The sequence below is a fragment of the Bufo gargarizans genome, chromosome 3 (assembly GCF_014858855.1).
Source record: "Bufo gargarizans isolate SCDJY-AF-19 chromosome 3, ASM1485885v1, whole genome shotgun sequence".
NCBI lineage: Eukaryota > Metazoa > Chordata > Amphibia > Anura > Bufonidae > Bufo > Bufo gargarizans.
Window position 1 is genome coordinate 131987549 of NC_058082.1, and position 72089 is coordinate 132059637.

Below are 72089 nucleotides of genomic sequence, written 5' to 3' on the forward strand. Positions count from 1 at the left end.
CTGGGCAAGATATTTAGTGTCCGTCAAAGCACATTTTTTGTTCTGGGTTGAAGTACAATTCCCAATTTAGCAATTTCATAATTTAGTGGTTTCTGCTATATCAGAGCTATTTGAAATCTATCCCTAAAAGGGTATATAATATTGAAGGTGCACATAGGGTCATTCAGAATAACTTCACACACACGCTTCTGTGCATTTCCAAGTCTAATTCTGTCACTAAATCCATACCGGTGACCCAGCGCCTAAATACTAGGCCTCAAATTTATATCCCGCTAAATCTCTCGTTACCGCTGTACTGTTGTTGCTGGGCAAGATATTTAGTGTCCGTCAAAGCACATTTTTTGTTCTGGGTTGAAGTACAATTCCCAATTTAGCAATTTCATAATTTAGTGGTTCCTGCTATATCAGAGCTATTTGAAATCTATCCCAAAAAGGGTATATAATATTGAAGGTGCACATTGGGTCATTCAGAATAACTTCACACACACCCGCTACTGTGTATTTCCAAGTCTAATTCTGTCACTAAACCCATACCTGTCACCCAGCGCCTAAATACTAGGCCTCAAATTTAAATCCCTCTAAATCTCTCGTTACCGCTGTACTGTTGTTGCTGGGCAAGATATTTAGTGTCCGTCAAAGCACATTTTTTGTTCTGGGTTGAAGTACAATTCCCAATTTAGCAATTTCATAATTTAGTGGTTTCTGCTATATCAGAGCTATTTGAAATCTATCCCTAAAAGGGTATATAATATTGAAGGTGCACATTGGGTCATTCAGAATAACTTCACACACACGCTTCTGTGCATTTCCAAGTCTAATTCTGTCACTAAACCCATACCTGTCACCCAGCGCCTAAATACTAGGCCTCAAATTTAAATCCCTCTAAATCTCTCGTTACCGCTGTACTGTTGTTGCTGGGCAAGATATTTAGTGTCCGTCAAAGCACATTTTTTGTTCTGGGTTGAAGTACAATTCCCAATTTAGCAATTTCATAATTTAGTGGTTTCTGCTATATCAGAGCTATTTGAAATCTATCCCTAAAAGGGTATATAATATTGAAGGTGCACATTGGGTCATTCAGAATAACTTCACACACACGCTTCTGTGCATTTCCAAGTCTAATTCTGTCACTAAATCCATACCGGTGACCCAGCGCCTAAATACTAGGCCTCAAATTTAAATCCCTCTAAATCTCTCGTTACCCACCGCTGTACTGTTGTTGCTGGGCAAGATATTTAGTGTCCGTCAAAGCACATTTTTTGTTCTGGGTTGAAGTACAATTCCCAATTTAGCAATTTCATAATTTAGTGGTTTCTGCTATATCAGAGCTATTTGAAATCTATCCCTAAAAGGGTATATAATATTGAAGGTGCACATTGGGTCATTCAGAATAACTTCACACACACGCTTCTGTGCATTTCCAAGTCTAATTCTGTCACTAAACCCATACCTGTCACCCAGCGCCTAAATACTAGGCCTCAAATTTAAATCCCTCTAAATCTCTCGTTACCGCTGTACTGTTGTTGCTGGGCAAGATATTTAGTGTCCGTCAAAGCACATTTTTTGTTCTGGGTTGAAGTACAATTCCCAATTTAGCAATTTCATAATTTAGTGGTTTCTGCTATATCAGAGCTATTTGAAATCTATCCCTAAAAGGGTATATAATATTGAAGGTGCACATTGGGTCATTCAGAATAACTTCACACACACGCTTCTGTGCATTTCCAAGTCTAATTCTGTCACTAAATCCATACCGGTGACCCAGCGCCTAAATACTAGGCCTCAAATTTAAATCCCTCTAAATCTCTCGTTACCCACCGCTGTACTGTTGTTGCTGGGCAAGATATTTAGTGTCCGTCAAAGCACATTTTTTGTTCTGGGTTGAAGTACAATTCCCAATTTAGCAATTTCATAATTTAGTGGTTTCTGCTATATCAGAGCTATTTGAAATCTATCCCTAAAAGGGTATATAATATTGAAGGTGCACATAGGGTCATTCAGAATAACTTCACACACACGCTTCTGTGCATTTCCAAGTCTAATTCTGTCACTAAATCCATACCGGTGACCCAGCGCCTAAATACTAGGCCTCAAATTTAAATCCCTCTAAATCTCTCGTTACCGCTGTCCTGTTGTAGCTGGGAAAGTTATTTAGTGCCTGTCAAAGCACATTTTTTGTTCTGGGTTGAAGTACAATTCCCAATTTAGCAATTTCATAATTTAGTGGTTTCTGCTATATCAGAGCTATTTGAAATCTATCCCTAAAAGGGTATATAATATTGAAGGTGCACATAGGGTCATTCAGAATAACTTCACACACACGCTTCTGTGCATTTCCAAGTCTAATTCTGTCACTAAATCCATACCGGTGACCCAGCGCCTAAATACTAGGCCTCAAATTTAAATCCCTCTAAATCTCTCGTTACCGCTGTCCTGTTGTAGCTGGGAAAGTTATTTAGTGCCCGTCAAAGCACATTTTTTGTTCTGGGTTGAAGTACAATTCCCAATTTAGCAATTTCATAATTTAGTGGTTCCTGCTATATCAGAGCTATTTGAAATCTATCCCAAAAAGGGTATATAATATTCAAGGTGCACATTGGGTCATTCAGAATAACTTCACACACACGCTTCTGTGCATTTCCAAGTCTAATTCTGTCACTAAATCCATACCGGTCACCCAGCGCCTAAATACTAGGCCTCAAATTTATATCCCGCTGAATTTGAATACAATACATTGGGCCAAATAATATATTTGTTGTTGTGGTGAACCATAACAATGAGAAAAACATCTAGTAAGGGACGCGGACGTGGACATGGTCGTGGTGGTGTTAGTGGACCCTCTGGTGCTGGGAGAGGACGTGGCCGTTCTGCCACATCCACACGTCCTAGTGTACCAACTACCTCAGGTCCCAGTAGCCGCCAGAATTTACAGCGATATATGGTGGGGCCCAATGCCGTTCTAAGGATGGTAAGGCCTGAGCAGGTACAGGCATTAGTCAATTGGGTGGCCGACAGTGGATCCAGCACGTTCACATTATCTCCCACCCAGTCTTCTGCAGAAAGCGCACAGATGGCGCCTGAAAACCAACCCCATCAGTCTGTCACATCACCCCCATGCATACCAGGGAAACTGTCTCAGCCTCAAGTTATGCAGCAGTCTCTTATGCTGTTTGAAGACTCCGCTGGCAGGGTTTCCCAAGGGCATCCACCTAGCCCTTCCCCAGCGGTGAAAGACATAGAATGCACTGACGCACAACCACTTATGTTTCCTGATGATGAGGACATGGGAATACCACCTCAGCATGTCTCTGATGATGACGAAACACAGGTGCCAACTGCTGCGTCTTTCTGCAGTGTGCAGACTGAACAGGAGGTCAGGGATCAAGACTGGGTGGAAGACGATGCAGGGGACGATGAGGTCCTAGACCCCACATGGAATGAAGGTCGTGCTACTGACTTTCACAGTTCGGAGGAAGAGGCAGTGGTGAGACCGAGCCAACAGCGTAGCAAAAGAGGGAGCAGTGGGCAAAAGCAGAACACCCGCCGCCAAGAGACTCCGCCTGCTACTGACCGCCGCCATCTGGGACCGAGCACCCCAAAGGCAGCTTCAAGGAGTTCCCTGGCATGGCACTTCTTCAAACAATGTGCTGACGACAAGACCCGAGTGGTTTGCACGCTGTGCCATCAGAGCCTGAAGCGAGGCATTAACGTTCTGAACCTGAGCACAACCTGCATGACCAGGCACCTGCATGCAAAGCATGAACTGCAGTGGAGTAAACACCTTAAAACCAAGGAAGTCACTCAGGCTCCCCCTGCTACCTCTTCTGCTGCTGCCGCCTCGGCCTATTCTGCTGCTGCCGCCTCGGCCTCTTCCTCCGCCTCTGGAGGAACGTTGGCACCTGCCGCCCAGCAAACAGGGGATGTACCACCAACACCACCACCACCACCTCCGTCACCAAGCGTCTCAACCATGTCACACGCCAGCGTTCAGCTCTCCATCTCACAAACATTTGATAGAAAGCGTAAATTCCCACCTAGCCACCCTCGATCCCTGGCCCTGAATGCCAGCATTTCTAAACTACTGGCCTATGAAATGCTGTCATTTAGGCTGGTGGACACAGACAGCTTCAAACAGCTCATGTCGCTTGCTGTCCCACAGTATGTTGTTCCCAGCCGGCACTACTTCTCCAAGAGAGCCGTGCCTTCCCTGCACAACCAAGTATCCGATAAAATCAAGTGTGCACTGCGCAACGCCATCTGTAGCAAGGTCCACCTAACCACAGATACGTGGACCAGTAAGCACGGCCAGGGACGCTATATCTCCCTAACTGCACACTGGGTAAATGTAGTGGCAGCTGGGCCCCAGGCGGAGAGCTGTTTGGCGCACGTCCTGCCGCCGCCAAGGATCGCAGGGCAACATTCTTTGCCTCCTGTTGCCACCTCCTCCTTCTCGGCTTCCTCCTCCTCTTCTTCCACCTGCTCATCCAGTCAGCCACACACCTTCACCACCAACTTCAGCACAGCCCGGGGTAAACGTCAGCAGGCCATTCTGAAACTCATATGTTTGGGGGACAGGCCCCACACCGCACAGGAGTTGTGGCGGGGTATTGAACAACAGACCGACGAGTGGTTGCTGCCGGTGAGCCTCAAGCCCGGCCTGGTGGTGTGTGATAATGGGCGAAATCTCGTTGCAGCTCTGGGACTAGCCAATTTGACGCACATCCCTTGCTTGGCGCATGTGCTGAATTTGGTGGTGCAGAAGTTCATTCACAACTACCCCGACATGTCAGAGCTGCTGCATAAAGTGCGGGCCGTCTGTTCGCGCTTCCGGCGTTCACATCCTGCCGCTGCTCGCCTGTCTGCGCTACAGCGTAACTTCGGCCTTCCCGCTCACCGCCTCATATGCGACGTGCCCACCAGGTGGAACTCCACCTTGCACATGCTGGACAGACTGTGCGAGCAGCAGCAGGCCATAGTGGAGTTTCAGCTGCAGCACGCACGGGTCAGTCGCACTACAGAACAGCACCACTTCACCACCAATGACTGGGCCTCCATGCGAGACCTGTGTGCCCTGTTGCGCTGTTTCGAGTACTCCACCAACATGGCCAGTGGCGATGACACCGTTATCAGCGTTACAATACCACTTCTATGTCTCCTTGAGAAAACACTTAGGGCGATGATGGAACAGGAGGTGGCCCAGGAGGAGGAGGAGGAGGATGAGGAAGAGGGGTCATTTTTAGCACTTTCAGGCCAGTCTCTTCGAAGTGACTCAGAGGGAGGTTTTTTGCAACAGCAGAGGCCAGGTACAAATGTGGCCAGCCAGGGCCCACTACTGGAGGACGAGGAGGACGAGGATGAGGAGGAGGTGGAGGAGGATGAGGATGAAGCATGGTCACAGCGGGGTGGCACCCAACGCAGCTCGGGTCCATCACTGGTGCGTGGCTGGGGGGAAAGGCAGGACGATGACGATACGCCTCCCACAGAGGACAGCTTGTCCTTACCCCTGGGCAGCCTGGCACACATGAGCGACTACATGCTGCAGTGCCTGCGCAACGACAGCAGAGTTGCCCACATTTTAACCTGTGCGGACTACTGGGTTGCCACCCTGCTGGATCCACGCTACAAAGACAATGTGCCCACCTTACTTCCTGCACTGGAGCGTGATAGGAAGATGCGCGAGTACAAGCGCACGTTGGTAGACGCGCTACTGAGAGCATTCCCAAATGTCACAGGGGAACAAGTGGAAGCCCAAGGCCAAGGCAGAGGAGGAGCAAGAGGTCGCCAAGGCAGCTGTGTCACGGCCAGCTCCTCTGAGGGCAGGGTTAGCATGGCAGAGATGTGGAAAACTTTTGTCAACACGCCACAGCTAACTGCACCACCACCTGATACGCAACGTGTTAGCAGGAGGCAACATTTCACTAACATGGTGGAACAGTACGTGTGCACACCCCTCCACGTACTGACTGATGGTTCGGCCCCATTCAACTTCTGGGTCTCTAAATTGTCCACGTGGCCAGAGCTAGCCTTTTATGCCTTGGAGGTGCTGGCCTGCCCGGCAGCCAGCGTTTTGTCTGAACGTGTATTCAGCACGGCAGGGGGCGTCATTACAGACAAACGCAGCCGCCTGTCTACAGCCAATGTGGACAAGCTGACGTTCATAAAAATGAACCAGGCATGGATCCCACAGGACCTGTCCGTCCCTTGTCCAGATTAGACATTAACTACCTCCCCATAACCATATATTATTGGACTCCAGGGCACTTCCTCATTCAATCCTATTTTTATTTTCATTTTACCATTATATTGCGATGCTACCCAAAGTTGAATGAACCTCTCCTCTGCCTGTGTGCTAGGCCTAAATATATGCCAATGGACTGTTGCAGTGGTGGCTGACATGAAGCCTGATTCTCTGCTATGACATGCAGACTAATTCTCTGCTGACATGAAGCCAGATTGTCTGTTACGGGACCTCTCTCCTCTGCCTGGGTGCTGGGCCTAAATTTATGACAATGGACTGTTGCAGTGGTGGCTGACGTGAAGCCTCATTCTCTGCTATGACATGCAGACTGATTCTCTGCTGTCATGAAGCCAGATTGTCTGTTACGGGACCTTTCTCCTCTACCTGGGTTCTGGGCCTAAATTTATGAAAATTGACTCTTACAGTGGTGGGTGACGTGAAGCCTGATTCTCTGCTATGATATGAAGACTGATTCTCTGCTGACATGAAGCCAGATTGTCTGTTACGGGACCTTTCTCCTCTGCCTGGGTTCTGGGCCTAAATTTATGAAAATTGACTCTTACAGTGGTGGGTGACGTGAAGCCTGATTCTCTGCTATGATATGAAGACTGATTCTCTGCTGACATGAAGCCAGATTGTCTGTTACGGGACCTTTCTCCTCTGCCTGGGTTCTGGGCCTAAATTTATGAAAATTGACTCTTACAGTGGTGGGTGACGTGAAGCCTGATTCTCTGCTATGATATGAAGACTGATTCTCTGCTGACATGAAGCCAGATTGTCTGTTACGGGACCTTTCTCCTCTGCCTGGGTTCTGGGCCTAAATTTATGAAAATTGACTCTTACAGTGGTGGGTGACGTGAAGCCTGATTCTCTGCTATGATATGAAGACTGATTCTCTGCTGACATGAAGCCAGATTGTCTGTTACGGGACCTTTCTCCTCTGCCTGGGTTCTGGGCCTAAATTTATGAAAATTGACTCTTACAGTGGTGGGTGACGTGAAGCCTGATTCTCTGCTATGATATGAAGACTGATTCTCTGCTGACATGAAGCCAGATTGTCTGTTACGGGACCTTTCTCCTCTGCCTGGGTTCTGGGCCTAAATTTATGAAAATTGACTCTTACAGTGGTGGGTGACGTGAAGCCTGATTCTCTGCTATGATATGAAGACTGATTCTCTGCTGACATGAAGCCAGATTGTCTGTTACGGGACCTTTCTCCTCTGCCTGGGTTCTGGGCCTAAATTTATGAAAATTGACTCTTACAGTGGTGGGTGACGTGAAGCCTGATTCTCTGCTATGATATGAAGACTGATTCTCTGCTGACATGAAGCCAGATTGTCTGTTACGGGACCTTTCTCCTCTGCCTGGGTTCTGGGCCTAAATTTATGAAAATTGACTCTTACAGTGGTGGGTGACGTGAAGCCTGATTCTCTGCTATGATATGAAGACTGATTCTCTGCTGACATGAAGCCAGATTGTCTGTTACGGGACCTTTCTCCTCTGCCTGGGTTCTGGGCCTAAATTTATGAAAATTGACTCTTACAGTGGTGGGTGACGTGAAGCCTGATTCTCTGCTATGATATGAAGACTGATTCTCTGCTGACATGAAGCCAGATTGTCTGTTACGGGACCTTTCTCCTCTGCCTGGGTTCTGGGCCTAAATTTATGAAAATTGACTCTTACAGTGGTGGGTGACGTGAAGCCTGATTCTCTGCTATGATATGAAGACTGATTCTCTGCTGACATGAAGCCAGATTCTCTGTTACGGGACCTCTCTCCTCTGCCTGGGTGCTGGGCCTAAATTTATGACAATGGACTGTTGCAGTGGTGGCTGACGTGAAGCCTGATTCTCTGCTATGACATGCAGACTGATTCTCTGCTGACATGAAGCCAGATTCTCTGTTACGGGACCTCTCTCCTCTGCCTGTGTGCTGGGCCTAAATATATGCCAATGGACTGTTGCAGTGGTGGCTGACGTGAAGCCTCATTCTCTGCTATGACATGCAGACTAATTCTCTGCTGACATGAAGACAGATTCTCTGTTACGGGACCTCTCTCCTCTGCCTGGGTGCCGGGGCCTAAATATCTGAGAATGGACTGTTCCAGTGGTGGGTGACGGGAAGCCAGATTCTCTGCTATGGAACCTCTCTCCAATTGATTTTGGTTAATTTTTATTTATTTAATTTTTATTTTAATTCATTTCCCTATCCACATTTGTTTGCAGGGGATTTACCTACATGTTGCTGCCTTTTGCAGCCCTCTAGCTCTTTCCTGGGCTGTTTTACAGCCTTTTTAGTGCCGAAAAGTTCGGGTCCCCATTGACTTCAATGGGGTTCGGGTTCGGGACGAAGTTCGGATCGGGTTCGGATCCCGAACCCGAACATTTCCGGGATGTTCGGCCGAACTTCTCGAACCCGAACATCCAGGTGTTCGCTCAACTCTAGTCAGGAGTAATTCTTGACCATTCCTCTTTACAGAACTGTTTCAGTTCAGGAATATTCTTGGGATGTCTGGTGTGAATTGCTTTCTTGAGGTCATGCCACAGCATCTCAATTGGGTTGAGGTCAGGACTCTGACTGGGCCACTCCAGAAGGCGTATTCTCTTCTGTTTAACCCATTCTGTTGTTGATTTACTTCTATGCTTTGGGTCGTTGTCCTGTTGCAACTCCCATCTTTTGTTGAGCTTCAGCTGGTGTACAGATGGCCTTAAGTGCTCCTGAAAAATGTCTTGATAAACTTGGGAATTCATTTTTCCTTCGATGATACCAATCCGTCCAGGCCCTGACACAGCAAAGCAACCCCAAACTATGTTGCCCCCACCACCATACTTCACAGTTGGGATGAGGTTTTGATGTTGGTGTGCTGTGCCTCTTTTTCTTGCACATAGTGTTGTGTGTATCTTCCAAACAACTCAACTTTGGTTTCATCTGTCCACAGAATATTTTGCCAGTACTGCTGTGGAACATCCAGGTGCTCTTGTGCAAACTGTAAACGTGCAGCAAGGTTTTTTTGGACAGCAGTGGCTTCCTCTGTAGTATCCTCCCATGAAATCCATTCTTGTTTAGTGTTTTACATATCGTAGATTCGCTAACAAGGATGTTAGCAAATGCCAGAGACTTTTGTAAGTCTTTAGCTGACACTCTAGGATTCTTCTTCTCCTCATTGAGCAGTCTGTGCTGTGCTCTTGCAGTCATCTTTACAGGCCGGCCACTGCTAGGGAGAGTAGCAGCAGTGCAGAACTTTCTCTATTTATAGACAATTTGTCTTACCATGGACTGATGAACAGCAAGGCTTTTGGAGATACTTGTATAACCCTTTCCAGCTTTATGCAAGTCAACAGTTCTTAATCGTAGGTCTTCTGATAGCTCTTTTGTGTGAGGCATCATTCATATCAGGCAATGCTTTTTGTGAAAAGCAAACCCAGAACTGGTGTGTGTTTTTTATAGGGCAGTGCAACTGTAACCAACACCTCCAATCCCATCTCATTGATTGGACTCAGTGAGGCTGACACCTCACTCCAATTTGCTCTTGGAGATGTCATTAGGCTAGGGGTTCACATACTTTTTCCACCTGCACTGTCAATGTTTACATGGTATGTTCAATAAAAACATGGTAACATTTAATTCTTTGTGTCTTATTAGTTTAAACAGACTGTGATTGTCTATTGTTGTGACTTAGATGAAAATCAGATCACATTTTATGACCAATTTGTGCAGAAATCCATCATTCCAAAGGGTTCACATACCTTTTCTTGCAACTGTATATTGCTGCTGCTGCCACACACAACAATAGTCCTTAAAAGGATTTTTGGGTCTCTGCCAAGTTTTTCAATTTACAAAAAATAAATAAAAAATCACTCCCTATGCTATCTTTCCCTTCTTCAGCAAAGCTCTCCCTGACTAACACTGAGCCAAACACTAGTCATCAGGTGCTATAGAGCACCAGATGACGTGTTCTGGCCAGCCAATCACAGTAACCAACATGGCTACTGCATTATAGTGAAGGGCAGTACTTACCTGAACGTTTATTGGCTGCATAGCTGCCAACAATTGTGCAGGAAGGAAACAGGCATTGCACTCATGCACATGCAGTATTAGGCATTAACAATAGATCGGAGAGGGGAAAGTCTGTTGAGGGGGAGGCCAATGAGTAGTGAGTTGCATTAATTGAGGCGGGAATGGATCATGGCAACAATGAGAGTTTTTGTTGTTTCCATAGTAAGAAAAAGGTGGATTCTAGAGATGTTTTAGAGATGCAGGCAACATGAGCGGGAGAGAGATTGAATATAGGGGGTGAAAGAAAGATCAGTGTCAAACATCACCCCAAGACAGCAGGCGTGCTGCCTAGGAGCGATGATGGTGTCGTACGCTGAGAGGGAGATATCAGGTTTGGGTAGATTAGTAGATGTAAAAAAAACACAAGTTCAGTTTTTGAAAAATTTTGTTTCAGATAGAGAGAGGACATAATATTAGAGATGGCGGACAGAAGGTCACTGGTGTACAGGAGTAATTTCAGGGGATTAAGTATATAGTTGTGTGTCATCAGCATAAAGATGGTACTGGAAACCAAATCTGCTGATGGTTTGTCCAATTAGTGCTGTGTACAGAGAGAAGAGGAGAGGGCCCAGGAACCCTTAGGAACTCCAACAGCGAGAGGGACAGTTAAAGAAGTGGAACCAGCGAATGATACACTGAAAGAGCGACGAGTGAGATAGGAAGAAAACCAGGATAGGATAGAATCATAGTGTCCGATGGATTGGAGCATGTTGAGTGGGAGATAATGGTCTACAGTGTCAAAAGCTGCAGAAAGGTCAAGGAGAATGAGCAGAGAGTAGTCACCATTGCGTTTGGCTGTCAGGAGGTCATTTGTCATTTTTGGTGAGGGCAGTTGCTGTCAATTTCTGTAGAGTATGTAAAACAGATTGTAGTGGATTAAGGAGAGAGTGATGAGAGAGATGAGGGGAAGATACCAGAAGAGAGAGAGAGGTTGAAGATTTTTGTTAGGTGAGGTGTGACAGATAGACTGGAGTATCTGTGATGCAATAGTGTCAGAGGTGCATGTGGTAGGACAAGAAGAAGAGAGCACCCTGGAGACTTCTTCCGTGACTGGGTCAAACGTGGACAGTGAGCCACAGGAGATGCGGTAGAAAAGGGGATAAATTGCGAATATTGGCACTTCGATAATTCGCAAATATTTAGAATTACGAATATTCATTATTTTATTTTTTTAACACAGTACACATCAGGTGATCATCCCTTCCTTCTTCTAGCTTGTGGGCCAATGAGAAGGCTTTGTCACAGCTTAGCAACATCTCTAGCAACCAAAGTTGCCTACCCCTTCACTTTATAAATTAAAACACTCCCCAGCAGCCATTTTGTGGAGTTTCATGTGAGAGAGAAAGGAGCTTGAATACTGTGCTGTGCTTTTTCAAATTACATTCCAAATCACATATAAATAATCCTGATAGTTAGAGTTAGATAGTAATAGGGAATTGTATAGCTGAATAGCTGATAGGGTCCAGTGTAGTGTAGGTTATAGAGATAGCTGAAATATATAATATCTAGTGTTAGATATTGTAGGTTAGTTAGGCCATATTGTAGCAGATAGGGTCCATTGCAGGGTGTATTGTAGGTTATAAAGTTAGTTAGCTTAAATATATAATCCATATAGTTAGTGCTAGATAGTGTAGGTTAGTTAGGGAATATTTTAGCTGATAGTTTCCAGGGCAGGGTGTACTTTAAGTTAGATAGGGATATAGGATAGTGTAGGGTTTAGCTGTCTGTTTCGTCTGCCTGTGTTAGTCCTAGTCTTTTAGGCATATAATCCCAAATTTTTTACATATATGGATTGAAAATAATATCATCAACAACACAGGTCAAAGGTCAAATATTAGATTTAGGGCTCATGCACACGAACGTGTGCCGCCCCTTCTGTGCATCAGGGACCACAATAGCGGTCCCCAATGCTCGGGCAACATCCGTGAGTCTGCTGCAGACGGATCCCAGACCTATTCACTTGAAAGGGTCCGTGATCTGTCTGTTCCGCAAAAAAATAGTGCATGAACTACTTTTTTTGTGGTTCGGTGGCACAGCCAGAAACCCCACAGAATCACTCTGAGGTGATTCTGTGGGGTTCCACAACGCATTTCCTGGATTGAGGACCCTTTGAAGTGAATGGGTATGTGATCCGTGATGCAGGGTGCACACAGCCGGTGGCCTTGTATTGTGGACCTACTGTATGCGGCCACGGGCGACACATTTTCATAAAGTTACCATTATATGATTGCATTGTATTGCTTTTGTATGTGTGTGGGGTCTGAGCAATCGTATATTGGCCAGCTGAGGAGATGTACCTGTCTAGTGAAGTGACGGTACGGTATGGGGCAAGGGGCGAACACATACAGCAGAGGGCCCCTGTGCAAACAATGTGCCTGGCCCCATGTGCCTGGCCCCAAACCCCACATACAGAAATACACTTAGGCCATAGGTAAAGATTAATACAATGATGTGTGGCAGCAGAAGGGATCCTAATTTCTCATCTCTCCCCAATCCTACAGGGAGAGGAAGGGGTTATCAGGGGCTTTGAAGATGGTGGAGACCCTTTAGATACTGTGGTGCATATTAAAGGGGTTCTTCAAGAGTATAAAATTTCCCCCATGTGCCGGGCCCATCACAGGGAATATACTTTCCCCGCTCCCTGTGCCGCTCCCCGCACCGCCGCCCATGCTTCTCCCCATGCGTGGCTTAAAACATCCAGTGTCGGGGGAGCAGCCAATGACAGACGGGGACAAGCCTCCCTAGCGTCACCTGTGATACTAGGGAGGCTCCTCCAGTCCCCGTCTGCCATTGGCTGCTCCCCCCCCCCCCCGACACCAGATGTTTTTATCCACGCGTGGGAAGAAGCTGCAGCGGCGGTGAGGGGACCAGGAGCGGCGCAGGGAGTGGGGTAAGTATATTCCCTGTGAGGGGCCCGGCATATGGGGAAAATGTCATACTCTTGGAGAACCCCTTTAATGCCCCCACATTGTAATTTTTGTCCCTTTATGTCAACACACCGTAGTAATATCCACATTGTGCCCCCTTCACAGTAGCTATGGACAGAATATGTGCCCCCTCACAGTGGTTATGCCAGATTATGTGCCCCCTCCCCCAAAACCTTTGAAATGAATGGATTAGGATTCAGTCTGGATGATATGCATTTAGACTGGTGCTGAATGTGCCAAAGTTATTGAGAGGCCTGAGCCTCTTCATAACTTCTGCAGAACCACTGCCAGTTTAGGGGTTACTAAGACCGGTGTCTAAAACACCGGTCTTAATAAATGACCTCCTGCATGTCTGGGCAACACTTTTAACCCATTTACACAACACGGACCATGTGCATTTTGTGATCTGCAAATTATGGATGACGCCCATTTGCCATCTGCATTTTTTTGCAGACCCATTAACTGGCCTGCACGTTGCGGACCAGTATAGCACATGTCACATTTTCTATCCTTTGCGGATCAGACATAGGGATGCGGAGAGCAAATGACTTGTATGTGCTCTCCGTATGTCCAGTCTGCAGAAGATGGAAAATGTGACACATCCTATACTTCTCTACAAAATGTGGACTGCCAGCCCGTTTAAGTTAATGGGTCTGCAAAAATATACAGATCGCACATGGACGGCATCCATATCTTGCTGATCCGCGGACCGCAAAATACCTTAGAATGTAGCCTCACAGTATGTAGGTAAGAGACACTCACAGGAGGGCCAGAGGGGGACAGGGGGGATGGGTGGGGTACAAAAAATAACATACAAAGTCAAGTTCAGTGCCTGGCAGGGACAGTGGGCACACAGTCAGCCTCCCGTCCTCACTCACCTCCTCCTAAATTGCTGCAGGCCTCACACATTCAGCACCAGAAGCACTAGGAGAGGACCTGATGTGGGTGGGGCTAATTCCAGGGGATCGAGCTACCGAAACACTAGACAGGGCAGGGATAATGACATTGCGGGAGGCTGAGCTAGGACACAGTGAAGTGGCTCAGCACAGGCCTGGCTGAGCTGGTGTCAAACTCTTCATGACGCTGCCCACCACACTGCAGGACTGAGCCATAAGAGCAAGGGGTGATCACAGATGCAGCTCAGGCCCTGCTGCCTCAGAGCTGTGGATGGCGCAGTAGGTCCTGAGACTGAAGTCAAATAGTGAGGTGGTGTCTTCTACATACTGTATGGAGTAATGATGAATGGTAAAGCGGGGAGCGTTAACGCTGCTTTACCATTCCAATCAGACAGGATGCACAAACAGCTGAGCTGGAGGGCCTCCTCACACGCTGGGCCCCTGTGCAGCTGAACCGGCTGCACAGGTGGTATGTCCGCCCCTGGTATGGGGTCTACAGCTGGTTCGCCTTCCCGTGGTGCACCCTGGGTAACGCTAAATGAACCAGCAAATTATGGCGGTCAAACACAGAAAGCTTCTAGTGACCAACAGGAGAAAAACTTTAATCTATAGACTATGTATGTGTAGGGTATATAGTGTGGGGTATATAGTGTGTGTTATTATATATAGTGTGTGGCAGAAAAATAAGTGTGCACTGTGCATGTGAGAGAGAATTCTCTGCTGTCCATAAATACATGCTACAGAAATAGTGCTATGATGTCCCAACAATACTAAGTTCAACAATCAGTATTATGTTGTCAGACCTGATTAAAGGCGAAGTTGTATGTATTGTGCTAAAATATTCAAAATAATAGTGGCGATTTGCGCGATCTCAAATACTTTGAAAAATCTATCTGCATATAAAGCTATTGTTATGACATTCATGGAATTTAAATCTAAAACAATAAAACAGTGCTGTAATGTACAATTACTTAGCGTGTTCAGGAGTTCTTCCTCACCATCAAGTTGCTGCCAACCATTTTCATCACTTATGTACCTATTAGCTAATAGTACGTGTCAGCGCGCATAATAGCGCAATCTAATAGAATTTCACAAATATCACAAAATCATGAATATTTGGCGAATATTCACCTAAATATTAGTGATATATTGCAAATTCAAATATTGCCCCTGGCGCTCATCACTAGTGGCTACGTCTTCAGCAGAGGTCTGTGATGCATGCCTGAACTTTAGGACTGAGGAGGGAATGGAAAGTGTCAAAGAGTTTTTTTTGGGTTGTTGGACAGTGAGGAGAATAGGGTGGTGAAGTAAGTCTGTTTAGCGAGGTGGAGGGCAGAGTAATAGGTCCGTAGCATGAATTTGTAATGGAGGAAATTCTCTGGTGTGAGAGTTTTCCTCTATAGGAGTTTAGCACTCCTGGAGCAATGATGGAGGAAGCGAGTTTGCGGTGTAAGCCAGGGTTGCTTTAGGGTACTTTCACACTTGCGTTTTTCTTTTCCGGCATAGAGTTCCGTCACAGGGGTTCTATACCGGAAAAAAACTGCATTCTGAATGGAGAGTAATCCGTTCCGTTTGCATCAGGATGTCTTCAGTTCAGTCGTTTTGACTGATCAGGCAAAAGAGAAAACCGCAGCATGCTACGGTTTTCTCTCCGGCCAGAAAAAACAGAATACATGCCTGAACGCCGGATACGGCATTTTTTCCTATAGGAATGTATTAGCGCCGGATCCGGCATTCAGAATACCGTAATGCCGGATCCGTCGTTCCGGCATGCGCATGCGCAGATCGGCAAAAATATGAAAAAATGTACAAGACGGATCCGTCTGTCCGCATGACAAGCGGAGAGACGGATCCGTCCTCGCAATGCATTTGTGAGTATGGGGTGCTATTTTATCCAGGGTGCTTCTGAGGGTATCATTGTAGTGATTTTTGGCCAGATCAGAGCAGAAGAGGGAAGAGATTCGGGACAATGATGCTTGTAGAGTGTTTGTAAGTGTATGAGGATCAATGGCCTATAGGTTTCTGTGCATGTAATCGTTAGGGGTGTGTTGGGATGGGTGAAGATTTGTGAGAGTGAAGGAGAGGATGTTGTGGTCAGAAAGCAGGAGAGGTGAGTTATTAAAGTTGGAGATTGAGCAGAGCCGGAAGAAAACCAAGTCACGTGTCTTACCGACTTTGTATGTCTGAGAGTTAAAAAGTTGAGAAAGGCCAAGACAGGAAGTTAGAGAGAGAAGCTGGGAGGCAGACTGGGAAATGGGGCCGTTTATGGGGATGTTGAAGTCTTCCAGGATAAGGGTTGGTATTTCTGAGGACAGGAAGTGTGGCAGCCAGGCAGGAAAGTGATCCAGGAACTGGGTGGGTGAGCCAGGGGGATGGTATACAACCACTACTCTGAGGAAGAGGGGATGAAAGAGCCTGAGGGTGTGGACCTCAAAAGAAGGGAATGAGAGTGATGGAACTGGGGGAATGACCTGGAAAGTGCATTGTGGGGACAGGAGTATGCCAACTCCACCACCATGTCTGTTCTCAGGTCTGGGGGTATGGGAGAAGTGTAGGTCGCCATAGGAGACACAGTGTCAGATTCCTGAATCCAGGTTTCAGTGAGGGCTAGCAGGTTAAGAGAGTTTGTTAAAACGTTTTGAATGTAGGGGAGCTTGTTACAGACCAACTGTGGATTCCAGAATGCACAATTAAAAGAGGGCAAAGAAAGTGGACAACAAATGTTGATGAGATTAGCAGGGTTTCTGTGAGAGATAGGGTTGGGGTTGACGTTGCAGAAGGGTGGGCCGGGGTTAGGAGAGATATCCCCTGAAATAGGAAGTAAAAGTAAAGAGAGGAAGATCAAATGGTTCTAGGATTTGTGAGAGAGCTTGTTTGTGCTGCATCCTGGGATATGGTGTGTTCAGATGATTGTGGAAGGTGACTAAAGCATGGGAGCTGTACATGGGAGAGTGAAGGAGAGAGGGGCAGATGTGGATGGAAGGTAATGGAGGAGGAACAGGGCGATAAATGTGGAGGTACAAAGAACATAAGAAAAGGGACAATAGAGACAAGGCACATGGTTAAGGAAGAGGGTGAGGATGCGTAGTACTGATGATATACCTGTCTCCTGGCCCGTCTAACTGCCATGTGTAACTGCATAACACATAGTGATAGATGACCCGTGCAAGCATCCCACACCCATGCACCCCTTAAGTTGTGTCTACATTTATTATCCATATTTGTTTCTTTGCTAGCTAGATTAATTTTTCCATCACATTATTTATTGCTCTTTTCCATGGTTACGACCCTGAAAACGAGCAGTGTATCATGTCATAGGAAAATTAATCCAACCAGCAAATAAAGTAATATGGATAATAACAATACATTAGTAAGTTCCTTGTATTAACTTCCTCTATATAATAAATACTATTGTCTGAAGCGAGACATCCCCTTTAAGACAGGCGTCTAAAACGCCGGTCTTAATAAATGTGCCCCATTGTTCCCAGCATGCATTTCTCCTGCTTCGTGCTCCTCCTTTGCTGGCTGCAGTAAATAGAGTTTGCACTTGCCAGATAAGTACTTACAGCTGCAATAAACTTTTTCAGATACTGTATACACTATATATTGATGCACTCATGTCAACAAGACTACAGATGATAGCATTTTATTTTTAGCAACCAGAATACCTCAAATGTAGCAGATCTTCAGCTTAACCACTTAAGGACCCTTGCCGTACATGTACGTCACAGCTGGATATGACTTAAGGACCAGCGACTTAAATGTACGGCAGGCTGATCGGGCAGGTGCAGGAGCTGCGCCCGCCCATTTAGTGGCACGGACCCGGCAGTCACTAATAGCCGGGTCCCTGCTGCATACACCGACATCAGTGAATACACCAATGCTGGCGTATTAACCTCTTGTATGCTTTAGTGACAGGTGACCGTGGCATGCAAAGGGTTTGCAGAGTGTACGGGTACTCGCTGCAGTGGTGGGGACCAAATGGCAGAGAAGGCCAGACGATGACTTCCATAGGCATCGAGGATTGCCTCCTATGGAAGCATGTGAGATCCAGCACTTAAGCTGTGTCTCACAGACAGGCTGTCAGCATAAAAGCTAGTGCATTATAGTACAGGTTGGATTCAGACCCCAGAAGTTGAAGTCCTAAAGTGGTACAAAAAGAAAAAGTAAAAAAAAAACGAAAAGTTAAAAAAGTAACAAAAAAAAACCTAAATAAAACACATAAAAATGTTAAAAAAATGTTAAAAAAATCGAAAAACAGATATTGGATATTGCCACATCCGTAACGACCGGCTCTATAAAAATATCACATGATCCACCCCCTTACCTGAGCGCTATGGAAAAAAAAAAAAACTGTGTTAAAACTATTTTTTGTCACCTTAAATCAGAGAAAGTGCAGCACCAAGAGGCGTATGCCACCCAAAGTAGTACCAATCAAACTGTAATTTTATCCCACAAAAAATTTGCCCCTGCCTAAGACAATTTCCCCCCCAAAAAAAAATTAAAAAATAAGGCTCTCAGAATATGGAGACACTAAAACATAATTGTGTTAAAAGTGAAAAAAAAAATAAAAAAAAAAATGGGGTAACAACCAGGTCTATTAAAATTTCACATCACCTAACCCCTCAGGTGAATATTGTAAAAAAATAATAATAATGGTGTAACCTTATATTACGAAAAGTGTAATATAAAGCAATCAAAAAGTCATACGCACCTCAAAATAGTAACAATCAAACCATCATCTAATTCAGCAAAAAATGAGAACCTACCTAAGACAATTGGCCCAAAAAAAAAAAAAAAAAGCTATGGCACTCAGAATATTGAGACACTAAAACATGATTTTTTTTTGTTTCAAAAATGCATTTATTGTGTAAAGCTTAAATAAATAAAAAAGTTGACATATTAGGTATTGCCGTGTCCGTAGCAACCTGCTCTATTAAAATATCACATGACCTAACCCTTCAGGTGAATACCGTAAAAAAATAAAAATAAAAACTGTGCCAAAACAGCAATTTTTTGTTACCTTACTCACAAAAAGTGTAATATAGAGCAACTAAAATTCATATGTACCCTAAAATAGTACCAACAAAACTGCCACCTTATCCCTTAGTTTCCAAAATGGGGTAATTTTTTTGAGTCTCTTCTCTAGGGGTGAATCAAGGGGTCTTCAAATGTGACAGGGCAACTTAAAATTATCCCAGTGAAACCTGCCCTTTCCTTCTGCACCCTCCCATTTGCCCATACAGCGGTTTACGGCCGCATATGGGGTGTTTCTATAAACTACAGAATCAGGGCAATACATAATGAGTTTTGTTTGGCTGTTAACCCTTGCTTTGTTACTGAAAAAAATGGATCAAAGTGGAAAATCTGCCAAAAAAGTGAAATTCTGAAATTTTATCTACATTTTCTTTACATTTTTGTGGAACACCTATAGAGTTAGCAAAGTTTTCAAAATCTGTTTTGAATACCTTGAGGGGTGTAGTGTCTAAAATGGGTCCTTTTTTCTAAAATGGGGCCATTTATAGGTGGTTTCTATTATGTAATCCCCACAAAGTGACTTCAGACCTGAACTGGTACTTAAAAATTGGGAATTGGAAATTTTCTTAAAAATTTTAAGATTAACTTCTAAGCCTTCTAATGTCCCCAAAAAAGCAAATATAATTTACAAAATGATCCAAACATGAATTAGATATATGGGAGATGTAAAGTAAAACTATTTTAAGAGGTATCACTATCTTTTTTAAAAGCAAAGAAATTGAAATGTTGAAAATTGTGAATTTTTCAAAATTTGGGGTAAATTTGGTAATTTTTTATAAATAAAAATGAAATATTTTGACTCAAATTTACCACTGTCACGAAGTACAATATGTGATGAAAAAACTATCTCAGAATGGCTTGGATGAGTAAAAACATTTAAAAATTACACCACTAGTGTTGATCAAGTTCCAAAGTGCTCTTGTGCTCGAGTAGAACACTTTGACATCCATTGTGCTTGGGTGCTCGCAATGGGAGAATCCCAGGAACCCCCTGCTCTGAAGAGGGGAGGGTGTCGGGACTCTAGTTTGGCTTAGGAGTCCCTGCTCTGACTTCATATATAGCTATATCCATATATGGAGTCAGTGCTTGGGGACACCCCAGTGTATTTAAATCTAATTTCTGATAAGTTTCTGCTGGGATTTGAACTCCCAACTTTGTACATTAGAGGCAAGGACCTTATACACAAGCTGAATGCTAAATTGTGTCAGAAAAACCTCATAGTAGTTTCTGATGTAGTGAATATTCCTATTCAGCAGGATAACATGTAGCTGTAAAGTGTAGTGGTTAACATCCTTGCCTCTAATGTATAAGAGGTTGGGAGTTCAAATCTTGGCAGAAACAGATGCTAAATCATATTTAAACACATTGACTCAAGCAACGCGCTCGAGCGCACACAGTGTTTGGCCAACCTCCGTGATGTGCCATGCATAGCGATGCTCGAGCCAAACTGGTGTTCGGCCGAGCATGCTCAATCAACACTAATCACCACATAAAGTGACACATGACAGATATGCAAAAAATGGCCGGTTGCTAAGTTGAAAAATGGCAGCGTCCTTAAGAGGTTAAAGGAATTGTCCGAGATCTGGATGTTTTGACAATTGGATAATAGAAAAATTAAACATCTAGCTGTAGAATATCCGCTGTCACTCGCTTTTAGTGTTTATAGGTCCCTGTCAGGACTCATGCACACGACCGTATGTATTTTGCAGTACACAAGAAAACGGAGTTGCAAAAAATCCGGAAAAAATCCATGTTCATCCCATATTTTGCAGACAGGAACAGCTGGCCCCTAATAGAACAGTACTATGAGTGATGCGGACAATAATAGGAAACCATTTTTTTGCAGAATGGACATGACATACGGAAATGGAATGCACACAAAATAACTTTATTTTTATTTTTTTGCAGACCCATTCAAATGATTGGTTCTGCATGCGGTCTGCAAAAAGAAAAATAGAACTGACACGGAAAGAAGATACGTTCGTGTGCATGAGTCCTTAGTCTTATATTGCCTAGATCCCAGTAAGGTTACATCCATAGTGATTGGATTTTCTTGGGATAGGATTAGATTTTTAACCCTTTAAAACTGCAGTGGTGCTGTGGTAATGTCAAAGAATGGGAAAGCATTTGGATAGGAGCCAAGCCATCTGCTTCTCTAGCCATCTACATTGAAAAACTGAAATCTTGTAAAAATACATTAAAATTTCAACAAAGACATTTAAATAATATATCTGACTAGTCATTTACTGCAGGATTAAGGATTTAATTAAATGTGTAATGCATCAAAATGTGAACCAAAAAAAGCTAATTTATAGTGATTTAGCCAGTAACAATCATATGGTGTTTAAATTCTGAATACAGTGTCTGCATCACAGGGCTTCACTTTCACCCAGTGTTGTGCACACCAAAAGATGGCACTGTGCTTTCATTTTCAAGCACTAAACAACTCTCAATACGAATCAATGCACTTGTGAGTGGCATAGCAGTACCAGAAGGTGGCATTCTTTACCCACTTTTGAAAAACTCATGTCTCATAAATAGTTTTATATGTATTTTTAATAGCAATCTTTGCTATGCCTGAGAGTATTCTAAACCTAAGACGCCAAAATGAATGAAAAATGCATTTTTTTTCAAATGATTAAAATGGAATATATGTTTGCAATAAAACCCAGAAATCTGCACAAATGTAATCAATGACATGAAGCTAAAGTGAAAATAGCCGATAAATCCAACCCAAGAATGAAGAGCACATTTTCATATCTCTCAGTGTCTTGTTCATCACCTGGCAAATATCAAACGAGTACATTGTTAAATACTTAATTTTTTCTTTTTACCATCTAAGTAGACCCTTACATTTTAAGCCAAAATGTGTAGATGAGAATTGATAGTTGCTAGCCAAAACATTCTGTCATAGCTGTAGTTAACCAAAGGGAAAAAAAGCCATTATCTCAAAAGAACATACTGCAATTTAAAGGAATATTACAGTCTCTGCAAATAAAGGCTATTCATTGCATAGTGAAAAGTGGTACAATTTTTCAAAATAATTTTTGAATCAGTTCCTTACAGTTATTAAAATCTCTCTTTGCAGTTATTTAGTAGGAACTTTCCCTATTTAATTTCAGGTGAAGAAAATCTGTCTTGGCCGCAGTGTTCAATCAGTGGCATGGCAAAGCTATGATATACAGACTACAGCCGTAATCAGTTCTGCACCAGTTTGATCATCATATAACCAGTGACAGATTTGTATCCATTTGAGGAAAACAATGAAATATCCTCTTGAATGACAAGAGGCATAGATTTTCAGAACTGTATGAACTCTATGCCAAAAGTATATTGGAAAAGTGCATGTTTTCTTTAATTACACGGTAGTGATGGACGAACATTAGCCGGGACTATTCGCAAACGTGCATTCGCGATCAAATGTTCGCAAACCGCGCGTTCGCGGTGGGCCCCATTCATTTTGATGGCAGGCGAACCTGAAAAACCTTCAGGTCATATTTGCAGCCAGTAAACACTTACTAGAAGTACACAAATAGTCCCACAACATGGACAGTGATATACCAGAGGGGAATCATTTGCAAAAATTCCCACAAAAAGATATGTATTTTAATTAGGGCCCATTTTTATGCGTCTTAAAGAGAAACTCTCAAAAATGTGCCCTGCTGGAGCCTAGAAAATTTTTATTTCCTATTGGTAGAAATTTTTTATTTCCTATTGGTTTGATGTTTACAAATGTGCAGCACGTTTTTGAACCTTGCAGAGTCCATTAAAAAAATGCATACGTTAACGTAAATTCTTTTTCTACTATGGAACTGTATGGTGAACGGATGCCACTGTACGGCATCAGTCTGAGGCATCTGTTAACGCATACATTTTTGGTATGCAATAAATGGATGGTAAAAATAGGATGTGAACCCAGCCCTAGTGTCAGAATAAGCCCCAGTACACAGCGGAGCAGCGTGGCGGAGAGGGAGGCCACCATGTACTGACAGAGCGCTACCTGGTCCTGGTGGTCAGGGATGAGGACTGTGTTTCCCAAGGATCATTTTCTACTGGGAAGTACAGGGCACAGTATAATACACTAGAATCTATATAATATAAAGATATTAACCCTATCCCTGAATAATAATACAATTAGGTGGTCATTTATTATTTAGAAATACATGTTAGGCCTATTTCTGACACAAATTGTGGCGCAAAGGTCCTTAGCACCGCAATCTGCATATTTTTCCCGCTCATGCCACGTCTAAAAAAGGATGGTGTGGGCAGGGAAAGGGATACAGTTATGGTCATCCAGTTTTTGGATACCACCGCCATACATTGACCGGATAACACCTCTGCACAGTGACCGGATAACACCGCCATACTGTGACCTGATAAAAGAGTATAAGAGGGCACAGTTTAGGGAATGACTAGGTGCACTGCACAGGGTGTGGTAAGAGGGCACAATGCAGGGTATAAGGGGGCACAGTACGGGGAGGGCGGCACAGTCACATGACCCTGTGACAATAGAAGGTCCTTATGGTGAATGCGGTTTATACGCCACCATAATGAGAGGCAGAGGAGTGAGACAGGGGTGTGATTATATGGCTAGAGATAAAAAATGTGACTGTCGGCCAGTACAGGCCCCAAAAATTAGGCAATAGGCATTCACCTGACAGCAAAGAACTTTGGATTCTTTGGCTGGAGGTACATTAGGCAGTTACAGAATAAATATGTAACTGTCAGCCAGTACAGAAACATAGAAACATAGAATGTGTCGGCAGATAAGAACCATTTGGCCCATCTAGTCTGCCTAATATACTGAATACTATGAATAGCCCCTGGCCCTATCTTATATGAAGGATGGCCTTATGCCTATGCCATGCATGATTAAACTCCTTCACTGTATTTGCAGCTACCACTTCTGCAGGAAGGCTATTCCATGCATCCACTAATCTCTCAGTAAAGTAATAATTTAAAACGATGTCCTCTCGTAGCAGTTTTTCTTCTTTTAAATATTCTCTCCTCTTTTACCTTGTTGATTCCCTTTATGTATTTAAAAGTTTCTATCATATCCCCTCTGTCTCGTTGTTCTCCCAAGCTATACATGTTAAGGTCCTTCAACCTTTCCTGGTAAGTTTTATCCTGCAATCCATGTACTAGCTTAGTAGCTCTTCCCTGAACTCTCTCCAAAGTATCAATATCCTTCTGGAGATATGGTCTCCAGTACTGCGCACAATACTCCAAATGAGGTCTCACTAGTGCTCTGTAGAGCGGCATGAGCACCTCCCTCTTTCTACTGGTAATGCCTCTCCCTATACACCCAAGCATTCTGCTAGCATTTCCTGCTGCTCTATGACATTGTCTGCCTACCTTTAAGTCTTCTGAAATAATGGCCCCTAAATCCCTTTCCTCAGATACTGAGGTTAGGACTGTATCACTGATTTTATATTCTGCTCTTGGGTTTTTACGCCACAGGTGCATTATCTTGCACTTATCAACATTAAATTTTAGTTGCCAGAATTTTGACCATTCCTCTAGTTTTCCTCAATCCTTTTCCATTAGGTGTATCCCTCCAGGAACATCAACCCTGTTACAAATCTTTGTGTCATCAGCAAAAAGACACACCTTTCCATCGAGGCCTTCTGCAATTTCGCTGATAAAGATATTAAACAATATGGGTCCCAGAATAGATCTCTGAGGTACCCCACTGATAACAAGACCTTGGTCTGAATATACTCCATTGACTACAACCCTCTGTTGTCTGTCCCTCAGCCACTGCCTAATTCATTCAACGATATGGGAGTCCAAGCCCAAAGACTGCAATTTATTGATAACCCTCCTATGTGCGACAGTATCAAAAGCCATACTAAAGTCTAGATAAGCAATGTCTACTGCACCTCCGCCATCTATTTTTTTAGTCACTAAATCAAAAAAAATCTATAAGATTAGTTTGACATGAGCTCCCTAAAGTAAACCCATGCTGTTTTTCATCTTTCAATCCATGGGATTTTAGATTTTCCACAATCCTCTCCTTAAAGGGAATCTGTCAGCTATTTTGACCATATAAAACCTTTAACATAGCAATGTGCAATAAAGTACCTTCTTACTTACAGTACATGTGTCTTCTTTCTTTTATTCAACTTTTCATTCTTATTAAAAAGTGATTTTTCTGATATGGAAATAAAGTCTCAAAGTGCCCAGAGGGGCGTTATTCTTTTGTTTTTAATTTGGTAATTCCCTGTTTTAGTTTCCTTTTTTCATTTATGTATCTAAAGGATGTCTTATCGCCTTTTTTCACTGACTGAGCTAATTTCTCCTCTGCCTGCACTTTAGAAGCTCTTATAACTTGCTTGGCCTCTCTCTGCTTATTCTTATAAATTTGCCTGTCATCCTATATTTTTTTTATTATAATTACTAAATGCTATCTTTTTGTTTTTAATGATTTTGGCTACTTCTGCTGAGTACCACAGTGGTCTCTTCCTTTTTTTTGTTTTTACCTACAAGCCTAATGCAATTATCTGTTGCCTTCAAGAGTGCTACTTTAAAGTAGTCCCATTTCTCCTGAACTCCATTGAAACTGTTTCAATCTGATAGGGACTCGTATACCACTAATCTAATTTTAGAAAAGTAACTTTTCTAAAATCTAAAACTTTAGTTTTTGTCTGGTGTGGTGGTCACTGTACTTATAATAAACTACACTGACTGGTCATCATTAGATCCCAAGCTTTCCCCTACAGTAATATCAGATACCAAATTCCCATTTGTGAATACTAAATCTAAAATGGCCTCCTTCCGGGTTGGCTGCTCTACTACTTGCTGTAGAGATAATCCCAGTAGGGAATTTTTGAATAGCTGTACTCCTGTCAGAACTAGCGATTTTGGTTTTCCAGTTTACATCAGGAAGTTTAAAGTCTCCCATAATGATAACTTCCCCTATCAATGTCATTTTAGCTATTTCCTCAACTAGTAGATCATCTAATTCTATTACTTGGCTAGGTGGTCTATATATCACACCTACACAAGTTCCCTTATGATTATCAAGCTGCAACGTAACACAAACTGACTCTAAATTGGTCTCGCTAACTTGTATTAGATTAGATTTAATGCTATCTTTCACATATAGGGCCACCTCTCCCCCTTTGTAGCCTTCTCTGTCTTTTCTATATAGAGAGAACCCTGGTATTGTTATTTCCCAGTCATTAGTCATATTGAACCATGTCTCAGTAACGGCCTTTAAATCTATATTCTCAGATGCCATTATAGACTCAGGTTCATTGATCTTATTCCCTAAACTGCGAGCATTTGTAGACATGACTCTGAGCTTGTCATTTCTTAACCTATGTGCTGCTGGCATCTTTTGGCATTGTTCCGGGGTGCAGTCGGACTGCTGGATTATCACTCTTTTGCCCCCCTTTCCTAGTTTAAATGCTCCTTAGCAAATACTTTAAACTGTTTACGGAGGACATTTGTTCCCTTGAGAGAAAGATGCAAACCATCTTTCTTGTACAGTTCTTTTCCATTCCAACAAGAGCTAACTTGAGACACAAAGCCAAACCCTTGGGTCAGACACCATTCACCAAGCCATACATTGAATTCCTTAATGCACATCTTCCTGTCATACTGAAGGTTATGCCCAGGCAAAACTGCAGAGAATAAAACAGTTGATGCAACCTCCCATATATCATTACCAAGTGTGTGAAAAGCTTCCTTCACCTTTGAAACCTCATTGCAAGCCAGATCATTTGTCCCAAGATGGACAATAACATCCACCTCCCTTTCCCGCTTTGCTTGCCTAACAATATTAAGGATACGTTGTCTGTCTCTGCACCAGGGAGACATCTCACAAAACCATTTTCCTCAAACTTCACACCTCTTATGATAGAATCGCCCACCAACAGCTGCTTGCTATCAGTCCTCACCTTATCCTTTTTGTCTTTGGCTGCAGTCTTGCATACTTTAGGCATAGGAGATGATTGCTCCTCATTCACTGTGCCTGAACCATCCTCCATGTTGCTCTCAAGCTCTGAAAGTGCTGCAAATGAATTATGGAGAATCACAGACTGTGGGACATGTCTTCTATCCACAACTCTAAGTCTACCATAATCTGCAGTAACCCATCTTCCTTTTCTAGGGGGCCTCTGTGGCAGTGGCACTGCAAAGTTCCCAGCTTGAGTTTGTTTAACAGTTAATTTACAAATCTCAGATTTCAAAAATGCGATTTTCTGCTGCATCACAGAGAGCTGTCTACAGATCAGACAGTATCCAAAGCTCCGTAGAGTGGAACCTGAAATAAAAGCACAACAATTACTGCATAGAACCAGGTCTGCCATTTTAAAGAGGGGAAAGGTTTTAAACAAACAAATCTTACTTTTTTAGATTGTATCCACCTCCTGAGTATCTCCTGACTATCTGAGATGCACTTAGTAATGCTGCAAGCTATAATTAGGCAAGATAATACTATGTCGCTATATATACACACACTCCCAAAAAAACTCCTCCCCCAACAACAAATTTAATACCTTATTCACCCTATGCTCATTTGCAATCAGACAATAGCAAAAACCTGTCTAACAAATTAGACAACAAAGGCCCCAAAAATTAGGCATTCACCTGACATAAAACGCCTTTTATCCCGCTTTATATATATATAAGGCAAGGACCCTTCTTTGTTCTGTGTGGTGGCGGATATGTGTGGGCTGGCATGAGGAAATTCAATTACACATGGTCATCACAGGTGTTGAATCTCCTACGATATACATGCCTCATTCATTTTTAAAAATGTGAGGTAGTTCACACTGTCATGAGGTAGGAGAGTGCGATCCCAACTGCTGCGCTGAACGTCTTTTCAAACACGATACTCAATGAGGGGCAAGCCAAGAGTTCCATGGCAAATTGTGCCAGCTCTGGCCACAGGTCAAGCCTGCACACAGTAGTCAAGGGGTTCCTCGCTTCTCAGAGCATCCACATCGGCCGTTAACCCGATGTAGTCGGACACCTGTCAGTCTTGGTGTTCCCTGCGGCTGGATCCGTAGGGCAGCTGTCGATGGGTTGGTTGCAAGAATGATCTCATATCCGAAGTGACCAACACATCTTCATACCGCCCTCTTTTTGCAGGTGCGGTAGGATTGGTACCCGCAACTGTTTCGCTGTGGGTGGAAATTCCTCTGCCAGTGCCGATGACAGCAGAATGCAGCATCTCTTGCAACAAGGCCTGGAAATGCTGCATTCTGACAGCCCTCTGTGATGCTGGCAACATGTCCGCCATTTTGTGTTTGTACCGGGGGTCTAAGTACGTTTCCACCAAGTACAGGTCCTTGAACTTTATGCTTTTTATACTGGGGTCCCTCTTCAAACACTGGAGCATGAAGGCCCCCATTTTCACTAAATTGGAAGTGGTGGAGCACCCTGGCTCCTGCTAATCGCCCAGGTGATTGTCGTCCTCGGTCTCCTCCCCCCAGCCACTGACAACACCAGGGATCCCCAAAAAGTTTAAAGCCTGCTCTTCTTGCTCCTCCTCCCCCAGCCACCATCCTCCTCTGACTCCTCTTCAGACTCCTGCTGACTTGTCTCAGATGGAGTAGCGTCCCCTGGGAATTAATTTAGCATTGCAACTTCCTCATCTTTCAGCACCTGCTCCTCGACGGCTTAATCAATGACACAAAGCAATGCACGCTCCATAAAGAAGGTGTAAGGTACGATGTCACTGATGGCGCCATGAGCAGCCAATGGCGCGGTGAAAAAAAAAAAAAGATCGTTCTTAACTTGTCCTGCCACAGAGTTCGTACAGGTAGTCGTTAACAGCACGTTTCTGCTGGAGCAGCCTATCAAGTATATACAAGGTGGAGTTCCAGTGCGTTGGGCTGTCACAAATCAGATGTCTGACGGGCAAGTGGTGTCACCGCTGAACGTCAGCAAGGCGAGCCATGGTCGTGTAAGATCTTCTAAAATGGCCAGAGATTTTCCTGGCCTGCCGCAAGACATTCTGGAACCCAGGGTATTTGGCAATGAATCGCTGCACGACTAAGTTCAGGACGTGAGCCATGCACGGCACATGTGTCATTTTGCCCTGTTTCAGCGTGCTCAGCAGATTGGCACCATTGTCGCACACCACTTTGCCAACTGTCAAATTGACAGTGGGTTATCCACTGATCGGCCTGTGACCGCAGAGCTGAAAGCAGTGCAGGACTGGTGTGGCTCTTGGATTCCAGGCACAACAGCCGCAGCACAGCATGGCAACGTCTCACCTGGCACGTCAAATAGTTTCTGGGGAGCTTGGGGGGTGCAGCGGAAGAGGCGATAGCAGTGGAAAAGGAGGAGTCATATGAGAAGGAGACGAGTAAGAGGAGGAAAAGAAGAGGCAGGCCTGCATGCAATCCGTGGCGGTAACACCAAATCCACACAGGTGCCACGGGTTACATGCTTGACGGCTGTCAGAAGGTTCACCCAGTGGGGAGTTAAAGTTATGTACCTTCCCTGGCTAGACCACGTGTCTGTGGTCATATGTATCTTGGCACCGACACTGTGTACCAGAGATACATTCACTTGCCGCTGAACGTTGCCATATACAGTAGCTTTGGGATGCCCTTCTGGGAGAAATATTTCGTACCGTGGACCTTCAATTGCGGTGTGCCAATGGCAACAAATTTTCTAAAGGCCTCTGAGTCCACCAATTTATATGGCAGTAGTTGGTGGGCTATCAGTTCCGACAAGCCAGCGGTCAGCCGTTGGGCAAGAGGATTACCCGGCGTCATCATTTTTTTAAGCTTGAACATTTGGGCCATGGAAGCCTGCCTTGTGCCAGATGAACGTGACGACGGCACCGTGGAAGGTCGAGTGGAGGACAAATGGGAGGAGAGAGCAAAAGGAGAAGGAGAAGAGGCAGGACATGGAGCGCCGGGAGTGTGGTTTTGTGAGTTCTGACGGCGTTGTTCCCACTGGGCTCAGTGATGGGAGGCCAGATGCATTCTTAAGGTGGTCGTCCCTAGGTAAGTGTTGGGCTTACCGCAACTTATGGGTTGACAGCACAGGCTGCAGATGGAAACAACATTATCAGCAGCTGACACAAAAAAAGCCCACACTGTGAAGCCATGTGCCAGCATCCTGGGACCGCAAGATGTGACCGTACATGCTGGGTGGCTCACTCCAGATGCATTTGCAGTCTGCTTTTTGCCTCCTGTGCACTGCAAGTTCTGCCTGCTTCTCCTCCTTCTCCTCCCTATCTGCTGCTCCGTCTCTCCCTCTGAACCCCCGTCTTTTTCTCTTGTAGGCCCCCATGTGACGTCCATCGACACGTCATCATCGTCACCTTCACCACCACTGACATTAGAGATCTCAGAGTAGGAAGCAACAGCAGGGACCACCCTCCTTGGGCTGATCTGGGTATTGTCGTCAGACCGCTGGGTGGCAGCCGTTGCTACCTCCTCTTCCTCATCCGATGCCAAGAATGGCTGCGCATTAGTAAAGTCTGGGAAAGGATGGGAAATTAATTCATCTGACTCGAGTGGATGGGCTATGGTGGTGGTGGTGTCTTTAGGGGTGCACATAGCAGAGAGAGAGGAAGGTTCAGATACAGAGGAAGAGGAGGGTATAGAAGCGGAAGGCTGAGTGAGCCACTCAACCAACTCTGGTGTGCCCCTTGAAGTTATCGCACGCAACTTCTCCAACTTCTCACTTAGGCTCTGGCCTGGTGCACCTGCTCGACCCCTACCATCCCTGCGGAACGGTCTGCCTCTTCCTCTGCACGTTATTTTCTAAATTACCCTCTGCTTAAGTCGGTAGAGAAGAGCAGTATTTGTAGAAGAAGGTATACCACAGCCCTTAATCAGTATTTTGTGGAATAAGGTATATAGCAATAGCACCCCTCAAATAGTATTTTGTGGAAGAAGGTATATGGCACCCCTTAATCAGTATTTTGTGGAAGAAGGTATATAGCACCCCTTAATCAGTATTTTGGCAGAAACTGGTATATAGCACCCCACAATCAGTATTTGGCAGAAACAGGTATATAGCACCCCTCAATCAGTATTTGGCAGAAACAAGTATATGGCACCCCTCAATCAGTATTTTGTAGAAGCCGGTGTATTCCAGCCCTCAATAAGTATTTGGTGGAAAAAGGTATATATCAATAGCACCTCTCAATCAGTATTTTGTGGAAGAAGATATATAGCACCCCTCAATCAGTATTTTGGCGGAAACTGATATATAGCACCCCTTAATCAGTATTTGGCGGAAACAGGTATATAGCAACCCTCAATCTGTATTTTGTGTAAGAAGGTATATATCACCCCTGATTTAGTATTTGGCGGAAACAGGTATATGGCACCCCTCAATTAGTATTTGGTGGAAGCAGGTGTACCGCAGCCCTCAATCAGTATTTGGTGGAAGAAGGTATATAGCACCCCTTAATCTGTATTTAGCAGAAACAGGTATATAGCACCCCTCAATCAGTATTTGGCTAAAACAGGTATATAGCACCCCTCAATTAGTATTTGGCGGAAACAGGTATATGGCACCCCTCAATTAGTATTTTGTGGAAGCAGGTACATCGCAGCCCTCAGTTTTTTTTTTTGTGGAAGAAGGTATATATCAAGAGCACCCCTCAATTAGTATTTTGTGGAAGAAGGTATATGGTACACATCAATAAGTATTTGGCGGAAACAGGTATATAGCACCCCTCAATTAGTATTTGGCGGAAACAGGTATATGTCACCCTATAATCAGTATTTTGTGGAAGCAGGTCTATCGCAGCCCTCAATCAGTATTTGGTGGAAGAAGGTAAATAGCAAAAGCACCACGCAATTAGTATTTTGTGGAAGAAGGTATATGGTACACATCAATAAGTATTTGGCGGAAACAGGTATATAGCACCCCTCAATTAGTATTTGGCTAAAACAGGTATATAGCACCCCTCAATTAGTATTTGGCTAAAACAGGTATATAGCACCCCTCAATTAGTATTTGCCAGAAACAGGTATATGGCACCCCTCAATCTGTATTTTTTGGAAGCAGGTGTATCGCAGCCCTCAATCAGTATTTTGTGGAAGAAGATATATAGCAATAGCACCCCTCAATTAGTATTTTGTGGAAGAAGGTATATGGTACACATCAATAAGTATTTGGCGGAAACAGGTATATAGCACCCCTCAATTAGTATTTGGCGGAAACAGGTATATGTCACCCTATAATCAGTATTTTGTGGAAGCAGGTCTATCGCAGCCCTCAATCAGTATTTGGTGGAAGAAGGTAAATAGCAAAAGCACCACGCAATTAGTATTTTGTGGAATAAGGAATATAGCACCCCTTAATCAGTATTTTGGCGGAAACTGATATATAGCACCCCTCAATCAGTATTTGTCGGAAACAGGTATATGGCCCCCCCAAATCAGTATTTTGCGGAAGCAGGTGTATTGCACCCATCAATCAGTATTTGGCAGAAACTGGTATATAGCACTCCTCAATTAGGATTTTGTGGAAGAAGATATATCGCAGCCCTCAAGCAGATTTATTTGGGGCAACATTTATATCACACCCGTTGCAATTAATTACTCCATTAGCGATTTGCCCCTCTATCTAGCTGCCATATCGCATATTTTTAGGCCCCGGCACCCAGACAGAGGAGAGAGGTCCCATAGCAGAGATTCAGGCTTCATGTTATAGCAGAGAATCATGCTTCATGTCCCCCAACACTGGAACAGGCCACTGTCAGATATTTTTAGGCCCCGGCACCCAGACAGAGGAGAGAACAGCGCAACAGGGCACACAGGTCTCGCATGGAGGCCCCGTCATTGGTGGTGAAGTGGTGCTGTTCCGCAGTGCGACTGACCCGTGCGTGCTGCAGCTGAAACTCCACTATGGCCTGCTGCTGCTCGCACAGTCTGTCCAGCATGTGCAAGGTGGAGTTCCACCTGGTGGGCACGTCGCATATGAGGCGGTGAGCGGGAAGGCCGAAGTTACGCTGTAGCGCAGACAGGCGTGCAGCGGCAGGAAGTAAACGCCGGAAGCGCAAACAGACGGCCCGCACTTTATGCAGCAGCTCTGATATGTCGGGGTAGTTGTGAATGAACTTCTGCACCACCAAATTCAGCACATGCGCCAGGTAAGGGATGTGCGTCAAACCGGCTAGTCCCAGAGCTGCAACGAGATTTCGCCCATTATCGCACACCACCAGGCCAGGCTTGAGGCTCACCGGCAGCAACCACTCGTCGGTCTGTTGTTCTATACCCCGCCACAACTCCTGTGCGGTGTGGGGCCTGTCCCCCAAACATGTGAGTTTCAGAATGGCCTGCTGATGTTTAACCCGGGCTGTGCTTAAGTTGGTGGTGAAGGTGTGTGGCTAACTGGATGAGCAGGTGGAAGAAGAGGAGGAGGAAGCCGAGTAGGAGGAGGAGGCAACAGGAGGCAAAGAATGTTGCCCTGTGATCCTTGGCGGCGGAAGGACGTGCGCCAAACAGCTCTCCGCCTGGGGCCCAGCCGCCACTACATTTACCCAGTGTGCCGTTAGGGATATATAGCGTCCCTGGCCGTGCTTACTGGTCTACGTATCTGTGGTTAGGTGGACCTTGCCACAGATGGCGTTGCGCAGTGAACACTTGATTTTATCGGATACTTGGTGGTGCAGGGAAGGCACGGCTCTCTTGGAGAAGTAGTGGCGGCTGGGAACAACATACTGTGGGACAGCAAGCGACATGAGCTGTTTGAAGCTGTCTGTGTCCACCAGCCTGAATGACAGCATTTCATAGGTCAGTAGTTTAGAAATCCTGGCATTCAGGGCCAGGGATCGAGGGTGGCTAGGTGGGAATTTACGCTTTCTCTCAGATTTTTGTGAGATGGAGAGCTGAACGCTGCCGTGTGACATGGTTGAGATGCTTGGTGACGGAGGTGGTGGTGTTGGTGGTACATCCTCTGTATGATGGGCGGCAGGTGCCAACGTTCCTTCAGAGGCGGAGGAGGAGGCCGAGGCGGCAGCAGCAGAAGAGGCCGAGGCGGCAGCAGCAGAAGAGGTAGCAGGGGGAGCCTGAGTGAGTTCCTTGTTTTTAAGGTGTTTACTCCACTGCAGTTCATGTTTTGCATGCAGGTGCCTGGTCATGCAGGTTGTGCTAAGGTTCAGAACGTTAATGCCTCGCTTCAGGCTCTGATGGCACAGCGTGCAAACCACTCAGGTCTTGTCATTAGCACATTGTTTGAAGAAGTGCCATGCCAGGGAACTCCTTGAAGCTACCTTTGGGGTGCTCGGTCCCAGATGCCGGCGGTCAGTAGCAGGCGGAGTCTCTTGGCGGCGGGTGTTCTGCTTTTGCCCACTGCTCCCTCTTTTGCTACGCTGTTGGCTCGGTCTCACCACTGCCTCTTCCTCCGAACTGTGAAAGTCAGTGGCACGACCTTTATTCCATGTGGGGTCTAGGACCTCATCGTCCCCTGCATCGTCTTCCACCCAGTCTTCCTCCCTGACCTCCTGTTCAGTCTGAACACTGCAGAAAGACACAGCAGTTGGCACCTGTGTTTCGTCATCATCAGAGAAGTGCTGAGGTGGTATTCCCATGTCCTCATCATCAGGAAACATAAGTGGTTGTGCATCAGTTCATTCTATGTCTTCCACCGCTGGGGAAGGGCTAAGTGGATGCTCTTGGGAAACCCTGCCAGCAGAGTCTTCAAACAGCATAAGAGACTGCTGCATAACTTGAGGCTCAGACAGTTTCCCTGATATGCATGTGGGTGATGTGACGATGGGCTTTGTTTTCAGGCGCCATCTGTGCGCTTTCTGCAGAAGACTGGGTGGGAGATAATGTGAACGTGCTGGATCCACTGTCGGCAACCCAATTGACTAATTCCTGTACCTGCTCAGGCCTTACCATCCTTAGAACGTCATTGGGCCCCACCAAATATCACTGTAAATTCTGGCGGCTACTGGGACCTGAAGTAGTTGGTTCACTAGGACGTGTGGCTGTGTCAGAACGGCCACGTCCTCTCCCAGCACCAGAGGGTCCACTAACACCACCACAACCATGTCCGCGTCCCTTACTAGATGTTTTCCTCATTGTTACCGTTCACCACAATAAGAAAAAAATTATTTGGCCCAATGTATTGAATTCAAATTCAGGCCTTTTTTTTACAGACACCTAACACTATCTGGCTATCTATTTAGGTACCGTATTACACTAATACAGGCACAGCAATAACGACAGATTTAGCTGAATATAAATTGTAGGCCTAGTATTTAGGCGCTGGATGACAGGTATACGTTTACGGACAGAATTAGACTTGGAAATGCATGGTAGCGTGTGAAGTTATTGAGGATGACCCTATCCGCACCTTCAATCTAATATACCCTTTTATGGATAGATTTAAACTTGGCCTGATACAGCAGAAACCACTGTTTTAGGGAATTTCTAAGTTGGGAATTGTATTTCAACCCAGAACAAAAATATATCCTTTGCCAGACAGCAGACAGTATTACAATTGGCTAGCCACAGCTGAAACATCAGATTTAGGGTACTGCTATTTTGACAATTGTATTTCACCCCTCAATAAAATAGCAAGCACAGCCAAGCACCTGATGTAGGATATAGCAAAAAAAAACAAAAAACACTATTGATGGTTAAATGTATTTGGTGGCAGCTTGTGCTGGCGCACCACAAGACACAAATGGCCGCCGATCACCCCAGAAAAAAGTGACAGAAAAACGCTCTGGGCAGCCTAAAAACACTGAGCAATTAAATAGCAGCAGTTGAATGATCCACAGCTGTAGATCGATCACTTCATTAAGTGTTTTTGCTGAGTAAATCCCTGCCCTGCCTAATCTCGCCCTAACAGCAGCAGCTGCATCCTCTCCCTACACTGATCAGAGCAGAGTGACGTGCGGCGCTATGTGACTCCAGCTTAAATAGAGGCTGGGTCACATGTGATGGCCTCTTGGGGCAAGTAGTATGACGCTTGTTGATTGGCTGCTTTGCAGCCTTTCAAAAAGCGCCAAGAAAGCGCCGAACACCAAACCCGAACCTGGACTTTTACGAAAATGTTATACATACAGTTCAGGTTCGCTCATCCCTACCCTCTAGTATGTCACCTGAAGGTTTTTCGGGTTCGCCTGCCATTAAAGTGAATGGGACCCGCCGTGAACTTGTTGTTCGCGAACACGCGAAAGCAATCAAATGTTTGCAAACCGCAAGTTCCTGGCGGGACCCATTCACTTTAATGGCAGGCGAACCTAAAAAACCTTCAGGTCATATTTGCAGCCACCAAATACTTACTAGATGTTCGTCCATCACTATTGCTGACACCGTCTCCACTCTGTCAGAGGGGCTTTACTTGTATAAGCGTTTAATAGAACAGGGTCTGTAGACATCTATGTGGAATCAGCTGATGACGGTGTAAAAGGAGTTTGCTTCTTCTTGGCGCTAGCGTAAGCAAACTTATACCAATAGTAATATATGTAACTGTCACTTTGGTGTTTCCAATTATGTCTAGGCATTAAAAAGCTTGAAAGGGGTACGCTATAGTCCTAGACATCAGACTACCATACACAACATTTCAGAACAATCTGAGCACTTTCAATTCGGGTCAAATTTATTCATACCTGAAACAATTCTGATGAACGTTTCATTAAGATTGGACTTGCAACAAACTTTAATCTCATTTTTGGCTTTCTGGCTTTTCTTATTTTTTATTAACCACTGTGTATCTCTTAGTGTTTTTTTCAAGTCTTGTGACAATACCTTCTCTCTTAGGGATAAAAAAATGACATGAAGAAAATATTAGTGATGAGACACAGTTGGGGTCCTTTATTAAGGCTGTATATGGCAGTTTTTGGCATAAAAATAATTCACAGATGACTCATACTGCTTATACTTAGGGTACTTTCACACTAGCGTTTTTCTTTTCCAGCACTGAGTTCCGTTAAAAGGGCTCAATGCCGGAAAATAACTGATCAGGCATATCCCCATGTATTCTGAATGGAGAGTGATCCATTCAGGATGCATAAGAATGTCTTCCGTTCAGTCATTTTGACTGATCAGGCAAAAGAGAAAACCATAGCATGCTACGGTTTTATCTCTGTCGAAAAAAAACTGAAGACTTGCCTGAATGATCTGGCATTTTTTTCCATAGGAATGTATTAGTGCCGGAATGCCGGATCCGTCCTTCTGGTCTGCGCATGTGCAGACCGAAAAAAAGGTGAAAGAAATAAATGCCCGGATCCGGCCGGATCCGTTTTGCCAGATGACATCGGAAAGACGGATCCGTCATTTCAATGCATTTTTTTGACTGATCAGGCATTTTTAAGACTGATGAGGATCCTGATCAGTCTTACTAATGCCATTAGGCCTCTTTCACACTTGCGTTGTCCGGATCCGGTGTGTACTCCACTTGCCGGAGGTACACGCCGGATCCGGAAAAACGCAAGTGTGCTGAAAGCATTTGAAGACGGATGCGTTTTCAAAATGCTTTCAGTGTTACTATGGCAGCCAGGACGCTATTAAAGTCCTGGATGCCATAGTAGGAGCGGGGAGCAGGGGAGCGGTATACTTACCATCCGTGCGGCTCCTGGGCCGCTCCATAGTGACGTCAGAGCACCCCATGCAGATGGATGACGTGCCATGCGATCACGTCATCCATGCTCCTGGGGCGCCCTAACGTCACTCTGGAGCACCCCGGGAGCCGCACGGATGGTAAGTATGCTGCTCCACCGCTCCCCGCTACACTTTACCATGGCTGCCAGGACTTTAGCGTCCCGTCAGCCATGGTAACCACTCTAAAAAAGCTAAACGTCGGATCCGGCAATGCGCCAAAACGACGTTTAGCTTAAGGCCGGATCCGGATCAATGCCTTTCAATGGGCATTCATTCCGGATCCGGCCTTGCGGCAAGTCTTCCGTTTTTTTGGCCGGAGCAAAAAGCGCAGCATGCTGCAGTATTTTCTCCGGCCAAAAAACGTTCCGTTCCGGAACTGAAGACATCCTGATGCATCCTGAACGGATTTCACTCCATTCAGAATGCATTAGGATAATTCTGATCAGGATTCTTCTGGCATAGAGCCCCGACGACGGAACTCTATGCCGGAAGACAATAGCGCAGGTGTGAAAGAGCCCTTAGATGGCATCACTCTGCTGCAAATGTGAAAGTAACATAGTATATAAGGCCGAAAAAAGACATTTGTCCATCCAGTTCGGCCTGTTATCCTGCAAGTTGATCCAGAGGAAGGAAAAATAAAACAACTGTGAGATAGAAGCCAATTTTCCCCACTTTAGGCCTCATGCACGCAGATGTTTTTTTTTGCGGTCCGCAAAAACAGGTCCCGTAGTTCCGTGATCCATGTCCGTTTTTCCTTCCGTGGGTCTTCATTGATTTTTGGAGGATAGACGGACATGAAGGAAAAAGTCGTTTTGGTGTCCGCCTGGCCGTGCGGAGCCAAACGGATCCGTCCTGACTCTCAATGCAAGTCAATGGGGACGGATCTGTTTGACGTTGACACAATATGGTGCAATTGCAAACTGATCCGTCCCCCATTGACTTTCAATGTAAAGTCAGGAGTCCCTATTATACCATCGGATCGGAGTTTTCTCCAATCCGATTGTATATTTTAACTTGAAGCGTCCCCGTCACCATGGGAACGCCTCTATGTTAGAATATGCCATCAGATTTGACAATATGACAATACATATAATACAATATGCATATGGGGAGGGAGGGGGGTCTGCCCCGTGCTGCCTGGCAGCACGGGGCAGTCATGTACATAGTTTGTAGTATATTCTAACTTGAAGCGTCCCCATCACTATGGGAACGCCTCTGTGTTAGAATATACTGTCGGATCTGAGTTTTCACAAAGTGAAAACTCAGCTCTGAAAAAGCTTTTATGCAGACGGATCTTCGGATCCGTCTGTATGAAAGTAGCCTACGGACACGGATCACGGATGCCAATCTTGTGTGCATCGTGTTTTTTCACGAACCCATTGACTTGAATGGGTCTGTGAACCGTTGTCCGTCAAAAAAATAGGACAGGTCGTATTTTTTTGACCGACAGGATACACGGATCACGGAGGCGGATGACAAACGGTGCATTTTCCGAGTTTTCAACGGACCCGTTGAAAGTCAATGGGTCCGCAGAAAATCACGGAAAATGGAACAACGGCCACGGGTGCACACAACGGTCGTGTGCATGAGGCCTTAGGGGAATAAAAAATTCCTTCCCGACTCCAATCAGGCAATCAGAACAACTCCCTGGATCAACGACCCCTCTCTAGTAGCTATAGCCTGTAATATTATTACACTCCAGAAATACATCCAGGCCCCTCTTGAATTCCTTTATTGTACTCACCATCACTACCTCCTCAGGCAGAGAGTTCCATAGTCTCACTGCTCTTACCGTAAAGAATCCTCTTCTATTTTTGTGTACAAACCTTCTTTCCTCCAGACGCAGAGGATGTCCCCTCGTCACAGTCAGTCCTGGGGATAAATAGATGATGGGAGAGATCTCTGTACTAACCCCTGATATATTTATACATAGTAATTAGATCTCCCCTCAGTCGTCTTTTTTTCTAAAGTGAATAACTTTAATTTTGATAATCTTTCAGGGTACTGTAGTTGCCCCATTTCAACTAAGTAGCCTAAGCTAGTGGTGAATATAACCATGATCATAAAGTGGGAATTAACTGTTCTATGCCACCAGTAAATAATTACTTGGATATTTTTTTTCTTATTTGTCATGTAGTAAATATTGTACAAATTTCAGTCATACTTTATAGATGACTTCTTTCACAGCTCACAATTAGGTAATCTGCAGACAGGAAGAAATACTATCAACTATTACATGTTTTCATTCGCTAATTAACTGCAGTCCTGTAAATCTTGATTGACAGCAGCTCCCTTGATTGTATTACATTTTCTTTCAGGTAAAACTGAGAAAGAGAACAATTATGCACTTACTAATGTAGTCTGACATATGACAATACATATAATACAATATGCATACAGATGCAAACCATGTAAAACATACCGGCGGTGCTACAGTAAGCTTAAATATAGAGGATGGATCAGGACACTACCAGACATGCTGCTGCTGATGCTGCTTGAAAGGCCTTAAAGTGATCACCCACAATCTAATTAAGGTTTTACGCATAAAACAAAAGTAAAAAATCGATTTTATATGAAAAATTGATTGAAAACATTGAATATAAAGTGCAAGTGCTGCCAAAAATTGCAAGAAAGAGGCACTCTAAAACAACCTGTATATCACATAGAGGAGGGCCTCTTTCACATTAAGTTGCGGGCCTGTAGGTGAGCTGACCCTGTAAAAGATTTAAGTTGCTGGCCTCCAGGTAAGCTGACCCTGTAAAAGATTTGAGTTGCGGGCCTGCAGGTGAGTGGACCCTGTAAAAAATTAGACTTGAGGGCCTGCTGGTGAGTGGACCCTGTAAAAAATTAGATATAAGGGCCTGCTGGTGAGCGGACCTGGTAAAAAATTAGATGTGAGGGCCTGCTGGTGAGCGGACCCTGTAAAAAATTAGATGTGAGGGCCTGCTGGTGAGTGGTCCCTGTAAAAAATTAGATGTAAGGGCCTGCTGGTGAGCGGACCCTGTAAAAAATTATATGTGAGGGCCTGCTGGTGAGCAGACCCTCTAAAATAGTATATTTAAAGGCCATATATGCAAGAGCATTATATGTGATGAATAAGCAATGCATGTTGATATGACAGAAGAGGAGGAGGAGGATGAGAAAAGGAAGATTCAACCATATACCCTTGTTTGTGGTGGAAGGGGTGCATGGGAATACAGTATATTAACTATATAAAAAACAACACATATAAAGTACCTTTTTGTTCATCAGCATTCCTCTGGTGGAGTCGAGAAGTCAAGATCAATCCAGGCCTTGTTATTTATATGAGTCAACCTGTCAGCATTTTCAGTTGACAGGTGGATATGCTTATCTGTTATAATGCCACCAGCAGCACTAAATACACGCTCAGACAAAATGCTGGTGGCAAGGCTGGTCAGCACCTCCAAAGTGTAGAGTGTCAGTTCATGCCACGTGTCCAGCTTGGACACCCAGGGACACTGAGGGATCATTGAGGACGCTGACACAGAATGCTATGTATTCCTTCACCATCTTCCAAAACGTTTTCCTTCTTGTACCACTAGGCCGCACTTCAGGGTGAGGTTGCTGGCGGGGTGTCATGAAAGTGTCCCATGCCTTGGAGAGTGATGCCCTGCCTTTGTTGGAACTGCTGTGTGTTCCCCTTGTCTCTCAACAAGTACCTTTTACTCGTCCTCTCCACCACAGAAATAAGATATGAGAAGTTCTCTTTGTAGCGGGGGTCGAGAAGGGTGAACACCCAGTAATCCGTGTTATCTAAAATGTGTATAACGCGAGGGTTGAGGAAAAGGCAGCCTAACATGAAGTCAGTCATGTGTGCCTAGAGTACCAACAGGCAAGAAGTCGATGTCGACATCAGAATGACTCTCCATCTCTTCATCCTCCTCCTGATGAACAGATGGAATTAAAGTTCCATGGTTACTGCCCTCTGTAGCAGAGGCAACTGTCACCAGCTCCTCCTCCTCCTCGTCATGGTCCAATTCATGTTGAGAAGATGAACAGGGTGGGTTGGATATCACCCTGTGTAATGTCCTCCCCCATTTCCTCGTCTGCCACATTCAGAGCGTCTTCTTAATTGTGAGCAGCTATCGTTTGAGTAGACACAGCAGTGGGATGGTTACGCTGATAATAGCGTTATCACCACTAACCATCTGTGTGGTTTCATAAAAGTTTTTTAAAACCTCACAGAGGTCTGACATCAATGCCACTCCTCACTTGGAAATAGTGGCAGTTGACTCGAAAAGCGATGACCATGTTGCAACTGGTATTCCACAAATGCCCTCTGCTGCTCACAAAGCCTAGCCAACATGTGGAACGTGGAGTTCCAGTGCGTGCTCATGCCACACAACAGTCAGTAAGCTGGAAGCTGCAAGCACTGCTGCAGCATTGACAAACCGGCTAAATCTGTGGACAACTTGTGGAAATAGGCACACACTCGGTGCTAGTAGCTCTGGCAAATTGGGGTAGGTTTTGATAAACCACCGAACCATTAAGTTTAAGACGTGGGCTAGGCATAGGATGTGTGTCAGGCTGCCAAGCTCCAAAGCTGCCACCAAGTTACGGCCATTGTCAGACACAACTATGCCTGGTTGTAGGTTGAGTGGCGAGAGCCACAGCTCGGTCAGGTCCCTTAGACCCTGCCACAGCTCTGTGGCAGTGTGCTTTTTGTCCCCTATGCAGATCAGCTTCAGCACGGCCAGTTGACGCTTCCCCACAGCAGTGCTACAGGAGGAGGAGGAGAAGTGGGGGTTGGTGCCAGTAAAATAACTGCTGGCGGAGACCCTGATGGACGTAGATCCCACAATCCTGGGCGTGGGTAGCACCTGTGCCATCCCAGGGTACAACTCACTCCTGGCCTCCACAACATTCACCCAGTGTGCGGTCAGGGAAATGTAGCGTCCCTGGTCACCAGCACTTGTCCATGTGTCCGTGGTTAAGTGGACCTTCCCAGTAACTGCGTTGGTCAGGGCACGGGTGATGTTCTGAGACACATTCTGGTGTAATGCGGGCATGGCACACGTGAAAAATAGTGGAGGCTGGGGACTGCGTACCGAGGGATGGCCACTGACATCAGGCTGCAGAAGGCCTCAGTGTCTACAAGCCTAAATAGCAACATTTCAAGGGCCAGAAAATTCTACGCTGTGCTGGAACAGGGAAGTGGATGTTGTTGCTGATGGTTTATGCGAAGGTCCAGGTGCAGGGCAAGGGGTATCTGGGCCTGCGCTGTCGACAGAGGATTGGCCAGCAGTGCGTAACACAGTGGAGGAGGAGGCAGTGGTGTGACCCGCAGACACAGATTGTGGACCCAGGCGTCGGCCCACTTATAAGGGGGCTTGGAAGCCATGTGGCAGATCATGCTGGCAGTGGTGAGGTTGCTAGTGTTCACGCCCTGGCTAATTTTGGTACGGCACAGGTTTCAAACTACCACTCTTTTGTCGTTTGCACTTTCCTAAAAAAAATGACAACTGTGTCTCATCATCATCCCCCCTGTGAACAAATAATTGCCATTCACCACTGTCATCTTCTTGAGACTGTGAAGGCTCAAGAGATTGGGAATCAGGGCATAATATTTCAGGTCCATCTTCAAGAGTGCTGGGCGCGAGGGCCAAATGTAATAGTGGCGCTGGAAAAAGCTCCTCGGTATATCCAAGTGTGGGATCACTCGTTTGGCAAGCCTCTCCATGGTGAGAGGAAGGATGATCAGAGTGAGGATTCAGTTGACCAGACTCTTGGCTACAGAGACTGGACTTGGTGGAAGAGAGGGTGGTGCTTAATCCAACCGTTTGCACTGGTCCGACTTGGACAGTGTTGTTCAGCGCCGCGCTGCTAAGTTGAACATGAAGCTGGGTACGGTGGATGTTTTTTTTTTCTGGTGCACTGGCAGCAGGAACAGTTTCATTGAGCCCAGGGCCACAGCCTCTGCATGAACCATCAGCATTACGCCTACTTCCCCATCCCTTAGTGCTCGTCTTCTTCATATTAATGGTTTTGTTACTAGATGTGGCACAGATTGTCAGCTAAAGACACTGTTTTCGGATGCAGGGCAGTATATGTCACAGAAACCCACAGTATATGGGCACTATATTAGGCCCAGATTATTGGAATCTGCAAAACAGACACTGTTTTCTGATGTAGTACAGTATTGGTTACAGAACATCACAAAATATGGAGACTATATTAGGCCTAGATCATTGGAATCTGCAATACAGACACTGTTTTCTTATGTAGTACAGTATTGGTTACAGAACACCACAGAATATGGACACCATATTAGGCCCAGATTTTTGGAATCTGCAATACAGACACTGTTTTCTGATGTAGGACAGTATTGGCTACAGAACACCACAGATTATGGACACTATATTAGGCCCAGATTATTGGAATCTCCAATACAGACACAGTTTTCAGATGTAGGACAGTATATGTCACAGAAACCCACAGCATGTGGACACTAGATTAGGCCCAGATTAGTTAATTTTGCCCAATAGAAACAGTTTTCGGATGACCTACTGTATATGTCACAGAAAACAACACACTATGGACACTAGATTAGGCCCAGATTATTTAGATTTACACTAAATAAACAGTTTTCAGATGGAAAACTGTATATGTCACTGATGTATATGAAATGCACTCTATATGAAATAAATGTGGTGCTGATTATTTGAATTTAAGCAAAAAGACACAGTCTGCGGATGATGTACAGTATATGTCACTAATAGGTATTAAAGAACAATATCTTGCTGCTGTCAAACACACACAGTAGTCCTTAAAAGGACTTTGGGGTCTTTGAAAAGCTTTTGGTAGTAAAAACAGTAAATTTATCTCCCTATCTGTCCCTTCCTCAGCACGGATGTCCTTGAGACTAATTAATTTAGCGCAGGTAAAAATATATTGCTGCTCTAAAACACACACACAGTAGTCCTTAAAATGAATTTTGGGTCTTGAAAAGCTTTCTTAGAATAATAACTGAAAATTTCACTCCTACACTGCCTTTCCCTTCCTACCCTCTGCTCTCCCTGACTATGACTGATCCAACCACGTATCATCAGCTGCTATATAGCACCTGATGACGTGTTCCGGTCAGCCAATTACTGTAATGCCAGCAGCCAACATGGCTACTGGCATTATAGTGATGGCAGTACTTACCTGCACGTTTATTGGCTGCTTAGCAGCCGCGAAACGTGCAGGGAGGAGACTCGAGCATCGCGCTTAAGCACATGCGGTACTCGGCTGAGTGCCGCCACGTGCCAAGCATAGCGATGCTCAAGCCGAACCGGTATTCGGCAGAGCATGCTCGCTCATCACTAACAATTATGCATTATAGAACATATTAACTATGCATACATTTTAAAAATAACAAACTGCTGAAGGCATGACACCGACATTACGTACGTTCCATAGATGTAGTTTCTATAAATGGTTTGAGATTTGAGATAATGTATAAAATCTCACAAGCTTTCTTTTGATCTAAAAAAATTTAACTCATTTTGCTTTGCAAATATATCCCGAAAACTCCAATTGCATTTGTGCATCTTGATTACATATTCCTTGCATTCATGGACATAAAAGTGAATGTTTCCCAGTTTTCTTGAGCCTATCAGCTTAGTTTAGATTAGAAATCTTGCTTGATTTATGGTAACTAAATAGACTGTGAGAGTAAATGCTACTGTCTATTATAGAACCAATGCGGCTGGCTCAGACAGAATGAAAGAGAGATAAACAGCGCAGTAAACAGGTAAGATCACATTCTGCTTGACTAGCAAGTCTGATAAGACAGCTGTCATAAACCAATTGATTCCTAACTGGTCAAAAAGTCTGCTAATGAACTGTACAATAATCAGTTTGCATGAACATTGCCTATTCAACTAGTTCCTAATGGTGACTTGGTGAGATGTTAGATATTACATTTGTTCATTTTTTTTCCTTACAAATATAGGTTTCTATGTATGTACTTTTTTAATTTGAACAAACATCCATTTGAACCTTGGTTTAATTGCTTCATCTTCTATCTCGAATTGAAGTCTGACAATGGTGTGTTTGAATACAACAGCTCTTGAAGGGAAGCTGAATGATAGCATTTAGAGAGCACTACTTCATTGAATGTACTCACTTATAAGTTTAATGCGCTAGTTTTATAAACTAACCTATCATTAAAAGACTCTGCTTGAAATAAAAAAAAGCTTTATCTTTCCACATAATTACTGCATTATGCCTTATGACTGCCATATTTGTATATGCTTTGTGAAACATGCTTACCTTAACTGCCCTTTTAGCAACAACTTTATTAATGTAACACTACATTATTTTACTCTGGTTTAATTAAGGATTAAAAGGAAACTCACATGAAAACCAAACCTCTCCAAAGAAATGCTGAGCTATAATCAAAAAATCTGATAACAGTGTGTCCCCTTTAAATTTTCTGACCAATAAAATATCAGGCAGAATGTGTGTAAGAGGAGGCATAGAAACAATACAAGAATATCCTGGATGATGGCCACTAATCTTCTTAAAGGTAATCTATCACTAGGAAATTCTCTGTTAAACCAGACAATGACTTGCTAGACTAGCTCAGCTAAATGTAATGATAACTTTCTTTAGCAATCCATTGCTTCATTCTGGGGAAAGAAAGTACTTTTACTATATATGTAAATAGGCAGTTAAGTGCACCAAGGGCAGGCCTAAGTCACTCTGTACATCCTTGCTACATCTGCTTCCACCGCCATCGCTTCTTTCTCTTTCTTTATTGAGGGAACCAGGTTTCTGCATAGTCATGGCACTGTCAATCATGAAGCAGAGAGCATTTGTAACACCCCAGAGTGGTGTTACCACTCCTGCACCCTGCTACTGTCTTTATTGGGCTAACACCACTGCCATCTATGTATTTTGTCCAGGTGTCACGGACGGTGTACAGGAAACAAGACAATGCAACATGCATATATGACTCACTGGATCCAAAGCTAAGGAACCAAAAGGGAGACCCCTGTACAAAACCTGGCACTTTTCCTGGCTGCTCAGCCTATGCAAAAATCCCAAAGGTGGATGGTTGCATATCCACGTACCTCGACTATATAACACCTGAACACCCTACAATAGTGAGGGGACACGACCACCGGCTCCTTACACCAGACACGGAGGGAGTCAGGGTCACCTGGGATCCATTAAACAGAAAATAACAGATAAATGTACAGCACTTAACTTTAGTAGCAGACTGGGAAATAGGATCAGCATGCACACACACTCCAGGAAGAAGTATAAGCCGCCCAGTAATGCATCATGGGGAGGAATTTAAAGGGAAGCAATCAGTCCAACTACATGACAGCTGAGAGAGGCTAACGAGATGAGGAACTGAACAGCACAACAAAGAAAACTCAAGGAGGAGGTTCTGAAAGGCTTCTGTCAGAGCTTCTCAGCTGTCTGGTTGTGACAGTACCCCTCCCTCTACGAGTGGACTCCGGACACTCAGAGCCCACCTTCTCAGGATGGGACCTATGGAAAGCCCTGATGAGACGAGAGGCCTTAATGTCCGTCACTGGGACCCACATCCTCTCCTCAGGACCATAACCCTCCCAATGAACAAGGTACTGAAGAGAACCGCGGACAAGACGAGAATCCACAATCCTAGAGACCTGAAATTCAAGATTCCCATCAACCATAATCGGAGGAGGAGGCAAAGGCGAGGGTACAATGGGTTGAACATAAGGTTTCAATAAGGACTTATGAAAAACATTATGGATCTTCCAAGTCTGAGGAAGATCAAGACGGTAGGCAACAGGATTGATGACAGACAGGATTTTGTAAGGCCCAATAAACCTAGGACCCAACTTCCAGGAGGGAACCTTCAATTTGATATTCTTGGTAGACAACCACACCAGATCACCAACATTCAGGTCCGGACCAAGCACACGTCTCTTATCTGCCACACGCTTATATCTCTCACTCATGCTCTTTAGATTATCCTGAATCTTTTGCCAAATAGATGACAAAGACGAGGAGAATCTGTCCTCATCAGGTAAACCAGAAGACCCCTCTCCCGAGAAAGTCCCAAACTGCGGATGAAACCCATATGCACCAAAAAATGGTGACTTATCAGAGGACTCCTGACGATCGGTTATTTAAAGCTAATTCAGCAAGGGACAAAAAAGAACACCAATCTTCTTGATTCTCCACCACAAAACAGCGCAGATATGTCTCCAGATTCTGATTGACGCGCTCTGTCTGGCCATTCGACTGCGGGTGGAAAGCAGAAGAGAATGACAACCGAACCCCCAAGCAAGAACAGAAAGCCTTCCAGAATCTGGAAACAAACTGCGTGCCCCTATCAGAGACTATGTCTGAAGGAATACCATGCAATTTGACAATGTGATCAATAAATGCCTGCGCCAGCGTCTTAGCATTGGGCAAACCAGGAAAAGGGATGAAATGCACCATTTTGCTAAAACGGTCCACCACCACCAGAATCACAGTCTTCCCCGAGGAACAAGGCAGGTCCGTTATGAAGTCCATGGACAGATGTGTCCAAGGACGGGAAGGAATGGGTAAGGGAAAGAGAGGACCTGATGGCTGCCACAAAACCCTCAACCGACTTACGAAGCGCAGGCCACCAGAATCTCTGAGCGATGAGATCCAGTGTGGCTCTTGCCCCCGGGTGCCCAGCAAGGACCGTATCGTGGTGTTCCTTAAAAATCTTGTGTCTTAAAGCGAGAGGCACAAACAACCTCCCAGGAGGACAAAGATCAGGAGCCTCTGACTGGGCTGCCTGCACCTCTGCCTCCAATTCAGAAAAAAAGAGCAGAGACCACCACACCTTCAGCCAAAATGGGACCCGGGTCTTCAAAATTCCCGCCTCCCGGAAAACAACGTGACAGGGCATCTGCCTTCACATTCTTAACTCCAGGGCGGAACGTGACAACAAAATTAAACCTAGAAAAGAACAAAGACCATCTGGCCTGCCTCGGGTTCAGACACTTGGCTGACTCCAAGTAGGCCAGATTTTTATGGTCAGTAAATACGGTAATAGGGTGTCTGGCTCCCTCTAGCCAATGGTGCCATTCCTCAAAAGCCAACTTGATGGCCAACAATTCCCTATCTCCCACATCGTAATTTCTCTCTGCGGAGGAGAGTTTTTTCGAGAAAAAGGCACACAGTCGCCATTTGGCAGGAGAGGAACCCTGAGACAAGACCGCCCCCACACCCACCTCAGAAGCATCAACCTCAACTATGAAGGGTAAAGAAATATCAGGTTGCACCAAGATGGGAGCGGAAGCAAAACTCTCCTTGATATTAGAAAAAGCCTTACGCGCCTCTACTGACCAAGAAGAAAAATCGACCCCCTTTCTGGTCATATCAGTGAGTGGTTTAACAATAGAGGAATAATTCAAAATAAACTTCCTTTAATAATTGGCAAAGCCCAAAAAACGCATCAGCGCCTTCTGATTCTCAGGAAGCTCCCACTCAAGCACAGCGCGGACCTTCTCGGGGTCCATGCGAAAACCAGAAGCGGAGAGAAGAAACCCCAGAAATTGAATTTCTGGAACCGCAAAACACACATTTTTCCAGTTTCGCATACAATTTATTCTCCAGCAGGATGAGCAAGACTTGACGTAAATGTTCCTTATGAGTTTTGAAATCAGGAGAAAAAAATCAAAATGTCATCCAAATACACTAATACAAATTTTCCCATCAAATGATAAAAAATGCTGTTCACGAAATGCTGAAAAATGGCTGGGGCATTCATCAAACCAAAAGGCATAACCAAATTCTCAAAATGGCCCTCAGGGGTATTGAAGGCCGTCTTCCATTCGTCTCCTTCTCTGACCCTGACCAGGTTGTATGCCCCTCTTAGATCTAATTTAGAAAAGACTTTAGCCCCAACAACCTGGTTAAACAGGTCCGGGATCAGAGGAAGCGGATAAGAGTCACGAATAGTGATACTGTTCAGCTCCCTGAAATCCAGACAAGGTCTTAAAGAACCATCTTTTTTCTTAACAAAGAAAAAAACAGCGGCAACAGGTGACTTTGAGGGTCGTATGTGTCCTTTTCTCAGACTCTCAGAGATATAAGCACGCATAGCGATCCTCTCAGGTTGGGAAAGATTGTATAAACGAGATTTAGGCAGCTTGGCGCCTGGGATGAGATTAATAGGGCAATCGTACTCCCTGTGCGGGGGCAAATCCTGAACTCCACTCTCAGAGAAGACATCCGAAAATTCAGAGAGAAAAGATGGTACAGTCTTAGTAGCAACCTCAGAAACAGATGTCGTGAGGCAATTCTCTCTGCAAAAGTCACTCCAACCATTTATTTGCCTCGCTTGCCAATCAATGGTGGGGTTATGTTTAGTGAGCCAGGGTAGCCCCAACACTAGAGGAGTAGGCAAACCGCTAAGGACGAAACATGACACATCCTCAACATGAGCATCACTCACAATTAAACGGATATTGTGAACTATGCCCTTTAATGATTTCTGAGAAAGTGGAGCGGAATCAATAGCAAAAACAGGAATATCCTTTCCCAAAGTGCGCACCTGGAAACCATGAGTTATTGCAAATTGATTATCAATGAGATTGACAGCTGCTCCACTATCCACAAAAATCTCACAAAAAATGCTCTTGCTCTCTAGCGCCACCCTAGCAGGCAGGACAAAACGGGAACTACAAGCAAACGGAAAACCTTCAATTTCTGCCTCAACCCTGCCAATAGTAACAGACGGAACATTTTTAAAATATTTTTTCCTGTTTGTTTCTTTATTACTCCCAGAAAACTGCCTGAATCTCCTAGAGGGACAAACATTTGCCAAATGATTTATACCTCCACAACAAAAACAAACCCTCCCATGTGAGCTGAATCTTCTATTGTCAGAAGCAATCAACCCCAGCTGCATGGGCTCCTGCTCAGAAGGGGCTGACAGCGACCGAGACCCCTGCGCACAGAATGAGACCGCTGCACTGTCCTGGGACTGAGTATGACAGGAAGGAGATATCTCTCCTCTCTCTCTAAGACGCCTGTCAATACGAACGGCCTGAGACATAGCAGAGTCCAAGGAAATTGGTCTCTCATGAAAGGCAAATGCATCTTTCAATCCCTCTGAAAGACCATGGCAAAATTGACTTCGGAGTGCAGCATCATTCCAACCAGTATCAGCTGCCCATCTCCGAAATTCTGAGCAGTATATCTCTGCGGATTGTTTACCCTGGCATAATAGACATAGTCTAGACTCAGCCAGAGCAATACGATCCGGATCATCATATATCTGACCCAGGGCTAAAAATAATTCATCCACTGAACGGAGAGGCCGTGCCCCCTCCGGCAGCGAAAAGGCCCAAGACTGAGCATTACCCCTGAGCAGCGATATAATGATCCCCACCCTCCGTTCCTTATCACCAGAGGAATGGGGAAGAAGGCGAAAATGGAGTTTGCAAGCCTCTCTAAAACGCACAAAATTCTCACTACCCCCGGAGAACGTATACGGGAGCGAGATCTTAGGCCCAGAACAAACTCCATGAACGCAAGCTGAACCGGTCACTTGAAGCTGAGAAAAAGTCTTACGGAGATCTGCTACCTCCAATGAAAGACCGTGGAAGCGTTCAGCCAAAAGTGAAACCGGATCCATGCTTGAGACAGTTTTGGCGGCTTATAATGTCACGGACGGTGTACAGGAAACAAGACAATGCAACATGCATATATGACTCACTGGATCCAAAGCTAAGGAACCAAAAGGGAGACCCCTGCACAAAACCTAGCACTTTCCCTGGCTGCTCAGCCTATGCAAAAATCCTAAAGGTGGATGGTTGCATATCCACGTACCTCGACTATATAACACCTGAACACCCTACAATAGGGAGGGGACACGACCACCAGCTTCCTACACCAGACACGGAGGGAGTCAGGGTCACCTGGGATCCAGCAAAACAGAAAATAACAGATAAATGTACAGCACTTAACTTTAGTAGCAGACTGGGAAATAGGATCAGCATGCACACACACTCCCGGAAGAAGTATAAGCCGCCCAGTAATGCATCATGGGGAGGAATTTAAAGGGAAGCAATCAGTCCAACTACATGACAGCTGAGATAGGCTAACGAGATGAGGAACTGAACAGCACAACAAAGAAAACTCAAGGAGGAGGTTCTGAAAGGCTTCTGTCAGAGCTTCTCAGCTGTCTGGTTGTGACACCAGTTTCTCCACACTGTGAATTCCTAATCTGTTTGCAATTGTTATGTTCATGTAATAAACCTGGTTCACAAGCAGGTGGCAAAAAAACATAGCAGAGCTGTACTTAGATAGAATGGAACGTACCTGTCCCTTCTAACCCCCCTCTGGAGAGAAGTGGGCTTGTCCTACTTCCTGCAGGAAGGGTGGGGACCAGTTAGTTTAGTTTAGGTCTTCCCTAGGCAGGGGAAGGGTGTGCAGGATCATGCATCTGCTGGACATGCCCACGCCAGCCAGAGCACCTTAAGCTGTGCTGGTCATGGAGGCAAAAGCCTAAAGCCTCAAGAGCCAGGAAATTAGTTCCTCGGCTGAAGATAAGACTATTTTTACACTAGCGTTTTAGTTTTCCGGTATTGAGATCAATCATAGGGGCTCAATATGGGGAAAAAAACGCTTCAGTTTTGTCCCCATTTATTGTCAATGGGGACAAAACTGAACAGAACAGAATGGAATGCTCCAAAACACATTCCGTTCCATTTAGTTGCGTTCCCATACCGCTATAACGGGCCCTCCTGTGAGAGAGGTGATAATATCAGATAGACTTGCTGCACATGAGGCTATCTGACAGGTTTCTCTGTTTTCCTCTATGTATGTTGTTGTTTGGCAGGATCTATTGAGGCTCTATTTAGATCCGCCTCACACTGCTGACCATGCGGCTGATAGTTTCTGCTTGGAGTTGCTAGTGCTGGTTTGTCTTGGATCCTGATTCTCCATACATCTCTAAGTTAAGTATTTGTTGCCTCTGCTGTTTCTTACTACAGTATCTGGAGTGTGTTGTTTCTAGGCCTCAGGGAGATGCAGATTCCTTCATTTTGGAAGGAACCAGCTGTCTCATCCCCTGCTACCTATCCTAGGACTCAGTTTTAGCAGGGCTTTAGGTATCCGGCGTATGAGTATTTCCACCATCAGGATCTGCTCATTCTGGCAGGAAAGCAACACCAATGAACAATCATAGCATAGCTAATAATGAATATGCTTTATTTGAACAATAGACTAGATAAAAATACAAATACATACAATGCAGCAGCGGATAAAAAATACACAGGATATATAGAGAATCACAATCTGGATAACATGATAGAAAATATAATCAATAAATAAGTCGTAATAGGTACAGAAATCTATATAAGTGACAAATACCAAGGGTATAAAGTAAAAAAGATCCTGTCCACAGACCCATAAAACAAAACACTGTGCCAAATACATATAGATATATAAAGTGCAATGTGCAAAATATAAAGAGATGGCAGTGTAAAATACAAAGTAATAAATAAATAATTACATAAATACCAAAGTGATAGTCAGCAGTCCCGAAGCGCGTTTTGTGTATAGCTTCCTCAAGTGGTATAAGGGGTATAAGTACATCCAGTGTACTTTTTTCCGTAGACTGTGTCCGCTACGCAGTGACATTGTCATTCACAGTACCGACTGGGAAAGTTACCTGGCCAAAGAACAGGCTGTAGTGGACTCCCTTCGAAAGGCTGGTCTAACAGCTAACCCCCAAAATTGTGCGATAGAGTTAGAGGTGACCAAATACCTAGGGTATGTCATTAGGTGCGGAGTCATCAAACCCCAAGTAAACAAAATAGAGGCAAAAAGGAATTGGCCCCGACCTGTCACCTCTAGGCAAGTAAAGTCATTCCTGGGAATGGTGGGCTATTATATGAGGTTTGTTCCCCATTTTGTCACTTTAGCAGCTCCATTGACAGGGCTCTTGACGGGGCGGAAGTCCGTGATGGTTCGCTGGAATGAGCAGGCGGAAGAGGCTTTCTCCGCTTTGAAGTCAGCCTTGTTTGGGTCCCCAGTTTTGGTAATGCCCAGCTTCAAAAGGGAGTTTATAGTACAAACCGATGCCTCCGAAGTGGGCCTCGGTGCTGTACTGTCTCAGGAAGTCAACAGGGTAAGCATCACATTGTCTTCCTCAGCCATAAGCTCACTCCTGCTGAGACCCGGTACAGTGTAGTGGAGAGAGAGTTCCTGGCAATCAAGTGGGCACTCGAGTCTCTCCGCTATTATCTGTTGGGGAGAAAGTTCTATCTGGTAACCAACCACTCCCCTCTGAAGTGGATGAGCCAGGGCAAAAAGAGGAAGCTTGGGTCACCAAATGGCTCTTGTCCTTGCAAAACTTTAAGTTTACATTAGAACACATGGCAGGCCGGTTACAGGGAAACGTGGATGCCCTGTCCTGGGTACACTGTCTGGCATCTGTTCACCCCCTCAGGGTTGAAGAAAAGCGGGGGGGGGGGAGGTATGTGACATAGCAAGGGGTTTTGTTTGGGAAGGCAGGTATTTTCCTCCCAACATGGGCGGCTGGGCTGATTTCCAGCCAGGTGAGATCAAATACCGTACCGGAGTTTAAGTGCCGGTCCGGGTTTTAGCAGCACCTGGTTGTCCTTTAAATAGGCAGCTGGGCTCAGAATAAAAGTCTCTGTTTTTAGATCTGAGGCATGATTCCGTGCTAGAGGGCTGAGAGCCGCATGTGGGGAAACAGGCCCCGGGCGCGGCCTCTGATAGTGCAGAGGCCGTGGCCCCGGGCGCGGTGAAACTGTGTCTACTGCCAGAGCAACCTAACAAGAATAGCGTGATGTTCAACAGGCAGGAAGTGCTCAAACCCACATGCAATTGTGCATATACAGTACAGACCAAAAGTTTGGACACACCTTCTCATTCGAAGAGTTTTCTTTATTATCATGACTATGAAAATTGTAGATTCACACCGAAGGCATTAAAACTATGAATTAACACATGTGGAATTATATACATAACAAAAAAGTGTGAAACAACTGAAAATATGTCATATTCTAGGTTCTTCAAAGTAGCCACCTTTTGCTTTGATTACTGCTTTGCACACTCTTGGCATTCTCTTGATGAGCTTCAAGAGGTAGTCACCTGAAATGGTTTTCACTTCACAGGTGTGCCATGTCAGGTTTAATAAGTGGGATTTCTTGCCTTATAAATGGGGTTGGGACCATCAGTTGCGTTGTGGAGAAGTCAGGTGGATACACAGCTGATAGTCCTACTGAATAGACTGTTAGAATTTGTATTATGGCAGGAAAAAAGCAGCTAAGTAAAGAAAAACGAGTGGCCATCATTACTTTAAGAAATGAAGGTCAGTCAGTGCAAGAAATTGGGAAAACTTTGAAAGTGTCCCCAAGTGCAGTCACAAAAACCATCAAGCGCTACAAAGAAACTGGCTCACATGCGGACCGCCCCAGGAAAGGAAGACCAAGAGTCACCTCTGCTGCGGAGGTTAAGTTCATCCGAGTCACCAGCCTCAGAAATCGCAGGTTAACAGCAGCTCAGATTAGAGACCAGGTCAATGCCACACAGAGTTCTAGCAGCAGACACATCTCTAGAACAACTGTTAAGAGGAGACTGTGTGAATCAGGCCTTCATGGTAGAATATCTGCTAGGAAACCACTGCTAAGGACAGGCAACAAGCAGAAGAGAATTGTTTGGGCTAAATAACACAAGGAATGGACATTAGACCAGTGGAAATTTGTGCTTTGGTCTAATGAGTCCACATTTGAGATCTTTGGTTCCAACCACCGTGTCTTTGTGCGACGCAGAAAAGGTGAACGGATGGACTCTACATGCCTGGTTCCCACCGTGAAGCATGGAGGAGGAGGTGTGATGGTGTGGGGGTGCTTTGCTGGTGACACTGTTGGGGATTTATTCAAAATTGAAGGCATACTGAACCAGCATGGCTACCACAGCATCTTGTAGCGGCATGCTATTCCATCCGGTTTGCGTTTATTGGACCATCATTTATTTTTCAACAGGACAATGACCCCAAACACACCTCCAGGCTGTGTAAGGGCTATTTGACCATGAAGGAGAGTGATGGGGTGCTGCGGCAGATGACCTGCCCTCCACAGTCACCGGACCTGAACCCAATTGAGATGGTTTGGGGTGAGCTGGACCGCAGAGTGAAGGCAAAAGGGCCAACAAGTGCTAAGCATCTCTGGGAACTCCTTCAGACTTTTGGAAGACCATTTCAGGGGACTACCTCTTGAAGTTCATCAAGAGAATGGCAAGAGTGTGCAAAGCAGTAATCAAAGCAAAAGGTGGCTACTTTGAAGAACCTGGAATATGACATATTTTCAGTTGTTTCACACTTTTTTATTATGTATATAATTCTACATGTGTTAATTCATAGTTTTGATGCATTCAGTGTGAAGCTACAATTTTCATAGTCATGAAAATAAAGAAAACTCTTTGAATGAGAAGGTGTGTCCAAACTTTTGGTCTGTACTGTATATACAGGGGAGCAAATCCTGCACTTGTGGCCTGTTGCTAAAGGCAATCCCCATAAAAAAATGCATACAGTGGAGGATGCCCTCAGCGGACCACAAGTACCACAATAAACATCTTACACAAGATAGCAATAATTTGGATGTGATGACCAATATAACAATCTAATAACAACAAGGATAGATGCACTCTGCGATCTTCCTGAGCCCTCAAACTGTTGTTCAAATTGAGAGATTAGCAAACATGTCCTACCAGGAGGACATGTCTGAGCCCGAGCACCACGCCAAGGTTTCTCAAGTAGTTTGGGTCCTAACACTCACCTACCTGAGCCGTATGGGCAATACCAGGGGCCAATGGGGCGAGTTACAGGAGTGTGAGGACCGACAACTCACCAGTTAACTCCAGCATCTACCATGCTAGCAATCGTAGGAGGGAGAAGTCTGCAAGTCCCACTCAAGACTGGCTGGTATGGTCCAGGCTTCACAGGTGCACCTAAATGTAGCCTCTGGATGGAAAACAGGCACAATTGGAGTTTATACACTTCCATATAAAAGCAAACTAACAAACGCTATTGGAATAACTAATTGCAACTGGTGTTATTTAACTGTTTGCGCCCAAAAAAAATCTGATTGAGGTGTGTGATATACCTATAATATGCATCCTAACATAGAAAGTATATTATAGTGCATTTGTATTGTGCAGCAGCCATGTGCATTGCTGCTGAAATACTGCAGCTAGATAGAAGGACAAACACTATTGGAATAAGCAATTGCAACTGGTTTGATATACCTGTTGCCCCCCCCAAAAAAATGATTGAGGGGTGCAATATACCTGCTTCCACGAAATACTGATTGAGGGGTGTGATACACTGGCTTCCACAATATATTGATTGAGAGGTGTTATACACCGGCTTCCACCAAATATTGATTAAGGGCTTTGTTATACCAGCTTCCACCAAATACTCATTATTGGGTTCTATATACCTGTTTAAACAAAGTAGGGATACAGAGTATTGATATACCGGCTTTCACCAAATATTGATTGAGGCCTGCGATACTCCGGCTTCCACCAAATATTGGTTAAGGGGTTTGATATATCAGCATCCAGCAAATACTCATTATTGCATTCTATATAGTGATAAAGAACATTGTCTGGGATGATTCGCGAACGAGATTGTGCAAACGCAATCAAATATTCGTGAACCATTAGTTCACGGATGGACACATTCACTTTAAAGGCAGGTGAACATTAAAAACCTTCAGGTCATTATTGCAGCCACCAAATACTTACAAGAAGTGCACAAATCATCCCACAACATGGATAGTGACATACCACAGGGGGAATCAATGGCAAAAAATCCCACAAAAAATATGTATTTTAATCAGGGGCCATTTTTATGCATCTTAAAGGTAAACTGTCAAAAATGTGGCCTGCTGGAGTCTAGAAAAATAGTATTTTTGGCCAAGGGAGTACAGGCCCCAAACATTAGGCATTTACCAAAAATATTATGTGGCTGGAGTTATATTAGGCATTGGATATCAATTTTACTGCATGCCAGTAAAAATAAATGTCAAATACGTATGTTTAAAATAGCTACAAATATAAAATTTGATTAAAAACATGGCTAACGAAATCCCCCCTCTTGAATAAACCTCAAATGATAATAGGTGAACTTTGATAATACGCAGTCGTCACAGGTGTTGAATTCCTCTGAGGCCCTAACAATTAGGTATTCACCGTACAGAAAAGATCAAGTGATGATGTGGCTGGAGAGACGGTCAATGGATATCAATTTTACTGCAGGCCAGTGGACTACAGGCCCAAAAAATTATTAATTCACCATACAGAAAAGAACTATTGATAATGTGGCTGGAGGTACATTAGGAGGTCACCGTATAACAATTTTGATGTTGGCCAGTTAGATTACAGGCCCCAAAAATTATGCATTCACCGGACAGAAAACATCAAGTGATTATGTGGCTGAAAGTGTATTAGATGGTGATTGGATATCAATTTTACTACAGGCCAGTACAAATAAATTTCAAATCCCCCCTCTTAAAAAAAAATAAAATTAAAATAGATAAAAATCAATAACACGTCATCGTCACAGGTGTTGAATTCCTCCGAGGTCCCAAATATTAGGCATTTACTGGACAGAAAAGGCATTTTATGCCTCTGGATTTACATAAGTCAGGGACCATTCTTTGTTCTGGGTGGTGGCGGATATGTGTGGGCTGGTATGAGGAAATTCAATTACACGTGGTCGTCACAGGTGTTGAATTTCTCCGAGATCCATGCCTCATTAATTTTTAGAAATGTGAGGTAGTCCACACTGTTGTGAGTTAGACAAGTGCGATCCACCCTGCTGCGCTGAACGTCCTTTCGAACAGGACACTCGACGAGGGGCAAAACAAGAGTTCCATGGCAAATTGTGCCAGCTCTGGCCACAGGTCAAGCCTGCACACCCAGTAGTCAAGGGGTTCCTCACTTCTCAGAGAGTCCACATCGGCCGTTAACCCAATGTAGTTGGACACCTGTCGTTCTAGGCATTCCCTAAGGCTGGATCCATAAGGTGGCTGTTGATGAGTTGGTTGCAAGAATGATCTTATATCAGAAGTGACCAACACATCCTCAATCCGCCCTCTTCTTGCATGCGCTGAAGGATTGGTATTTTCAACTGTTTCTCTGTGGGTAGAAATTCCTCTGCCAGCGACCGCAACAGAAGAATGCAGCATCTCTCGAAGCAAGACCTGGAAATGCTGCATTCTGACAGCCCTCTATGATGCTGGTAACATGTCGGCCATTTTGTGTTTGTACCGAGAGTCTAAGTACGTTGCCACCTAGTACTGGTCCTTGCCCTTTATGATTTTTATACGGGGGTCCCTCTTCAAACACTGGAGCATGAAGGCCCCCATTTGCACTAAACTGGAAGTGGTAGAGCAGCCTGGCTCCTGCTCATTGCCCAGGAGAATGTTGTCCTCGGTCTCCTCCATCCACTGACAACACCAGGGATCTCATAAATGTTTAAAGCCTGCTCTTCTTGCTTCTTGCCCCTCTTCCTCCTTTCCCCAGGCACCATCCTCCCCTGATTCTTCTTCAGACTCCTGCTGACTTGTCTCAGATGGAGTAGCCCCCCCATGTAATTCGTTCAGCATTGCGACTTCATCATCTTCCTGCTCCTTGACGGCTTGATCAATGACACAACGCAATGCACGCTCCAGAAAGAAGGCATAAGGTACGATGTCACTGATGGTGCCCTGGCTGCGATTGACCAGTTTGGTGATCTCATCAAATGGTCGCAGAAGTCTGCATGCGTCGTGCATGAGCAGCCACCGTCGCAGTGAAAAAAAAAAAAAAGCTCCTCAGAACCTGTCCTGACGCAGAGTTCGTACAGATAGTCGATAACATGTTTCTGCTGGAGGAGCCTATCAAGCATATACAAGATAGAGTTCGGGCAGTCACAAATTAGATATCTGACGGGCAAGTAATGTCGCCGCTGAACGTCAGCAAGGCGAGCCATGGCCCTATAAGATCTTCTAAAATGGCCAGAGATTTTCCTGGCCTGCTGCAAGACGTCCTGGGCCCCAGGGTATTTAGCAAAGAATCGCTGCACGACTAAGTTCAGGATGTGAGCCAGGCACGTGTGTCATTTTGCCGTTTCAGCTCGCTCAGCAGATTTGCACCGCTGTTGCACATCACTTTACCAACTGTCAAATTGAGGGGGGGGGGGTTAGCCATTGATCGGCCCGTGACCGCAGAGCTGAAAGCAGTGCAGGACTGGTGTGGTTCTTGGCTTCCAAGCACAACAGCCGCAGCACAGCATGGCAACGTCTCACCTGGTATGTTGAATAGTTTATGGGGAGCTGGAGTGGTGCAGAGGAAGAGGCGGTAGCAGTCGAAAAGTAGGAGTCAGCCGAGGAGGAAACTGAGGATTGAGTAGGAGGAGGAGAAGAAGAGGCAGGCTTGCATGCAATCCGTGGCGGTAAAACCAAATCCACACGGGTGCCACGGATTGCATGCTTGACAGCCGTCAGAGGGTTCACCCAGTGGGCAGTAAAAGTTATGTACTTTCCCTGACTGTGTTTGCTAGACCACGTGTCTGTGGTCAGATGTATCTTTGCACCGACACTGTGTGCCAGAGATACATTCACTTGCCGCTGAACATGGCCATATAGCTTTGTGATGTCCTTCTGGGAGAAATATTTTCTTCCGGGGACCTTCCTTTGTGGTGTGCGAATGGCCACAAATTTTCTGAAGGCCTCTGAGTCCACCAGTTTAAATGTCAGTAATTGGCGGGCTAGCAGTTCCAACAAGCTGGCAATCAGTCATTGGGCAAGAGGTTTATCCAGTGTCATCAACTTTTTACGTTCGAACATTTGGGCCTTGGAAGCCTGCCTTTTGCCAGATGAACGCGACGATGGCATGGTGGAAGGTGGATTGAAGGACAAATGGGAGGAGAGAGAAGAAGAAGAGGCAGGACGTGGATCGCTGTGAGTGTGGCTTTGTGGGTTCTGACGGTGTTGCTCCCACTAAACTCGGTGATGGGAGGCCAGGTGCCTTCTTAAGGCGGTCATCCCTAGGTGAGTGTTGGGCTTACCGCGAGTAATGCGTTGACAGCACAGGCTGCAGATGGCAACACTATTGTCAGTAGCTGACACGTTAAAAAAAGCTTATACTGCGGAGCCATGTGCCGGTGTCCTGGGAACGCCAGATGTGACCGTGCATGGTGGGTGGCTCGCTCCAGATACATTTGCAGTCTGCTTTTTGCCTCCTGTGCACTGCGAGTTCTGCCTGCATCTCCTCCTTATCTGCTGCTCCGTCTTTCCCTCTGAACTCCCCTCCTCTTCCTCTCTTGTGAGCACCCACGTGACATTAATCGTCATGTCATCATCGTGACCTTCACCACCACTGATATTAGAGATCTTGGAGTAGGCAGCAACAGCGGGGACCACCCTTCTTGGGCTGATCTAGGTACTGTCGTCAGACTGCTGGGTGGCGGCCGTTGCTACTTCCTCTTCCTCATTCGATGCCAAGAATGGCTACACATCAGTAAGGTCTGGGAATGGATGGGAAAATAATTACTCAAGTGGAGTGGCTATGGTGGTGGTGGTGTCTTTAGGGGTGCACACAGCAGAGAGTGATGAGGGTGCAGAAACAGAGGATGAGGAGGGTGCAGAAGCAGAAGTCTGAGTGAGCCACTCAACCAACTTTGGTGCTTCCTTTGACATAATCGCACGCACCTTCTCCAACTTCCCACTTAGGCTCCAGCCTGGTGCACTTGCCCGACCCCTACCACCCTGCCTCTTCCTCTGCCTGTCATTTTTTAAATGACCCAGTGACAAAGTCCCTATAGAACAGCAGTATTTGTGGAAAAAGGTACATTGTAGGCCTAAATCAATATTTGGTGGAGGCCGGTATATCAATCCCCTCTATCAGTATTTTGTGGAAACAGGTATATAGAACCATTTAAAGAGTATTTGCTTGAAGCTGGAATATCAAACCCCTTAATCAATATTTGGTGGAAGCCAATGTATCACAGGCCTCAATCAATATTTGGTGGAAGCCGGTATATCAATCCCAGCTATCAGTATTTTGTGGACACAGTTATATAGAACCTCTTAATGAGTATTTGCTGGAAGCTGGTATATCAAACCTCTTAATCAATATTTAGTGGAATCCGGTGGATCACAGGCCTCAATCAATATTTGGTGGAAGCCGGTATATCAATCCCCTCTATCAGTATTTTGGGGAAACAGGTATATAGAACCACTTAATGAGTATTTGCTTGAAGCCGGAATATCAAACCCCTTAATCAATATTTGGTGGAAGCCGGTGTATCGCAGGACTCAATCAATATTTGGTGGAAGCTGGTTCATCAATCCCCGCTATCAGTATTTTGTGGAAACAGGTATATAGAACCCCTTATTGAGTATTTGCTGGAAGCCAGTATATCAAACCTCTTAATCAATATTTGGTGGAAGTCGGTGCATCGCAGGTCTCAAACAATATTTGGTGGAAGCCGGTATATCAATCCCCTCTATCAGTATTTTGTGGAAGCAGGTATATAGAACCTCTTAATGATTATTTGCTGGAAGCTGGTATATCAAACTTCTTAATCAACATTTAGTGGAATCCGGTGTATCACAAGCCTCAATCAATATTTGGTGAAAGCTGGTATATCAATCCCCTCTATCAGTATTTTGTGGAAACAGGTATATATAACCCCTTAATGAATATTTGCTTGAAGCTGGAATATCAAACCCCTAATCAATATTTGGTGTAAGCCGATGTACCACAGGCCTGAATCAATATTTGTTGGAAGCTGGTATATCAATCCCCTCTATCAGTATTTTGTGGAAACAGGTATATAGAATCCCTTAATGAGTATTTGCTGGAAGCTGGTATATCAATCTCCTTAATCAATATTTGGTGGAAGCTGGTATATCAATCCCCTCTATTAGTATTTTGTGGAAACAGGTATATAAAACCCCTTAATCAATATTTGGTGGAAGCCGGTGTATCACATGCCTTAATATTTGTTGGAACCTGGCATATCAATCCCCTCTATCAGTATTTTGTGGAAACAGGTACTGTATATAGAACCCCATAATGAGTATTTGCTGGAAGCTGGTAAATCAAGCCCCTTAATCAATATTTGGTGGAAGCCGGTGTATCACACTCCTTAATTAATGTTTTGTGGAATCAGGTGTTTCAAACCCCTCAATTAGTATTTTGTGGAAGCAGATATATCAAACCCCTTTATCAGTATTTTGCGGAAACAGGTATATCGCACCCCTTAATCAGTTTTTTTGAGGGCAACAGGCACCATTAGCAATTACTTATTCCAATAGTGTTTGTCCCTCTATCTAGCTGCTGTATCTCAGCAGAACCGCACACAACTGCTGCACAATACAAATGCACTATAATCCACTTTCTATGTTAGAAGGTATATTATAGGTATATCACACCCCCTTCAATCATTTTTTTATTTTATTTTTTTGGAGGGGGGGGGGGGGGCAACAGGTATATCACACCAATTGCAATTAGTTATTCCAATAGCGTTTGTCCCTAAATCTAGCTGCACATAACTGCTGCACAATACAAATGCACTATAACATACTTTCTATGTTAGAAGCTATATTATAGGTATATAACACCTCTCAATCAGTTTTTTGGGGGTTCAACAGGTATATCACACCAGTTGCAATTAGTTATTCTAATAGTGTTTTGCCCTCTATCTACCTGCAGAATCTCAGCAGAACTGCACATAACTGCTGCACAATACAAATGCACTATAACATAGCATGGGGGCCAATGTTGGTCTTATATCGGTATTAACTTAAGGTATATTATAGGTATATCACACTCTTCACAACAGCACAGGGACATACATAGGGAATCATCACAAACACCAGCACAATCAAAGCTTAGAAACCAGAAGACACGAAGAGGTAAGAGAAGGAAGGGAAAGGACAAATCACAGGAGACACTAATAGAGGAGGATAGCTCCATAATAAACTTAAGCTCAGTGACCCTTACTAAGGCACAACACACATTGTTAAATAAAGGATTGAAATTTGCGCCCACGGCACCATTAAGTAAATTTGACACCTATATAGGGGTAGAAAAGTTTATACGTAAACTATGTCTAAAAAAACATTTTTTGAAGAACCCTATAATTACAACAGGGCAAACACAAGGGATATATGTGCATACGGACCTTAAGTTAAAAAGTAAATCATATCCAAGACATGAAATGGGACAAGACATTATCACTTTTAAGAAAAATGTGGAGGCGGACATAAGGAAAATCAAAAGGGATCCAAGAAGACTTAACAATCTAAAACCACATGAAATTCATGCAATTAAACAATTGCAACAAAATGATAATATAACTGTGCCTCCAGCTGACAAAGGGGGGGGCAATTGTAATTTTAGATACATGTAAATTTGACGGGGAATGTAGAAGACAACTAGGAGACATGGAAACCTATCTAAAACTACAAAAGGATCCAGTGACAGAATTTGTGGAATCTTTGGAATTATATGTAGAACAAGGCCGTGTAAGAGGATTTCTAAATGAACATGAATCCAAATTTATTATGGGTACACCTAAACGTATGCCTGTATTCTACACTATACCAAAGGTGCACAAAAATCCACTGGACCCTCCGGGGAGACCTACCATCTCCGGGATAGGATCATATACATCCAACTTGTCCCAATATTTAGACAGACTACTACAACCTGTAGTGAGGAAGACATTCGCTTATATTAGGGATACAACGCAGGTAGTTCAGATCATTGAGAACCTCAATTATGAACCGAATTGGATCCTTGGGACCCTTGACGTCAATTCCTTATATACCATCATAAGACACGATCAGGGATTAGAGGCTCTGACACAACAATTGACGTCATATGGGGAATACTTACCGGATCAAATAGAATACATAGCGGAGGGGGTACAACATATCCTGACCCACAATTATTTTGTATATGATTCCGATTTCTTCCTCCAGATGAGGGGCACCGCCATGGGCACCAGGTTCGCCCCCAGTTATGCCAACCTGTTTATGGCACAATGGGAGGATCAACATATAGCACCCAGACTGGGGACGGACCTGGTGCTATGGCGAAGATTCATTGATGACGTGCTCTTCATCTGGCGGGGGACAGAGGAAAAATTAGTATTGTTCCTCGATTATGTAAATCGGAATGAGAAGAACATCAAATTCAGTTCAAAGGTCGACAAAAAACAGATAGAATTTTTGGATCTGACTATTATAGTGGAAGATGATAAGCTGGTCTGTCAAACATACCAAAAGGATATAGCTAGAAATAGCTATATCCTTTACACAAGCTGCCATCTGCCAAGATGGCTGCTGAATATCCCTAAGGGACAATTTAGGAGGTTACGACGGAATTGTACGAAAGAAGAGGACTACATTAAAGAAGCTATGTCCATGAAGGAACAGTTTTTGATAAAACAATATCCCCTAAAACAGGTCGAGAAATCCTTAGAAGAAGTGAAAAATATGGATAGGAAAACGTTTTTTGAACAAGAAAGAGAGCCTAAAATAGGAATTGACCCCAAAATTGGAGATCTAATGAGGATTATTTTACCCTATAGTGCGCAATATAGGAAGATTGAAGCCATTATTCATAATCATTGGCATCATATTACAAATGATAAAGTGATAGGACCATATTTAACTAATGGTCCACAGGTTGTGTACACAAGAGCACCTAATCTGGCCCTTAAAATAGCACCGACTGTTAAAGGTAAAAAGAATAATACCCCAAAAAATTATTTCAATCTAAAGGGATTTTATAGGTGCAATACTTGCAGTAATTGCAAAAATACTAAATTTCCGAAAAAGACAAATATAGTCTCCTCTACATCTAACACATTTATATATGAAATCGATACATTCTTGTCATGCAATACATCAAATGTCCTGTACCTAATTGAGTGCCCCTGTAAAAAACAATATATAGGGAGAACAAAAAGACTACTAAAGGTCAGGATTGCAGAACATATGACTAAGATCAGAACAGGATATGAGAAACACTCATTGTCTAAACATTTTAAAGATCACCATAACCAAGACCCCTCCCAATTAAGATTTATGGCATTTGAAAAAATAGATAGACATTGGAGGGGAGGGGATAATATCTCCAATATGTCAAGACAGGAAGCGAGACGTATATATGATTTCAATACCCTGTTACCTGAAGGCCTCAATGCAGATTTTGAAATATTTGGATTTCCGTAAATGGAAGAGAACTTCAGGGTGGATGCCCCCTGTGGATGAGACATCGACGCTGTAGCTGTAATATTGGCACTCCGATCTCTCCTTCGCCGGGGGCCCCACATCCATATAGCATTAACAATATGAACCACATAGGAATCCAGATTATTTTTAGTTAAATTATTATTTTAATGACATTTTATTATTGTAATATTATATTTGAAAAAGAGCCTCAAATGGAAATTTTATAATAATTGGATTAATTTTATGAATGTTCGAGAAAAAAACTTTCGCGAGATATTTGCTCGCCTTTTTTTCGCATGAAAGTTTCCGCATGAGAAATTTTCGCAGGGGGAAATTTTCGCATGGGAGAATTTTCGCATGAAATTTTCGCATGAAATGTTTATTGTAATTTTATTATTATGAAGTTATATGTCACAGTTAATAAAGTTTGTTGGAAATATATGTAGTATAAGCTGACTAAGGAGCGATAATAGCAGCTAAGGAATACAATGAAAGACCGGAAAATCACTCTAATCCAAACCAGATTTTATACCGAACTCGGATCAATTAATAGAGGTGTAACCTGTATGGATATATAAGGAAGGAATGGAGGATCTCATAACTAGCTACTGAGGAAGAGGTCTGAGACCTCGAAACGCGTATAGCGGATGGGATCCTTATATTGAAAAGACACCTCTCTACATATATAAGTATATAAGCTGATCAGCTACGGATAAAACCAGCTAGACGGCTGTTTGATACCACCCCCGATCCTCTACAGGAATCCTCAACTAACTAATGAACAAGGATATACTGAAGTCCTGATCACGTGGACTGCTGAAAATACGCAGGACGCCAGAAACACGTGGGGACATATAACTGTGAGTTACGAGGAGGTGGCTAACTATCACAGTGATATTGTGGAAATTTAACATCATAACACAGCAAGGAAGTCGGGTGAGTGCGCTGACCTGTGGTGGGACGCCGCCACAGGCAGAGACAAGCTAACCAGGACATCAAACAGTGAGTAACTACTCAGCATTGATACTGAGTGAGACCGAGGACTATATTCCCTAGTAACGATCTATACGATTGAGACTCTTTGAAGCGCTAATATTAGCGCATATATTCACACATGCGAATTTTATTGGACAGTTTTACAGGATTCTAACTTACTTATCTGGAACCTATAGATAGACTACTGTTTATTGTATTGTAATCATTGTTGAATAAAATGTACTGTGATTAATATTAGATGGACCTGATGTGTAGCGCCAGTTATTGAGTGCCCACTATATACTATATATAATATCACACTCTTCAATCATTTTTTTTTTTTTTTGGGGGGGGGGGGGGGGTACAGGTATATCACACCAGTTGCAATTAGTTATTCCAATACCTTTTTTTCCCCTTTATCTAGCTGCAGTATCACAGCAGAACTGCACACAACTGCTGCACAATACAAATGCACTATAATATACTATCTATGTTAGAATGTATATTATAAGTATATCACACCCCTCAGTATGTTACAACTATCGATAGCACACCTATACCAGTCCTTAAAACGACTTTTGTGGCCCTATTAACTAGCGTTTGGTGTCCCTAATAGTCTGTCCCTGCTCCACACAGTAAACTCTCTGTACAATAGCAAAAAACAGAATGTAAAATGGCTGCCAGATCAGGTTTATTTATAGGGTAGTGGTTTGTCCATGTGCTGAAACATCTCAATTGGCTGTCCTGTCCCACATGATGGATGTGTCGTGGTTCAAAGTTCCTGTTATGCAAGAAAATATGTCAAGTGAGAATATCGCCATATGTTGGCATGTTCGGCGAATCGCGAATGAGCAAAGTTCGCCGCGAAGCGACCGCCAGGCGAACTGTAAGGCCAACTCTATGCAGGTTCCACATGTGAGCAGCAGAGGGCAGTAGTGGAATACCAGCTGCAACATGGTCGTCACCGTTCCAGTCAGCTTCCGCTATTCACAGGCGAAGAGTGGGTATGGATGTCTCACCTCTTAGAAATTTTAAGAAACTTTGAGGAATCAACACAGATGGTGAGATGTGATTATGCTACATCAGCGTAACCATCCCACTTCTGTGTCTACTCAAACGCTCGCTACTCACAATTAAGGACAACACTTTGCATGTGGAAGAGGTGAAAATGGGGGAAGACATTACACAGGGTGATAGCCAGACCACCCTCAGTTCGTCTTCTCAGCGCAAATTATGAAGAGGGGGGGGAGCAGGAGACGGTTGCCTCCGCTACAAAGGGTAGTACCCATGGAAGTTTAATTCCATCTGTTCAGCGTGGGTGGGCAGAAGAGGTGGAAGAGGATGAGGAGATTGAGAGTGATCCTCCTGATGATGACAGTGAACTTGCCTTTTGCTACTCTTGCACACATGGCTGACTTCATGTTAGACTGTCTTTCCATCAACCCGTGCGTTATGCGCATTTTAGACAACATTGATTACTGGTTGTTCATCCTTCTCGACCCCCTCTAAATAGAGAACTTCTCATCTCTCATTAGCAAAACGGTGCAATACCAGAAGATCCTTATTGAAACATTGCTCCAAAAATTTCCATCTGATAAAGCTGGCGGCAGAGTCCGTAGTTCCTTGGCCAACCGAGGAGGGGAGACAAGGGGAACACACAGCAGTTCCAACAGAGGCAGGGCAACACTCTCTAAGGCCTGGGACAGTTTCATGACACCCTGAAGCACCCTCACCCTGATACGCGTCCTAGTGTCACAAGGAGGGAAAAATTTGGGAAGATGGCGAAGGAGTACATAGCAGACCGTGTCAGCGTCCTCAATTATCCCCCAGTGCCTTACAAATACTGGATGTCCAAGCTGGACATGTGGCAGGAACGAGCGCTCTACACCTTGGAGGTGCTGGCCTGCCCTACCGCCAGCGTTTTGTCTGACCGGGTATTTAGTGCTGCTGGTGGCATTATAACAAATAAACGTATCAGTCTATCAACTGAAAATGCTGACAGGTTGACTCTTATAAAAATGAACAGCCGCCAATAATTGAACAAAATACAATACAATATGTGTGGAAACATATAAATAATTAGAGCCACACAAATGACAATACAAAAATACATCTTTATTAAATCATCCAAAAAGGATATCATATACATAATTATAAGCAATATTGATAAAACCTTGAGAAAAGTGCTATGAAATGGAAGAAAGCCCTTACACTAAACTGGAGTCAATAGGGTAAATATGCTGCCCCAATGGTGGCTGTAAATAACACGGGGTTTAACACGGGGTACCAAATACTGTATATACCAACAGGCTGAATGAGTCGTACATAGAAAATAACACCCCAATCCACCAAATAAAAAGTATATTAAGCAGCCAGCAGTAGGGGAGACAGTAAATATGCCACACATCTAATATGCAATCAGTATATAAATACCATAATGTTATCATATGTTATAACGATATGATATACCAGCTTCCAATGATATGAAGCTGACATTCCAATAATGGAAGTATCATAAATCCCAAGTTGGAGAGAATGATGCGCGGCCTAGTGTCACACATTGATTACTGGTTGTTCATCCTTCTCGACCCCCTCTAAATAGAGAACTTCTCATCTCTCATTTCTCTGGTGGAGAGGACGATCAAAACGGTGCAATACCAGAAGATCCTTATTGAAAAATTGCTCCAAAAATTTCCATCTGATAAAGCTGGCGGCAGAGTCCGTAGTTCCTTGGCCAACCGAGGAGGGGAGACAAGGGGAACACACAGCAGTTCCAACAGAGGCAGGGCAACACTCTCTAAGGCCTGGGACAGTTTCATGACACCCTGAAGCACCCTCACCCTGATACGTGTCCTAGTGTCACAAGGAGGGAAAAATTTGGGAAGATGGCGAAGGAGTACATAGCAGACCGTGTCAGCGTCCTCAATGATCCCTCAGTGCCTTACAACTACTGGGTGTCCAAGCTGGACACGTGGCAGAAACTTGTGCTCGATGCCTTCCAGATGCTGGTCTGCCCTGCTGCCAGCGTTTTGTCTGAGAGGGTATTTAGTGCTGCTGGTGGCATTATAACAAATTAAGTGTATCCGCCTGTCAACTGAAAATGCTTACAGGTTGACTCTTATAAAAATTAACAAGGCCTGGTTTGACCATGGCTTCTCGACTCCACTAGAGTAAAGCTGATGAACAATAAGGCAGCTTAAATGTGTTTATATTGTACTGAATACAATGCATTCCCATGCACCCCTTCCACCACAAACAAGGGTATATGGTTCAATCTTCCGTTTCTTATCCTCCTCCCCCTCTTCCATCAAATCAACATGCTTATTCATCACATATAATGCCCTCACATATATGCCCTTCGCATGTAATGTTTTACAGGGTCAGCTCACCAGCAGGCCCTCGCATATAATTTTCTACAGGGTCAGCTAACCAGCAGGCCTTGAACTACAATCTTTTATAGGGTCAGCTCATCAGCAAGCCCTTGCATATAATGTTTTACAGGGTCAGCCCACCTGCAAGCCCTCGCATATCATTTTTTACAGGGTCAGCTCCCCAGCACGCCCTCACTTACAATCTTTTACAGGGTCAGCTTTCCTGAAGGTCCTCACCTACAATCTTTTACAGGGTCAGCTCACCTGAAGGTCCTAACCTACAATCTTTTACAGGGTCAGCTCACCTGAAGGTCCTCACCTACAATCTTTTACAGGGTCAGCTTTCCTGCAGGCCCACACATATAATGTTTTACAGTGTCAGCTCACCAGCAGGCCCTCACATATAATTTTTTAAAGGGTTAGCTCACTAGCAGGCCTTCAACTACAATCTTTTACAGGGTCAGCTCACCTGCAGGCCCTCGCATATCATTTTTTACAGGGTCAGCTCCCCAGCAGGCCCTCACTTACAATCTTTTACAGGGTCAGCTTACCTGAAGGTCCTCACCTACAATCTTTTACAGGGTCAGCTCACCTGAAGGTCCTAACCTATAATCTTTTACAGGGTCAGCTCCCCTGCAGGCCCACGCATATAATGTTTTTCAGTGTCAGCTCACCAGCAGGCCCTCGCATATAATTTTCTAAAGGGTTAGCTCACTAGCAGGCCTTCAACTACAATCTTTTACAGGGACAGCTCATCAGCATGCCGTTTGCATATAATGTTTTACAGGGGCAGCTCACCAGCAGGCCCTTGCATATAATTTTTTACAGGGTCAGCTCCGCAGCAGGCCCTCACCTACAATCTTTTACAGGGTTAGCTCACCTGAAGGTCCTCACCTACAATCTATTACAGGGTCATCTCACTTGCAGGCCCACGCATATAATGTTTTACAGTGCCAGCTCACCTGCAGGCCCTGACATATAATTTTTTAGAGGGTCATATCACCAGCAGGACCTCACCTACAATCTTTTACAGGGTCAGCACACCTGCAGGCTAACACATATAATGTTTTACAGGATCAGCTCACCTGCAAGCCCTCGCTAATAATTTTTTAGAGGGTCAACTCACCAGCAGGCCCTCACCTACAATTACAGTCTCACTATCCAGGAGTCTGGTCAACACAATCCTCACCGCCGGAGGTCATGTAACTAGTTATCCCAGAGGAGTCTCTTTCATTATCGGAATTAACCAGACAAATCGCTCCACCAACTAAGAACGTCCATGCACCACCACTCACAGAATCGAAAAAGCTATCAATCTGTCAATTCTTTCCGTGTCCGAGATGGGTGAGGTTTCCCATGTTGAGTCAAATTAAGACGTAGGCTCCACTCCTGGTGGTGCCCTTCCGTCAATTCCTTAAAGGTTCAGCTTTGCAACCATACTTCCCCTGGAACCGAAAGACTTTGGTTTCCCAGAAGCTGCTCAGTGGGTCATGGGAATAATGCAGCGGGATCGCCGGTCGGCATCGTTTATGGTCATAACTTACGACGGTATCTGATCGTCTTAGAACCTCCGACTTTCATTTTTGATTAATGAAAACTTTCTTGGCAAATGCTTTCGCTTTGGATCGTCTTGCGCTGGTCCAAGAATTTCATCTCTAGTGGCACAATACGGATGCCACCGGCCGTCCCTCTTAATCATGGCCCCAGTTCCAAAAACCAACAAAATAGAGCCGGAGTCCTATTCCATTATTCCTAGCTGAAGTATTCAGGAACCTGGCCAGCTTTG